Genomic DNA, 72,089 nt, shown 5'->3' on the forward strand with positions numbered 1-72,089 from the left:
TGTGTCTCGTGATGTTATTTTCCATGAGAATATTTTTCCTTTTAAGGATGCACAGATTTCCACTGCTGACATTTTTCAACCTGTTCTTCAGGATGATTTTGTACATGACGATTCAACTTATTCTTTGGAATTACAATCGTCTTATCCCCCTACTGATTCTCTGCTGCAGTCCACTGCTGTCTCCTCGTCCAATCCACATTCTCCGACATCTTCTCTGTCACATATGGATACTGTCGTTGATCCATCAACAGTTTCTTCACCTACTGCTGTTGAGCCTGAACCTATTTTACGTCGTTCTACGCGTGAATCCCGTAGTCCTTCACATCTCAAAGATTATATCTGCTATGTGAAGCAATGTAAGTCCACTACTCCATATCCTCTTACAAGTTGTATTTCGTTTACTCAATTTACTCCCCAACATCGGGATTTCATTTTATCGGTTCTCACTAATGATGAACCACGAACTTTTTCTGAAGCAATTCAAATCCCAGAATGGCGCACTGCCATATTTAAGGAACATATGGCTTTGGAGGATAATGACACTTTCACCATTACTGATCTGCCTCCTGGCAAAACTGTCATTGGATGCAAATGGGTTTTTAAAATCAAATATCGACCAGATGGTACAATTGAACGTCGTAAGGCCCGTCTTGTTGCTAAGGGTTATACGCAACAAGAAGGCATTGATTTCCATGACACTTTTGCTCCAATAACCAAGCTGGTTACTGTTCGTGTTCTTTTATCAATTGCTGCCATTCATAATTGGTCACTCCATCAGCTTGATGTTAACAGTGCTTTTTTACAGGGTGATCTTGAAGAAGATATTTACATGAAGATCCCTCCAGGTTTTCACAAGCAAGGGGATACTCGTGTTTACAAGCTCAATAAATCTTTATATGGTCTTAAACAAGCTTCTCGCCAATGGTTTTTTAAATTTTCTTCCGCTCTCCTTCATGCAGGTTTCACCCAATCTCATGCTGATTACTCTCTTTTTACTTTCCATTCTGGTGCAATCTCCATTTACGTTTTGGTTTATGTCGATGACATTGTTATTACTGGTAATAATGATTCTGCTATTCAGGACCTCAAGCACAAACTTGAATCTCAGTTTTCTCTCAAAACCCTTGTCGCCTGCAATATTTCTTGGGCATTGAGGTATCTCGTTCTCCCAAAGGCATTTTACTTTGTCAACGCAAATATATTCTTGACATTGTGACTGACTGCGGTCTTTTGGGAGCTAAGCCTTCACCTTCTCCAATGGAGCAACACCTTAAACTACTGCCATCCTCTGGTGATCCTTTATCTGATCCCAGTATTTGTCGACGTATCATTGGTCGTCTCTTGTATCTTCAGGTAACACGTCCTGATATCACGTTTTCTGTTAATTATTTAAGTCAATTCATGCAACAACCATGCTCTGGTCATTTGGCTGCTGCATATCGTATTGTTCGTTATCTTAAAGGTACCGTTAGTCATGGTATTTTTTTATCTGCTTCAAGCTCTTTGTCTCTCTCGGGTTACACTGATTCTGATTGGGCAGGCTGCCCTACAACTCGTCGATCAACGACAGGTTATTTTACGATGTTAGGGGATAGCCCTATTTCTTGGAAGTCCAAGAAGCAACCAACAGTATCTCTTTCTTCTGCTGAAGCAGAATATCGTGCTCTTGCACGACTTACTTCTGAATTGCAATGGTTGCATTATCTTTTCACTGACCTTCGTATCACTATTCCAAAACCTATTCCAATTTATTGCGATAATCAAGCTTCCATTCATATTTCTGCTAATCCTGTTTTTCACGAACGCACTAAATACATTGAAATAGATTGCTATTTCGTACGTGAGAAGCTCCTTTCTGGTCTAATTAAACCTACTTATCTACCGTTAGCTTTACAATTAGCCGATCTTTTCACAAAGCCGCTGGGAGTGGATCATTTTCTTCGTCTATCTAGCAAGTTGGGTCTTCGTGCAGATGGTCCTCAGCCTCCAACTTGAGGGGGGGTATTAGATATGTATATACTCTACACAACAGCTGTGTATATAGTCTGCATTGTCGGCAGTCTGTGTATAGTCCAAGTCTTCAGGAATTTGGTTATACTTCCGAGTCCTATGCGATTTTAGTTATTGTAACAAGTCCTGTAAACTCGTTCTATCTGTTAGATCTTTCATTCTTTGTATCTAGTATAAATATTTAATGTAGAACAAGCTGTAAGTTAAGAGAAATTAATAAATCAAATCTTTAGATTCTTTGACACCTGGTGGAATTATTCCACTTCACGTACACCCTCGAGCAAGTGAATCTAATTTTTTCATAAAAGGGTTAGTCATTTTTGGGTTCATAACTACTAATGATGTTTTGTACGCAAAGGTTATGAAACCCGGAGAGTTGTCTATTATTCCAAGAGGACTTGTGCACTTTGCAGTGAAGTGAACGTCGGAAAGGGGAAGGCTGATCTGTTAGCTGTTTTCAATAGTCAACTGCCCGGATTTGGAGATATTGCTCTCAACCTCTTTAATTCTACCCCAACAATTCCGGATTATATTCTGGCTAAGAACTTCCGAGTTGATGAGAATATCATCGACATCATAAAGTCTAAGTTTGGTCCCAATAGTTCTTTTGCTACTGGAACTTTGGAAGATATATAGGGCTCTTTAGTGTGTGCGCCTTTCGAGTCTTTTGTTTGTCGAATGTTCAAGTAAGTTTCATTCGAAAGGTAGATATAATGAAGCCATGTATGCTAGGTCTAATTATAAGTGAATCCTTCCTGTGTCTATCAGCAGGACTATATAATGTAACTTCCTTGCGTGGTTTGTAATTCATGCATTGTCCCCTTGCTTTATTATTGAACAACATTTCCTAATTATATCGGGCATACTTAGTCAACACATCTCCTCTTACCAGCCACTAATGTAAGATCAGAATTTCCTTCTTGTTACGTGTTCACTCCAGTCATTTACTTCAGTTACAAATTTGTGATGCGTCTTTTGGGGCCATGAGCACACGCAACCTGCAATCATATGCCCAAAGACAGAAACATTAGTTGCTCAAGTAATCAGCATTGGCCATGATGCAGGGCATACTACAATTCCAGAAGATTCCGCTTAGAGGTTTGGTTTCCATGGTTTCCTAGTTTCAGTCTTTCTTATTTTTAGGATTCTTTTAGATTTCCTTTTAGTTTTCTGTTTCCTAGTTTAGTTATTCTTCAAGCCTATATAAAGGCTAGATTAAGTCTTGTAAGAGCCATCTATTACTCAATCAAATTATTAAACACAAAACTTATCTTTCTCTTTTTGCTTGAATTCTCTTCTCTTCTTGCTTATAGCAATCTAGTATTGCTTTCTTTTACCTTGTTCCACATTAGTTGGTATCAACCGCTTAGTTTTAGGTTTTCATCCTATAACTTGATCCTTTACATCGCTTCCGCAACACCTTTCAGTCCTTTTTTTTAGTTCCTTTTCGTATAAATAAAAATAAAAAAATAAAAAATAAAAAAAAAATATGACTGCTCAACCAGTTACTCTAGCAGCAATCGAAGCTCTCATCATATCTCATACCGAGATTTTGGCAAAAAACATTACTGAAGCTCTTGAGAAGTCCATGGAGGACAAATTAGGGTTAAGAGATACCAAGCTTGAAACCATGCAAAATCAACTTTTGAAGGTTGCAAAACATATAAATCTAGATTTGGATATGCCTGAGCTTGTAGACTTAGAAGGAAAAACTAAAGAAGATATACTTCAGTTTTTACAGAATGATGAAGTACCTGAAGATGTATTGCGTACTTTAAACATTAAGAAACCATATGAAGGTTTCATAGGTCATTCAAAGAAGAAGATAGTTTCTCCTGCACTTGACAGTGATGATGAAGATGAACGTGACAACGATCTAGAGAAGAATTGGATTGAAGAACGACGTTTAAAAACTGGTCACAACCCTTACAGTTCTTTACCAGAATATAAACTAAAAGCTGATATTCCCAACTTCTCTGGAAATTTTCGTATTGAAGAACTAACTGATTGGTTCTTTGAGGTAGAAGCTTTTTTCGAATTCATGGAAGTCCCTGAAGATTCTAAGGTCAAACTTGTGACATACAAACTCAAAGGAGGAGCTGCAGCTTGGTGGGATAAGATCTGTGATGATCGTAGAAACGCTAACAAACCGAAAATACGTACTTGGAAACGTATGAAAACTTTGATCAGGGATAAGTTCTTACCTAGAGACTTTATGCAGCAACTTTTCATCAAATTACAAAACATTCAGCAGGGGGCACAAACTGTTGAAGAATATGTGTCAGATTTTTATAATTTGGTCGCACGAAATCAACTCAAAGAATCTGAAGAACAGTTAGTTGCAAGATTCATTGAGGGACTGAATAGATTAATACAAAATGGTATGACTCATTCAGTTTTTACTATGGTCGAAGTTGTGCAGCAAGCTATTAAGATAGAAAATCGTCTTATTCGTTCTTCTAGGATTTATCCATCCAGACAAGGGCGTTATCAAACTACTTACAGGGATACCATTTCATCTCAAAACTTTTCTCCAGATACTGTTTTGAATATTCCCAGGCCTCCTTATGATGATGTTAGCCATTCACATCGACAACCTAGCCATATTGTGCCTTATACTCCACCTATGGCTACACCTATCTTAGCCAATCCAGTTGATCTTCAGCCGGGTCAGCAGTCTCACTCTCTGCAACCAACTCCTCCTACTACAGGGAATCGGTTTCATAACAGGCAACAACAATTTCCACCGCAACAGCGAGCTAATAATGCTTATACAAAATTTCGTGGAGATAAGTGCAATAAATGTCAGCAATCGGGGCACACTTCTAGTGATTGTCGGAAATTCAATGCTTTGATTGGTGAACCTCAGTTCATTAATGAAGTCACTGGTGCGCTTAATGATTTCGAAGATGAAGACTCACCTGGTGATGACGACGAGTTTGTTGGGATGATTCGTCCATTATTTCTTACTCAACAATGCAAGTCTCAGAGACACAGTATTTTTAAATCAAGATGTTATATTGGGGGTAAAATCTGCAAGATGATAATTGATAGTGGCAGTGTGGATAATTATATTGCTGATCACGTAGTTAAGAAGCTTGAACTACCAGTAACTTCTCATCCAGAACCTTACACTGTGGGATGGGTTAATGCCTCTAGCACACAGAAGATTACTCTTCAGTGTTATGTGTCATTCTATTTTGAGGGTTATGAAGACACAGTTCTATGTGATGTCATTAATATGACGGCAACCCATCTTCTTCTTGGCAGACCTTGGCAATACGATCTTCAAGCGGTTCAAAATGGATTCGAGAATACTTACACTTTTGTTCATAAGGGGAAAACCAAGGTTCTTATGCGCAGATTGATGTTGTCGTAGCCATTGTTATTCGTTCTTTGCACCCACAACATTCTTTACATTCCCATGAAGATTCTAAGCCTATGATTGAGTTGCCTGCAAAGGTAAAGCACTTATTATTTCAATATAATGTTTTATTTCCAGATGAACTACCAACTGCATTACCTCCTTTACGGAATATTCAACACTGCATCGATTTTATTCCTGGAGCCTCTTTACCAAACCAAGCACACTATCGCTTGAGTCCTGCTGAGCATGAGATATTACAGGGACAGGTAAATGATTTGCTTACAAAGGGTTTGATACGACCTAGCAACAGTCCTTGTGCCAGTCCTGCCGAGTTGAACATCCAGTCCTAAAGGGTTTGATACGACCTAGCAATAATGATTTGCTTCTTGGTTAGTAAAAAAGACAATGGATGGAGGATGTGATGCACAAACATCAAAATCTAAACAAGAGATAGACAATTACAAGCCCTCATGACCTAGTTTGATGCCAACTGCCGAGTTGAACATCCAGTCGTCTCCAGAATCCCACAGGCACCTTACCTAGGATTGGCCAATTAACTCAGACGAGTTACTAACTAGTGACTCAGTAAAACGTTTAAAGAGCTAAAAAGGTAGTTTGAGACTATGAGATAAAAAAATTCAACACATAGAAAACTCCAGAAGGTACATGGGATGTTTAATCGACTATAAATAATCTCTGTCCTCGAGAAGGTACATGGGATGCTTAGCAACCAAACGCCGCACTGAAAGCAAAGGTGATAATCTCTTCCCTTCTCTCAATCTCTTTGAGCGAATATTTGCATTATCGCTTTCACAACAAACAGGAACGCAAAATTATTGTTTATAGTGACAATGAAGAATGTTCATCCGTTTATTTTTACACGAAATACAGAAAAAGTAAAAGCATCCTTAATTTCCATGATGATTTTTCTCTCGAAAACAATGGTAAACCATGCCCATTGATCCTAACCGAGTAAAAAAAAGGCCCCCTTGATCCTTCACAGGAAAAGCCATTATGGCAATAAAGATGGTTCGCGCTTGATCTGATTGTTGAAAGTATGTCAGAGTTTAATACATAGATAGATTCAACATGTGATGGTAAATGAGATATTAACATAGCTTAAGTAATTTCTAAATGGCCACGAGCTACATTCCAATAGTCATTCCAACAAGGTTGTATGTTATCGACTCAATTGACATTCTTATCGATATGATTAATTTAACTCCTTTTTCTTCTCTCTCCTCTCTAAAAAAAACTCCCTTGCTACAGAGAAAAAATACGCCCCTCTTTGCTTGCTCGGATTTAGTCCGGTTGGACTAGATCCGAGCAGGACTTCCGCTGATATGATTTGCTTTCTTTGTAGTTTTAGTTGTTTTGTCATCTGGTATCTCTTGTTTGTTGAAGAAGGGAAGATAGCCATGGGTGGTGATTGAAGTCCTCTCTCCCCATTTTCTCTCTTCAATTTTCCTGGATCGAAGAAGTTATCCCCATCTCTCCCCAGTAGATCCCATCTCAATTTACCTGCTACTACTCTCATCGGTAAACTCATTGAAATCCATAATTGATTTCCATCAATCAAAGCCAATACAAGTAGACACTAATCTCAACCTAAACAAAATCTCCATCAACTACTTCACCCATCTCAACCATCCCCTCTCACCTAGGGATGGCAATAGGGCGGGGACTTTGAATCCCATTCCGTATCCCGTTCAAAAAATCAAAACCCATTCCCTATCCGTTTCCATAAGAATGGGACGGAGACGGGTATAGGAAATTCCCGTAGGGGATGAGTTTCCCATGGGTTACCATAACATTATAATAAATATCTAAAATCTTGTAAATAATAATAATTTAAAAATAATTATAATGTTTTCAAACAATAATAATAACCTAAGCAGTGCATTTTAAAATTTTAAGTTTATAATAACCAACTAAAACTGAAAAATAAAGGAAATAATTGATCCACAATTAAGTATTAATGTTCCTTTTACTTCTTAGTTCCTCATTATTAACCATCTTCCTCCATGTTAATAATCACGTCATGATCTTCTTCGTTATCTTCCAAAAAAGTTCCTCGTTCAGATATAATAGATTATGGTATGAGGCGGGTATGTAGTGGGGACCTTGAATCCCGTTCCCACCCCATCCCCGCATCACTAGTTTCGGGGATTCCCCGTACCCCGCCCCGTTCCTCGTTTATACGGGTAAAATCCTAACCTTTAGGGGCGGGTTTTCACGGGAATGAGTTTGGGTGGGGCAAATCGCCATCCCTACTCTCACCTACATCAGTTCTTAACTATCAAAGGTGTTAGTTTTTGATGATAATCCGACTTTCTATCTACATACACCCATCATTTACATCAGTTCTAAACCAACCACGGTGTTGGTTTCTGATGATAATCTTCGATTCTTAATCGACAAACGGTTTTGGATTCGCAAAATGAGGAAAAAGTATTACAGTGGTTTGATTCAAGAGGAGGTATTCTGCCGGTTCAAATCGCGGTGCTGAAAAGGCTTGTTGGCGGCTTTGGAAAGAATGATTTTTTAGGGACCATGTTTTTTTTGAGGGGACCATGGTTTTATTAGGCCATCTTCCCTATAGTTATATGGGGTGTCCTAAAGTGTTGAAATGACTAACCTATCCTTAACCTAATTTAATTTAAAACCAACCTTATAACCACATATATATATATAACCACCACCACCTCCTCCCACCACCACTGCATACCACCACCGATTATCACCACCACCAACCACCGGTTACCACCACCGCCCACCACCGCCGGTTACCACCACCACCACCTCCGATTATAACCACTACCAACTACCGATTACCACCACCACCTCCGATTACCAACACCATCAACCACCACCACCTCGATATATATAGCTTAATTTAAAACATTAACAAAGATATTCTCACAAACCCATTACTTGTCATTCGTTTTTTGGTTGAATAAATGAGAACTACTCATCAAAATGAGTTGAAAATGGAAGTTGCAGAGAGGTTTAATGGTGGTTTTTTTCAGAGAAAAGTTCGGTTACGTCGCAAAAAACAAGTCTCACCGAACTTTTAGTTCGGTTACGTCGCAAAACGTTCGGTTTCGTCGCAAAAATTTCGGTTATCACGAATTAATTTTTTCTTAACCGAACTTAGAGTTCGGTTAATTCGAAAAAAATACTTTTAACCGAACTCCTTGTATTAGAACAACACAAGTCCATAAGTTTAGTTCCTTCGCAAAATAAGGATATTACCGAACTTTAAGTTTGATTGGTAAAGCAATTTGATATGTAACCGAACACACAAGATGTACCCAAATAAATTGCTAAGTTCAAAGTTCGGTTACCTACCATTTTATACTAGGTAACCGAATATAGCACTGTAACTTTTTTTTTATTGGTGAGTTCGGTTAGATACGCTTTTGGATAAAAGTTTGCGAACCAACCGAACTTCTAGACCCTAAAGTTCGGTTACATTGCGGGCAAACCGAACATTACACTGTACGACCAAAACCTCCATTAACGAGCGAGTTCGGTAACCTACGTGTTTGGAAAACGTAAACAAAGGAACTACACTTTCAGGTGTGTTCGGTTACATGTTCTTGACATATGGTAACCGAACTGGCCCAAATCTACATCAAAAATTTCATTATTTTGAAATTTTGGAGCAATTAAACCAACATTATCTAAGTTTGAAGCATACCTGATAACCCAAATGCTCTTCCTCCGGTGGTGGTTGGTAAAATCCATCATTTTCATCTTGAGATTGAGTTTGGGGAAGAATATAATCACCATCTAAGAAATAACTCATATCCGGATCATTGTGAAGATTAACAAATACTCTAGGAGAGGAAGGAGATGAAGATTCAGATGTGCTATTATCAATTGAATTATCACTTGAATACTCAAAATTAGTGAACTCAAAAAAAAATTATTTTCCATGTTTTTCTTCTTCATCTTCTCTAACTTTACTCTCTCATAATTCTACTTCTTTAGCTTAATCATTACACTAATGATTTCACAAATCATTATCCAAAATTAATCAGGAGGGTAGCTTAGGTATTAATATAAATATCTAGATAAGGGGTGACCTAGATTTACTTCTAAATGTCTTACTAAAGATAGAACCACGCCCCCCCCCCCCCCCCAAAAAAAAAAAATAAAATAACCATGGTCCCCAAAAAATCGTTCTTTGGAAAAAATGATGCTAAATTAGGGTGTCCATCTGTCTCTCGTGGGCCTCTACCTTAATTGGCAATTCTAAATTGTAATATAGTTTGCAGGTTGGGCTTCGATTGGTTGGGCTTGGATGAAGATAGGGGAAATTAGGGGGAGACCCCAAAAAAAATATTCTCATTCTCAAGCCCACAATTAATTTTGTATACCGTGACACCCATAATTATATGAAATTATTATATGAATCAATACATAACTGGTTATGCATACTATCTTTTCAGGCATAACTCGTTATGCAGCCTAATTTTTCAGGGGTATAATTGGCAGCACAACTTGGACATAACATATCTAAAAATCCGCGCCTTAGAATTTTACAAATTCTATATTGTTGGAAATCTTTTTAAAAGAGCTACCCAACGAGTACAAACAAGAATATCAAATTTTTGTTTATAACAAAAAAATCGGAGGTGATCCTCATTTTAGGGATTTTTTTTGAAAACTTGATACTTAACCATTATGTAGTCACCAAAAACGATGCATAACACATTCTGCAGACGCATAACGAATTATGCAACCATTTTCTCCACTGTATAACAAATTATGCATTTGGATAACAAAATTATGCATCCATAACAAGTTATATTACCATTTTGTTGGTTGATTTTAGCCGTACATATAAAAAATTGATGCATAATGCAGTATGCATCCATATTTACGGATGCATATCAGGTTATGCATCTATTTTCTCGATGCATAATGCATTATGTAGCCATATTTTCAGACGCCTAACAGGTTATGCAGGTTTTCTGGACTGCATAACAAGTTATGCAACAAATTTTGTAGATGCATAACAGGTTATGCATCTGTTTTCACGAATGCATAACATGTTATGCAGACAGTTTCTCGACTGAATGACATGTTATGCAGTCATAACCACATCATCATCTTCTTTCATGTTTCATTAACTCCCACCCAAACCATTATCTTTCAGTTATTCGGGGTCTCTTGGTCAAAATCATGTATTTACACCATCATCTTCTTTCATGTATTTACACCATCATCTGCAATTAAACCTTCTTCACAACTCATCCAGTATTGCTTACTCCAACTCAATTCACGGCTGAGAGTTTCATAAAAATCTGAAATTCATTTCAAAATCTTCATTGAAAACAAGTTTTGATCATAAATCTATGATGACCAAACCGTGTTCTACAAACCCATTTAGGAATTTTTGCTGCTATCATTAATAACAGTAGTGAATTGAAATTGTAATGAAGAGAATCGGTAGTAAGAGGGTTCGTCTTTAATTCGAAGAAGAGGACGATTTGGTGCTGCTGTTGAGATCAATAGAATTTAGGCATGAATTTGTTCTCGAAATCAATCGAATATCTCCTTTTTTCTGAGATCTAGGTATAGTTGAGAAAAAGAAGAAGAAGAAAAAGACGAAGAAGAAGAAGAAAAAAAAAATAATCCCTTTTTCTCGATCAAAAAAAAGTGTAATTTAACTTATTTTTGTTTTCTTAACTAACCAAGATTAACCCAGTTTGCCGAGGGTTGAACTCCAGATTATTTATAATTTAGAGTTTAATTCCCGCTGCTCATTAACCAAAAAATAAAAACTTATATTTGTTTCGAATGGAAAAACATTAATCAGATTTTAATCAATACATTATTATTTAAGGCCCCAAATTGCATAGATACGAGCAAATTGCAATATTTGAAACAAGGCCCCAAATTCTTAACTTAAAAAAGCATTTTAAAAACTTGTACCCCAAAACTCATCAAGGACACTGATGCTTCCTATACGCTAGATAGGATTGATACGAGAGAATATATCTTAGGGGTTTGCTAGAAGCAACCACCATTGCAGTGCTATACAAAACCCAAAACACACGACTTAATTAAGTACTAACTCGCGGACCCGAACTCAACTCGGCCGCAATAAATAGAAAAAGCTTTGTTGCCCGGCTAACACATTTTATCCGGCTGATTAGGTAATTCCAGATTTACATTTTCTAAACATAGAAAACCCTAGTAGGGAGAGCTAATCGGCCCTATATAGCAAAACTTCAAGTCTTTAATTCTCAGCCTCTAAAATCCACTAACTTCTTCATGATAGAAATGGTTCCACTACCTGTTTCCACCTTGTTACTCAATCTCTCTATGTTCATACGGAACAGACAGACGTGTTTGTGCACGGCAGTACAAGCGTATCGCTCGTGAGTGTGCGTCTTTATAGATATTAGCTAGAAAGAGGCAGATGTTAAACCTATATATAACGCCATGAACAACATAATTTTCATAGTAAACCCATAAAAGTTTCTGTCTAGTGGAGAGCCTGCTAACTAATACACAAAATATCACAGTAACGAAGCCATGGCTGCTGCGTTTAGCACTATAACTACATCATCATTCTTCCTATTTCTGTGTTTAACTGTGATCCTATTTTTTACTTTGTCATGCTTTTCTGCTGATCCAGACCCTCTCCAAGATATTTGTGTGGCTGACTTGAACTCCACAATTATTATTAATGGGTACCCTTGCAAGCCGGAATCCCAAGTTACATCAGATGATTTCTTTTATAGTGGATTGGTTAAAGAACCAAGCACAGATAATCCCGAAGGGCTAGGAGTGAGACGTGGAGATGTTCAAAACTTCCCTGGGATGAACACCCAAGGACTTACGGTAAGCCGAGTCGCCCTCGCACCTAATGGAATTATTCCACTTCACGTACACCCTCGAGCAAGTGAATCCAATTTTCTCATAAAAGGGTACGTCATTTTTGGGTTCATAACTACAGATGATATTTTGTACGCAAAGGTTATGAAACCTGGAGAGTTGTCTATTATTCCTAGAGGACTTGTGCACTTCGCTGTGAACGTTGGACAGGGGAAGGCTGATCTATTAGCTGTTTTCAATAGTCAACTGCCCGGATTTGCAAATATTCAAACTAATCTCTTTAATTCTACCCCAACAATTCCTGATTATATTTTGGCAATGAACTTCCGAGTTGATGAGAAGGTCATCGCAATGATAAAGTCTAAGTTTGGTCTCAATGGTTCTTTGGCTACTGGAACTTGGAAAGATAGGTCTCTCTAGCATGTGTGCATGTCGAGTCTTGTTAAGTAGTCTGTCGAATGTACGAGTAAGTTACATTTAAGTCGATATAATAAAGGCATGTATGCTAGGTCTAATCCTACTCACGAATGGCGTAAACAACCATCTTCTCTAAAGGAACCCTTCCTGTTTATCAGCAGGATTGTATTATGTAACTTACTTATGTGGTTTGAAATAAAGGACTCATTTTCTTACGAATAAAACCCCAAAACTCCATAGAGGTTTATTGTATTTGTCAAAATTCGGTTTGGTTCAATTCAGAAGGGGTTTTTCAGTAGCCATCGTCACCACATTCCTATATGAAACCCCATCACCACACACAGGTATTTTTTATGGTGACAATGAAGGTTGGTAATCCGCTTTTTTAGACGAAGTAAAAAAATAAAAAAATATAAGCATCCTGAATTTCCATGATGATTTTTTTTGCTCAAAAACAATAATATGGCCGTGCCCCTGATCCTAACGGAGCAGGGGGGAAAATATTAATCCCCTTGATCCTTGAGAGGAGAAGTCACTATTCCAATAAAGATGGTTCACGCTTGATCTGATTGTTTAAAATAGATCAAGTTTAATACACAGATATATTCAGCGGCAGTGCTATTCCCCTCCCCTTCTACTCCCTACTCTCCTCCCTGATGAGCTGTCCATACAGGTGGCGCCTACTCTAACAAAATTAGTAAAACACGTCATATATAAAACTCACGCTTTTTTGAGTCCAAATCTGTTCACACTCCTCTGACGAGTGTATATTTCACATATTCTTTTGATTGGTTGATTATTTAACTAATGGTCCCATTATCCTTCATGTTTAGAATCACGACCCTCATTACATAACTCCATAAATTTAATCAAGGATAGAGATTGAAATGTGAAATACATACTCGTTAAGGAGTGTGCAGGAATTCGCACTCAGCTTTTTTTGACCAAAACCCCACGAGTCACGTGAATTTCTTTTCTATATTCCATTTTCTTTTTCCTCCACCATCTTCTGATATTTTTAGGCTTCTGATTAAATTCTTTCTCAAACGATAAGGGTAGAAATTCAAAATCTTATTAATTAATCCATCTTTGTCTATGTGATCTTTAAAGCTCTACTTGATTTAAAAAAAAAAAAAAAAAAAAAATCTGAAAATCTAAATTACAAAGTTTTTAGGTGGTAGCCGAGCAACAAGCTGAGCCCCAAAATGTTGAGGAGAAATTGGGGTTTCGAAGAATCATGAATGGGTTTAGAAGGAATTCAACATGGGTCTCTGAGAATTGAGAAGCTGATGATGTTTAATGATGGTACTGATTCGAGAATGATTTGGGATCTATTTTTGAGCACATCAACATGGAAGAACAAATAGCTACTACCATTATACAATTGGGATTGATGGTCGAGACATGGTGTAATTCAAGTTTACAAAGGTTCTGTAGGAAGGGGTTTGAGTTAATTTTGATATTGGTAGCAAGATGGGTTCGATTTGTAAAGCAATTTGGTGGAGTTCTTGACATGAGGAGATGAACCGATGGTGATTTACTGTTGTTGGGTAATTTGAGCAACTGGGCAATTAGATGGGAAGGTGGTGGTGGTAGCTTTTGAGGCAATGGAAGATGTTGATTTTTTGTTGCTGGTGAGTTAAAAGAGGGATTAGATACTTGGGGAAGAACAAGCAGATGCGGATATAGAAGAAAGAAAAAAAAAAAAAAAAGAAGGAAGAGATAAATAGTTTGACGTGGTGTTGAGATTATTAGTCCCACGTTGTATGGGCAAACTAAGATCATGCGGTTTATAATTCTATGGGCCTCTCCACTCATTGTCAATTGGTTTTGAGTTGGATGCCCGTATTCTAACATGTTATCAAAGCAGGCTATTTGCGACGAGTCTTTTGACCGCGCCGTTACTCCGCGTCACCCGATTTAATTGTCCACGTGTTAGACCCAACGAGGCTACACGTGAGGGGTTGTGTTGAGATTATTAGTCCCACATTGTATGGACAAACTAAGATCCTGCGATTTATAACTCTATGGACCTCTCCGCTCATTGCCAATTGGTTTTGAGTGTTGGGCTACACGTGAGGGGACGTGTTGAGATTATTAGTCCCACATTGTATGGCCAAACTAAGATCGTACGGTTTATAACTCTATGGGCCTCTCCACTCATTGCCAATTAGTTTTGAGTTGGATGCCCTTATTCTAACACTAGCTTAGCTTTATGTACACATCTCCACATCAGACAGGGAGTAGATGGGGGGAGCGGGGTAGCATTTCCGTTTTGTTTTAAGAGGAAAAACATTAATTTAATGCCATGACCTCATTTTCGGGTTTTGATAGTGTAGTCCTAATCAATCTACTGGATGCGTAGTAGATGAAAGCTAAACTATATTGACAATTTGACACATTCATTCACATTTTTTATCCCCAATAAATATCTAAGAATGGCCATGACCGCCGAGTCAAAAATCTAGCCGTATTCAAATTTCCAGAGGGATCGGGATACAAGAGTTTACCAACTACTGAGTTGTAATTAACTAATTTTGTTATATCGAGTTTAATTGAATGAATTCATCTTAAAATCTGGATTTCACTTGCGCGATAAGCAAAAGAAGAAGTCCATGGCATATAAGGGAAATATTTAACTATTTAAGTTACGTATGGACCTTATATCAAAATACATGTATGACAAACCATAAGGTATACCCTCCAGCGTTTGATACGCTGGAGCATTCGAGTAGAGAACTGAAAAATGCCAATGATACTTGAAAATTAAGGTAGAGACTCAAAGACATGTTATAGAAAAGAAACGCCAATGCAACATAAGTCATACATGGATTCTATCATTTTCCAAATGTAAGCAGAAGTTGTTTTTTTTCTCTTGTTTTCTTCGATACCTAATTTAAGCAGAAGTTGTGCTTAGTTCATTACAAGTTAGGTGATGTGTCGAATCATATCCATGTTAGCATAGTTGAAAGTACATCAGTGGTTCATCACAAGTTGGCGATCCGTCAGTCTGTTTTCTTTTTTGGGTTTTGCACAGTGACGCAAGGGGCTATTAGTCGATCACATGCCAAGAGACGGAATCTAAAGGCCGATCCTGCTTGCATCGGAGAACCAACTAGAGAAAAGTCTACTTCGTTTTGGCATTCTTCATGCATCACACGTCTTTATAGACACTAGCTAGAACGAGGCAGATGGTAAGCCTATATAAATACTGGAATAAGCAACATAGTTTCTATAGCAACTCATAAAAAATTCGATTAGCGGAACTTGCTAATCCATACACCAAATCTCAAAGTAACAAAGTCATGGCTGCTAAGTTTAGTGTTAAAACTACATCATCATTCTTCCTAGTTCTGTGTTTAACTGTGATCCTTTTTTTTACTTTGTCATGCTTTTCTGCTGATCCTGACCCGCTTCAAGATATTTGTGTCGCCGACTTGAACTCCCCATTTCGTGTGAATGGGTATCCTTGCAAGCCGGAGTCTCAAGTTACAACAGATGATTTCTTCTTTAGTGGCTTGAGGAATGGAGCGAGCACAGCAAATCCCTTAGGGTTTGGAGTGAGACGTGCTAATGCTAGCACCTTCCCTGGGTTGTACACCCAAGGAGTTTCAGTAAACCGAGTCGACCTAGCACCTGGTGGAACTAATGCAATTCACGTACACCCTCGAGCAAGTCAATCTAATTTAGTTATAAGGGGGAAAGTCTTATTTGGGTTCGTAACTACTGCTAATGTTTTGTACTATAAGGTTTTGAAAGCTGGAGAGATATCTATTATTCCTAGAGGACTTGTGCACTTTGCAGCAAACGTTGGAAGGAAAAATGTTACCTACCTAAGTGCTTTCAATAGTGTACTGCCTGGAGTTTCACCAATTCCTGATAACCTCTTTGCTTCTACCCCAACAATTCCTAATTATATTTTGGCTAAGAACTTCCGAGTGGATGAGAAGGTCATTGCTTTAATAAAGTCTAAGTTTGGTCTCGATGTTTCTTTGCCTCCTGCAACTTGGGAAGATATGTAGGTCTCCCCGGTGTGTAATTGTTAAATAGTTTGTGGAATTTTTGAGCAAGTATCACTCAAATAGACAGTAATAAAGCCAAGCATGCTAGGTCTAATCCTTGCTGTAATGACGAATGGTGGTTACAACCGCCTTCTCAATGGACTGGAATCCTTCCTTCTGTGAGCAGGACTATGTAACTTTCTTATTTGGTTTGGTTTGTAATGAAGTACTCCGGAATCGTTCCCTTGCTTTACGTATGAACTATATACATTTCCTAATTAATTTTGGTTTCCGAAAATTTATCCGGTAGACTCTAGGTACATGCGTGTGCATACTGAAGCCGATACACATCATCCTCTCTTACCTACAATTATTAGATCAGAATTTCCCTCTTGTTACGTGCATGTTCATTCATTTTACCTCGAATTTTCTTTGCCATCTTCCCCTGGCCCTAGTCCAACCATTAATTTCTCTCACTAATTTCCCAAAGTTTTCTATGAAGTGAGCCAAATGGGGAGGAAAAATTACACCCTCATTCTTCCTAGTCCCTACAATTAATTGCTGCACAAAATTGGTTAAAAAGACCAAAATCAACAATTTCTGGGTGAAAAAGACTTGTACATTTTGTCCAGTTTCATCCATACTAATTTTTACTCGTCCATTTGAACCATGTTTTAAAATTTTTTGGACAAATGACCTATTTTCCATAATTTCTATCACTAATTTCCCCCGAGTTCTCCAATGAACCAAATCGAAAATAAAAAAAAATAAGCCAAAAGAAGATTTCAGGAGAAGGATCACCATATCCAGATGAAAACATAGTATTCTTCTAGCTATTGAATTCAAATACTACAAAGTGGTCTTTATATTCTTTTGCACATTGAAATACCAACTCTGTGGCTTTCGGTGGGTATTTTAATTATGCCTATGCACCATATATACATATAATCATGCATGCGCATTTTATCATTTTCCAAATTTAAGCAGCGGTTGAGATTATTAGCCATTACAAGTTAGCTAGGTGATGAGTCAAATCATGACTATTAAAGGACATATAGTAGAGAGTCCCTCCCTGGTACATCACATTGTTGGTGATTCGTCTCTCTAGTCTCTATTTTGGGTTATGCACAATGACGCATGGGGCGAGAAAGATAATTTAGTGTATAAGTTTTTAAATATAGAAAACCCCAGTAGTGATGGCTCATCATTATAAATAGCAAAACTATAAGGCTTACGTTTTGTTATCAGCCTCTAAAATCAAACCAACCCTCAACGAAAGTAATGCTTATGGAAAACGGAGAGGAGAAATGAATAAACACGTCATAGCTGCTGAATATTGACCAGCTGAAAGGGGCTGACGTTAAACCTATATAAATAAATGGCATAAGGGACATAATATTTACAGTAAATTCATAAACATTTCGATCTAGCAGAACCTGCTCATCAACATACCAAATCTCAAAGCAACAATAACATGGCTTCTAAGTTTAGTATTAAAACTACATCATCATTCTTCCTAGTTCTGTGCTTAACTGTGATCCTTCTTTTTATCTTTTCATGCTTTGCTGCTGATCCTGACCCGCTCCAAGATTTTTGTGTTGCTGACTTGAACTCCACAATTATTGTCAATGGGTACCCTTGCAAGCCGGTGTCTCAAGTTACATCAAACGATTTCTTCTTTAGTGGCTTGATGATTGAACCGAGCACAGCGAATCCCTTAGGGCATGGAGTGAGAATTGGTAATGTTAGCACCTTTCCTGGGTTAAACACCCTTGGACTTACGGTAAACCGGTTCGACCTCGCACCTGGTGGAGTTACTCCAATTCACAAACACCCTCGAGCAAGTGAAGTTAATATTGTCCTAAAAGGGAAAGTTATTTCTGGGTTCATAAGTACTTCAGATGTTTTATATTTAAAGGTTCAGAAAGCTGGAGAGTTGTTTGTTATTCCTAGAGGACTTGTTCACTTTGCAGCAAACGTTGGACGACATAAGGCTGTTTTGATAGCTGGTTACAATAGTCAACTGCCCGGATTTGCATTTATTCCTAATAATCTCTTTGCTTCTTCCCCAACGATTCCTAATTATATTTTGGCTAAGAACTTCCGAGTTGATGAGAAGTTCATCGCTATCATAAAGTCTAAGTTTGCTCGGAATGGTGCTTTGGCTATTGCAAATGAGGAAGATATATAGGTCTGTCTAGTGTGTGCATTTCGAGTACTCTATTTAAATAATCTGTGTAATGCTCGAGTAATTTTCAATGGAAGAGTCAATAATAAAGCCAACTATGCCAGGTTTAATCCTCGTAATCACCAGTGTTCGCACCTACCACCTTCTCTACGTACTGGAAATTCGTTGTCTACGAGAAGAACTATGTAACTTTCTTATTTGGTTTTAAATATGGGACTCATATGCATGCATCGTCCCTTTGCTTTATTTCCTAAGTCATTCATTTGGATTCCCAAAAACTTATTCTACAAACTCTATGTAAACATGTCCTCTTAAATCAACACATGAAATACCAATATATCTTCTTAAGTTTTACCTACAATTGTCAGATCAGAGTTCCCCTCTTGTTACGTGTTCATCACCAAATTTGAACCTATGCACGAACCCCTTTTCAATCCAAGACCTGTATTCAGAGGCACTGGACAATGTTCTTTGTATGTTTTTGCATATTGGAATTTGGAACACCAATTCTGGGGCATTTGGTGGGTATTTATAGCATGCAAAGCACCATATATATAAGTTCATCATAAATTATCAAAGGGATCCTTTTGCTAATCTTACATTTGCCAAAAAAAAGGCACGAAACCAAAAGGAAACATATTCCAAAATCAAATTCCAATTCCCGACCCAACAGGTTGTAAATTCTTGGTTCTAGCTACATAGGAAGTTCACATTTGATCGGATCCAAACATCGAGACCCATATTTTTTTATCAGTCTTTGTGGTCCGGGGCGGCTAGAATGTGGTTGGGCCACATACTGTAGTGATCTACACTACAAATTAGCACAAAAACAATTCGGAATCTCTAAGGATGGAGATTAGACTAGGGAGAACATAAAGTAGAGATGGAAAAGCAGTTGTTGATTAATAATTCTTCATACCAGAAGAAGGATTCAAAGTACAAACTTATACCAACACACACAAGAAAGGCGTGCACTGCATGTGTGTTTGGCACAGACTCAATTAACGGCTAAACAAAATTATAAAAAACATTAATTAAGATGATCAACTGGGTGCCAAAATCCACTGGGGGTGGCCTTAACTGGTCAGGCAAAAGAGGTCTATGACCTTCTCATCAACTGGGTGGAAGAAGCGAGCACAGATAATCCAGATGGTCTAGGAGTGAAACGTGGTGATGTTCAAAACTTCCCTGGGATAAACACCCAAGGACTTACGGTAAGCCGAGTCTCCCTCGCACCTGACGGAATTATTCCACTTCACGTACACCCTCGAGCAAGTGAATCCAATTTTCTCATTAAAGGGTACGTTATTTTTGGGTTCATAACTACAGATGATATTTTGTACGCAAAGGTTATGAAACCTGGAGAGTTGTCTATTATTCCTAGAGTACTTGTGCACTTCGCTGTGAACGTTGGACAAGGGAAGGCTGATCTATTAGCTGTTTCAATAGCCAACTGCCCGGATTTTCAAATATTCAAACTAATCTCTTTAATTCTACCCCAACAATTCCTGATTATATTTTGGAAAAGAACTTCCGAGTTGATGAGAAGGTCATCGCTACCATAAACTCTAAGTTTGGTCTCAATGGTTCTTTGGCTACTGGAACTTGGAAAGATATATAGGTCTCTCCACTGTGTGCGAATGTCGAGTCTTGTTAAGAAGTCTGTCGAATGTTCGAGTAAGTAATTTCATTTGAGTCGATATAATAAAGTCATGTATGCTCGGTCTAATCCTACTCCACGAATAGCGGCAACAACCATCAGGATTGTATTATGTCACTTGCTTATGTGGTTTGTAATAAAGGACTCATGCATCATCTCCTTGCCTTATTTTTGAACAACATTTCCATAAATTTATCCGGTAAACTATAGTTAACGCTGTCCTATATGTAAGATTAGATTTTCCCACTTGTTACGTGTTCATTCTCATCTCCCCCTAGTCCTACCATTTATTTCTATCACTAATTTCCGAAAGTTTTTCTATGATCCTTACCAATAAAACCCCAAAACTCCAAAGAGGTTTATTGTATTTGTCATAATTCGGTTTGGTTCAACCCAGAAGGGGTTTTTCAGTTGCCATCATCACCACATTCCTATATGAAACCCCATCACCGCACACAGGCATTCTTTATGGTGACAATGAAGGTTGTTCATCCGCTTTTTTTAGATGAAGAAAAAAAAAAAAACATTAAAAAAAGTAGAAGCATCCTTAGTTTCCATGATGATTTTTTTTCTCAAAAACAATTATATAGCCGTGCCCCTGATCCTAACGGAGCAGAAAAAGGAAAAAAAAAAAAATCCCCTTGATCCTTGAGAAAAGTCACTATTCCAGTAAAGATGGTTCACGCTTGATATGATTGTTTAAAGTAGGTCAGAGTTTAATACACAGATAGATTCAGCAAATGAAGGTAGCTGAGATATCAAAACAGCTTTATTAATTTCTAAACGAGTTAATTAGTGTTTGGGTCCTGGATTTTGGTATGGTAAAGGATTTGGGTCCTAAGTTTGTCCAATTTTGAGTTTGGGTCCATGAGTTACATTTCAATAACAAAAAGATTGTATATTTTTTTTCACTATCTTTTTGAAACATATATATTTTCTATTCAATTCACATTCTTATACAATTAATTTAACTTACATTTGTTTGGAGAGGAAAAACATTAATTAATTTATTGCCATGGCCTCATTTTGTGGTTTTGATTTCGAGTAGTCCTAAATTCCTAATCCATCTACTGGATGTGAAGTAGATGTAAGCTAAACCATATTGACACATTCATTCACATTTTTTATCCCCAATAAATATCTAAGAATGGCCATGACCGCCAAGTGAAAAAGTTCGATGCGAAATGCCGAGTCAAAAATCTAGCCGTATTCAGATTTCCAGAAAGTTTACTAACTACTGAGTTGTAATTAACTAGTTTGGTACTTTGCTTATATCGAGTTTAATTGAATGAGATTCATCTTAAAATCTGGATTTCACTTGCGGGATAAGCAAAAGACGAAGTCCATGGCATATAAGGGAAATATTTAAGTTACGTATGGCTTATCAAAATATATACATCTATGACAAACCACAAAGTAAACCCTCCAGCGTTTGGTACGCTGGAGCATTCGAGTAGCTAGGGAACTGAAAAATGCCAATGATACTTGCAAATTAAGGTAGAAACTCAAAGACATGGTATAGAAAAGAAACGCCAATGCAACTTACTCATGCATGGATTCTATCATTTTCCTAATGTAACAGAAGTTGAGATTACAAGTTAGGTGATTCATGTATAGAAAAGAAACATCTTTTCTTAGTGCGCCAATGCACCATAAGTCATGCGTGGATTCTGTCATTTTCCAAATGTAAGCAGAAGTTTTTGCAAAAAAACTCACTAGGAGCATTTTAATAAAAAGGCAAAAAAAAAAATGAGGGGGACTAGGCCAAAACCTCAAAGATATGAGAAGAGAAGAGAAGAACAAAAGTAAAAGAACATGATACAAATTATCTAAAACGATAAACGGACATACTTGATCTGTATGTACCCACAGCTGATCTGTCTTCTTCCATACATAGTTTAAGAAGTTGAGCTTAGTTCACTAAAAGTTAGGTGATGTGTCGAATCATATCTATGTTAGGATAGTTGAAAGTACATCAGTGGTTCATCACAAGTTGGCGATACATCTGTCTATTCTCTTATATGGGTTTTGCACAGTGACGCAAGAGGCTATTATTCGATCACACGCAATAATCATATGCCAAGAGACGGAATCTAAAGGCCGATCCTGCTTGCATCGGAGAACCAACTAGAGACAAGTCTATTTCGTTTTGGCATTCTTCATGCATCACACGTCTTTGTACCTATATAAATACCGGAATAAGAAACAAAATTTTATATTAAACTCACAAAATATTCGATCTAGCAGAACCTGCTAATCCATACACCAAATCTCAAAGTAACAAAGTCATGGCTTCTAAGTTTAGTATTAAAACTACATCATCATTCATCCCAGTTCTGTGTTTAAGTCTGATCCTTTTTTTTTGCTTTGGCATGCTTTTCTGCTGATCCTGACCCGCTTCAAGATATTTGTGTCGCCGACTTGAACTCCCCAATTCGTGTCAATGGGTATCCTTGCAAGCCAGAGTCTCAAGTTACAGCAGATGATTTCTTCTTTAGTGGCTTGAGGAATGGAGCGAGCACAGCAAATCCCTTAGGGTTTGGAGTGAGACGTGCTAATGCTAGCACCTTCCCTGGGTTGTACATCCAAGGAGTTTCAGTCAACCGAGTCGACTTAGCACCTGGTGGAACTAATGCAATTCACGTACACCCTCGAGCAAGTGAATCTAATTTTGTCATAAAAGGGAAAGTCTTATTTGGGTTCGTAACTACTGCTAATGTTTTGTACTATAAGGTTTTGAAAGCTGGAGAGATGTCTATTACTCCTAGAGGACTAGCGCACTTTGCAGCAAACGTTGGAAGGAAGAATGTTACCTGCCTAAGTGCTTTCAGTAGTGTACTGCCCGGAGTTTCACCAATTCCTGATAACCTCTTTGCTTCTACCCCAACAATTCCTAATTATATTTTGGCTAAGAACTTCCGAGTAGATGAGAAAATCATCGCTTTAATAAAGTCTAAGTTTGGTCTCAATGGTTCCTTGTGTACTGCAACTTGGGAAGATATATAGGTCTCCCTAGTATTTGCATGCATGTCGAGTCTTGTTAAATACTTTGTCGAATGTTTGAGCAAGTATCACTTGAAGTCTTGAAGAGTAAGTAATAAAGCCAGGTACGCTAGGTTTAATCCTTGTTGTAACGATGAAAAGGTAGTTACAACCGCCTTCTTTACGTAATGGAATCCTTCCTGTCAATAACTATGTAACTTTCTTATGTGGTTTGTAATTATTAAGTACTCGGGCATCTTTCGGTTTGCTTTATAAACTGCATTTCCTATATAATTTTGGTTTTCATAAATTTATCAGGTACTCCTTGGTACTTTCCTGTACATACTGAAGCCAACACATCATGCTCTTATGTCTTACCTAAATGATTTCGGTTTGCCTTGCTAGCCGGTGTCTCAATTACGTCAACTGATTTCTTCTGTAGTTGCTCGATGAACGAAACGAGGACAGCGAATTCCATAGAGGATGGAGTGAGAACTGGTAACGTTAGAAATTTTACAAGGATAAACACCCACACCCTTGGATTTACCGTAAACCAGATCTACCTCGCGCCTGGTGGAGTTACTCCAACTCACATACACGCTCGAGCAAGTAATATGGCCATAAAAAACAAGTTCTTTCTACCCTAGGAAGTGAACCAAATGGAAATAAAAAAGCCAAAACAAAATTTCTGGAGAAGGGTCACCAATGACCATGTCCAGATGAAACCATAATATACTTCCTGCTCTATATTCAAACACTGCGCATTGAACTACCAACTCTGTTTCTTTTGATAGGTGTTTTTGATTGCGAATGCAGCATATACATATTTCCAGCGTCTATTGAACAAGTTCGGAATACGTATTTTTAATATCAGGAATAGGTTATTCCTAACGTCTGAACATTTCCATGAGTTTATTGTCCCATATTTCACAAACTCCAAATAATAGGCCTTTTTGAAGCTTATAACTCGATATGAATGTATTTTTTTTATTAGAAATGGTCTTCATATTTTAGCTTAATCACATCATCTAGGTTCATAAAGCTGGTTTCTGCAATTTTAATAGGAATCTAAATACCATCCTTTGGGCTCAGAAAGCCGGTTTCTGCTATTTCAAGATCACATTTTAGAACATTAAAATGTATTCAAGTCGCTTAATAGTTGTCTATATTGATTATCAAGGGGTAAAAAAGCAAGACTTGTCACTACTTCGCGTGAGTTTTCAGTTTTTTTTTTTTTTTATTTCATCATTAATTGAAGAAGTTCAATAAGTATATCCAATTTTAGCAATAATTTTTTTCCCGACATATGAACATTATCATGTGTTTATTATTCTAGACCTCTAACTTTCACACACTCCAAATAGTAGACTTTTTAAAAACTTATAACTAGATAGGAATATATTTAGCTTAGAAATGGTCTTTAGATTTTATCCTAATCCCATTATATGGGAACCAAAAGCCAATTTCTTCAGCTCTTTTATGTTTACATTTCGCCAAGTTACTCTATAGTGGTATATTTTGATTGTAAAATGGCCAATGAACAAGACAAGTAACTATCTTTCAAGTTTTTTCGATTTTTTTGAAATTCCAACGTTTATTGAAGAAGTTCAATAAGTATTTTTAATATCATGAATAAATTATTCTTGTCGTCTGACATTGCCATGAGTTTATTGTTTCATAGCACTAACTTTCATAAACTCCAAATAATAGGCTTTTTTGAAGCTTATAACTCGAAAAGATTCTATTTTGGGTAGAAATGGTCTTCATATTTTAGCTTATTCACATCATCTAGGTTAATAAGGTAGGTTTTTATAATTTTAGGAGGAATCTAAAGTATCATCTTTTGGTCTCAAAAAGCCGGTGTCTGCTGTTTCAAGATCACATTTGAGAACTTTAAAATATATTTAAGTCGTTCAAGAGTCCTCTATTTTGATTGGAAAAGGGCAAAAGATCAAGATATCTTACTACCTTGCATGGTTACCAGATTTTTTTCCAAATTTCATAATCAATTGAGAAGTTCACTAAATATTTCCAACGTCGGGAATAATTTTTTCATGACATATGAACATTGTCATGAGTTTATTATTCCAGACCCCTAACTTTCGGAAACTCAAAATAGTAGACTTATTATAACTTGAGAGGAATTTATTTATCATATAAATGGTCTTTGGATTTTATCCTAATCCCATCATGTGGGAACCGAAAGCCGGTTTCAGCTTTTTTAAGATCATATTTGAACACTTTTAAATTTCTCCAAGTCACTCTACAGTGCTCTACTTTTATTGTAAAATGGCCAACGATCAAGTGAGGTAGCTATCTTTCAAGGGTTTTCGATTTTTACCAAATTCCACAATCTATCGAAGAAGTCCAATAAGTATTTTCAATATCAGTAATGAATTGTTCCTGACGTCCGAACATTGCTATGAGTTTGTTGTTTCATAGCATTAATTTTTGCAAACTCCAAATAATAGGCTTTTTTTGAAGCTTATAACTCGAAAATAGTCTATTTTGATTAGAAATGTTCTTTATATTTTACCCTTACCACACTATTTGGGATCCAAAAGCCGGTTTCTGCAATTTTAAGAGGAATCGAAAGACCATCTTCTGGGACCAAAATTTGGGACCAAAAGTCTGTTTATATTATATTTAGATGACATTTAAGCTCTTTAATTTATCCTCAAGTCGCCCAAGAGTGGGGTCTATATTGATTGGAAAAAGGTTAATGATTAAGACATGTAACTATCTTGCACGTTGTTTAGATTTTTTCCTAATTCCAATGTTTATTGAAGAAGTTCAATAAATTAAACGATAGTTTTACTCAGCCCATCAAGTCAAACCCATCTTCAAATCCATTGATGATGTAGAGATTTCAACACCGTTAAGTGCTGTGATGAGAAGAAGAATTGTAATACAATCACCAAGAGTATGAAGGACTTTGTTGAATTCATCTCTCAACACAACCTTATTGATTTACTTTTAAAAGGAGCTAGATATACTTGGTCTAATGGGCAGACCAATCCTGTAATGAGCAGACTTGATAGATTCCTCATTTCTCCTTCCTTTGAACTTCAATTCCCCTTGGCAACTCAACTTGCTAAAGCTAGGCCAACATCAGATCACATTCCTATCCTCCTAGATATCTCTGATCCTTCTTGGGGACCTAGTCCTTTCAGGTTTGAAATCATGTGGTTTTTGGAGAATGGTTTTTTGAAACTTTTAGAACAATGGTGGTTGTCTTTTTCTTTTGCAGGTAGTCCAAGTACAATATTGTGGTTGAAATTGAAGGCTTTAAAGAAGAAGTTGAAGGTATGGAATAGGGATAATTTTGGTCACACTAATACCAAACTCAAGCACTTACTGGAAGAGATATAGTTCTTTGATCTTTTGGCAGACGACAACATCCTAGATGAATCTCAGTTGGCAGATAAACTTAAATCCAAGTATGAGTTTGAGAAAGTTACTAAAATGGATGAACTAGCATGGAGGATAAAGTCCAAAAACAAATGGTTACAAGAAGGGGATAGAAATACTTCTTTTTTCATGCGTCAAGCCACTGCTAGAAGAAGATACAACAGGATTAGACAGCTATACATTGAGGGTGAATTGGTCTCTGACAGGTTCAAACTGCAAGAACATATTGTGAATTTCTACAAGGACTTGTTTGCTGAAGAAGAAGTTATCAGACCGGCTTTGGAAGGTATTACTTTTGACACTATCAATAACATTGAATCTGAAATATTAGATGCAAATTTCAATGAAGATGAAGTATTTCAGGCTATCAAAGACCTAGGACAAGACAAGGCACCAGGGCCTGATGGCTACCCTATCATGTTTTTCTCAAGGTGTTGGAGTTTTATTAAGGAGGACATCATGAAGACTATTATGGAATTCTGTGAGTCTGGTAAGATCGATCCAAAGAATAATGTCACTTTTATTACATTAATACCCAAAAAGGATTATATTGAAACAGTGAAGGATTGTAGACCAATTAGTCTTCTTACCAGCATGTACAAGATAATTGCAAAGGTACTTGCCTCTAGAATGAAACTAGTTATGCCAAAGCTCATCTCTCATGTTCAATGTGCCTACATTGAAGGTAGACAGATAATAGATGGCACTCCCATTGCTAATGAATTGGTCGATTCAAGATTTAAATCTGGGCTTGCTGGTGTGATTTGCAAAATTGACCTAGAGAAGGCCTTTGACAGAGTAAATTGGAAGTATTTGGAGGATATCTTACAGTAGATGGGGTTTATTAGGAAATGGCGTAGTTGGTTGAAATTCTGTTATTCAACTGCATTCTTCTCGGTGTTAATAAATGGGTCCTCCTTTGTCTATTTTGGCAGTACTAGAGGTGTTAGGCAAGGCTGTCCACTTTCACCTTTGCTTTTTAATATTGCAATGGAAGGCTTCTCAAGGTATTTGGACAGAGCAGCAGGTTTGAATCTCTTTAGTGGCTTCAATGTAACTCAAAATGGCTTAGTGGTGAGCCATTTACATTATGCTGACGATACTATCTTCTTTGTAGATGACAAGAAAGAAGAGTTGGTCAATCTCTTCTCCCTTCTTCATTGTTTTGAATATATTGCAGGCTTAAAGGTCAACACTTCAAAAACAAGACTTATTGCAGTAGGAGATGTACCTCTTATTGAGGAATGGGCAATTGAATTGGGTTGTGCAATTGATTCAATTCCTTTCATGTACTTAGGCATGCCTTTGGGAGCAAAAGCTAACTCAAAAACTATTTGGGTTCCCATTATTGAAAAATTTGAGGCCAAACTCTCAATGTGGAGACAAGGTAATTTATCTAAAGGTGGTAAGCTGGCTCTACTCAAGTATATTTTAAGCTCCCTTCCCATGTATTATTTCTCTCTTTTCAAGGCCCCGATTTCTGTTATCAAAATTTTAGAAAGGAAGATGAGGAATTTTTTGTGGGAGCATAAGTCGGGTTCAACAACTTCTCACCTTATAAACTGGAATTTAGTTTGCTCTTCTAAAGAGAAAGGTGGTTTGGGTGTCTTAAATCTAAAACTAATGAATCAGGCTCTTCTTGCAAAATGGTGTTGGAGATTTGGTGTAGAAAAAAACCATTTGTGGTACAAAATCATTGTTGAAAAGTATGGTGCTTCATTCTCTATTTGGGTCCCTGGTAAGGTAATTTCAGCTCATGGCGTTTCTTGTTGGAGGACAATTGCTGAAATGAATAATTGGATCACTTCTAACTGCAATTTCTCACTCTGGATTACAAATTTTTTGTGTTCACTCTGGATTACAAATTTCTTTGTCGCTCTAGTTTGGATGTGCAGTTTCCCTTACTGTACAAACTTGATTTTTTGAAAAATGACAGTATTGCTGCACATATTTCAGAAGATGGAGCATGGAAGTTTGATTACAAAAGAGTTCTGCTGAATGATGAAGTTAATCAACTTGCTGCAATGTTTCTTGTTATCGGTTATGCACCACCAATATTAGACAACTTGCCAGATACAAGAAGATGGGCTATTGAACCCTCTGGTGTGTACACTGTGAAATCTCTCTATGGAAACCTAGTGGCTGATGCTGGAGTGACTAATTTTCCATGGAAGTTTATATGGCAAGCTTGCATTCCTCCAAAAATCTGTTTTCTCATGTGGTGCGCAGTTCATGGAAGACTTAACTCTCTAGATATGTTGAACCGTAAAGGTATGGACGTGTATAACTCTTGCATTTTTTGTGGTGATAGTACTGAGACACAAGATCACATCTTTATGCACTGTAAAGTCGCACATTGTGTATGGACTTCTCTAACTCCGAACACAGACTGTTCATGGGTCTTTCCTGCAACTATGTATGCGCTTTCGGTCTCTTGGTCAACCAATCACATCTCCAGTAACGCAGGAAAAGATATTTGGAACCTAATCCCTGCTGCCATCATTTGGACTCTCTGGAATGAGAGAAATAGTCGCACTTTTGTTGACGACTATGCATTCAAAACAGACACAGAGTTGTGTGATATTGCAAAAGTCTTAGTTCTTTCTTGGGCAGCTGTTGCTGGGAAGAGAATTCACTCCAATTTCTCTTATACAGTGCTTAATTGGGATACAATTTTCCATTGATTATATTCTTGTTCTCTGTCACTGCTACAGCTTGTAGCTTTTCTGTACATTCTTTTTAATCTAATAAAATTCCTCTTTTCCAATCAAAAAAAAAAAGAAGTGTCTTGACTTGGTGACCAGGTGGCTGAGCAGGCTATATACGAAGAATTCCAAAAAATTTGTATCATTGATGTGTACACTCAATTAAGATCCATTGTATCTGGATTCCACAAAGATGAGATTTATTATTAAGTACTTGAAAGAATCATTCTGTTCTCTTTATTTGCTTAATATTGCAAAACCTATATACCACAACGAAAACTGCAACATTAATAGCTCACTAAGTTAGAAGTTACAAAAGATAATCCCTTTGAACAATGAAGATCAATCTGATACTCAGTGCAGGTGAATGAATTTATAGGAAGGGGACACGTCAAAGTCTGTTTGTAACAACATTCGGAGAGAAACCCCTTTTGTGCTACGTTTTTGGTTCAGACGAAAAAATTGAAACCTAGCCAGCACTTTTTCCAGCAAATCTAATTTCCCAATTGATCCTTCCATGATAATGAGAAGATAACTGAATCTTCCTTAAAACACCCCCAAATCAATTGGAAAATCCTTGATATGACCTAATATATTTGTTAGAGCATAGCTCGGTCAAACTCGCATGCGTTGCTATCTCAAACATGTTTGTCAATGTTAGTGATCAAAACTATAAGTCTTGATTTCTAGTCTCTTATAGCTAAGTCTCGGACTAGGATAGTAAGTGAAGTTGAGCTCAAGGACTTCATGCCGATTCATCATCCAAGTAGAAGATCTACTCAAGAAACCGGTGGAACTTCTCGACTAAAAGGTATGCGGAGACTTGAACTTATCTGCCACTCAAAAGTCTATCTATTCTATCTCCTACTCTTTGAGACAAAAGTCGTATGTTATATATATAGACCAGATCATACATATTTGGTATTTTGGGCCGAGTATACCTCGCCTATCTATATCTCGAAATATGTGTTGGTAAGATTTTCACTTCGACTAAGTACATCTTTGCCTAGTGACGAAAGTCATGATAAGTTTCAATCACTTTGAAAATTGCTCTGACGAAAAATGGTTTGTGAATAACAAACTATATAACGTTCTATGAGAAAGTTTTAATGATTGAAATGAGAGTTTAGACTATATAACCAATGTATTCCTTGAACCAAAGTCTGCGAACTTTGTTGATCAAGAGAACCGGAGAAGTGCGTGAGCCAAGTCCGCGAACTGGCGGAAGTTCTCGTCCGAGAATATCTGCTGGAGTTTGATAACTTCATCCGGAACTTAAGTCCGCGAACCCAGTCCGCGAACTTGAGTAGGTTATGTCTAAAAACGATTGTTCTTGAACTCATCTTTATTTGACTAAGGAATGCTTTTGCAAACCGTAGCTATAAAGTTCATGAACCGATTCGAGTGAATCAAATCGTTTTTGCTTCAATTGTGCCTTGTGTAATTACATAAGATTTCCTTGCAATTAAACAACTCTCTAACTAGTTCATTTGAGTCATTTGAACTAGTTATGGTGAAGAAGAACATGGTTGGTATGAAATGCCCACATGGTTAACCTTTCGGTTAGACTATTGTTGAACCAACAATGTACACATTTAGGTGCGGTTAACAAACCTAGAAGCGTATAGTCATTTGTGTATGACAAGCTAATTTTCGATCTAACGGTTGAGAAATATTAGCTTAGATCTAAATCAGGTTTTCATCTAACGGTGGATATTGATTGCTTTTTAACTAAGGAAAAAACTCTGATTTGAAAGACTATATAAGGGGACATCTAGCATGAGGCTGAGATTGAAAACCAAATGATTGGTTTTGATTATATCCTTGATATGGTAGGTAATTATCATAAGACTGAGATTGAAAACCATATTGACCAGTATCAAATTGATCACCACTACGATCTGATTGATCTTGTACACCTTACATGTTATTTCTAAATGGAAACATGACGATGATACAAAATTGTAACAATTAAAATTAATTAAACCTAAAAATAAAAATAAAATAAATAATTATGCACACAAATCATTCAAATGATTTTTCCCCATTCAAGACGGGCTATGAATACTATCAACTCATCGTGAACACAATATAAAAGTAAAATCAAGAAGAAAAATAATAATTAAAAAAAAACAACTAAAGTACTTAAAAAAAAGAATAACAACTAAAACTAAAATAAAAAATAAACTAAAGAACAATCTAAAAACAAAAGTAATAAATAAAATTACTAAAAGAAAATAAAACAACTAAAAGCTACCGACTGTTCCCCGGCAGTGGCGGCAAAATTTGAGTGCGCGTCGTTTATGCAACAAATTAATTAACTTCTTTCCACACAATTAACTGGTAATTAATATAATGATAAGGAGTTCGTTCCCACGAAGAGCAGGGAGTTTCTCGCTGTTTAAAAAGTAACTGAAATGGGATTTTTAGATTTTCAAATTAAAGTAACTAATAAAACAGAATAATAAATATTAGTTTAAAATAATAAGAAGAAAGTTGTTACTGGGTCTAAAGACAACAAGAAGATGAAGATTGTAGAAGAAGAAGATGTGCAACTTCCGGTATGTAAGTTCATCGGAAAACCTATTCCCATGAATGAAGCTAAGAGGCTATGGCTGGAAAGATACTCCCAAGAGGTTTCTTTTTAAATAACCTTTGAACTTTAAGTTTGATATAGTATATTTTTTTAATTTTTTAATTTTTTTAGGGTATCGGTTTGATTTTATTGTTTTGTTTCAGTTGATTCAGAAGCAGAGACAAAAAAATTCTAAGGTTTGATTTTCATAATGCTTGCCAACTTTTTCATTTTTAATTGCAGTTCTTTTGTTTGTTGTTATTTTTCGGGGTTTTGATTTGATTTGATTTTTTTGCGCGTTTTTGTTTCAGAGATCATAGAAGTGTTCTAAAGGGTAAGTTAGCAAATCATTTACTGTTTTCTTTTCCCCCAGTTTAAATCATGATTTTACTTCTGTTCAATTTTAGTGATTTATCTTGGGTTTTCTTGTGTATTTAAGTGATGATGATGAAGTTTTGGTGGTCAAGACTGTTAAGTGTCACTACTCTAAAGCAATGGTGAATAATACTGAATATGATCTCAATGATGATGCACATGTCAAGGTGATTTCAATCCCCAATGTTTTTCTTGAATGATCATGAGAGATGATTTTACCTTGCCTGGTTTTCGGTTGCGTGTATCAAATGATTACTCAGTACTGTACTGAATTGCTGCGTTTTTATGTTTCAGGGTGAGCTTCCAGAACCTTATATCTGCAAAATAGTTGAGCTTTTTGAAACTGTTGACAATAAAGGTTACTTTACCTCCCAATGGTATTATCGGCCTTCTGATACGGTAACCTACTCTTGTGCTTTGATTTTTTTTGGTTGAAATAAGAGTTTAGTAATACATATATCAGGGTTTTCTTATTGTTACTTGGATTTCATCAATCAAATTTTATGATAATATAACTAAACTGATTTTGAATGTTATAGGTAATTAGGGAACCAGTGATAAAGGTGAAGGATGATGATGATGATGATGAAGAACCCAGAAAGAAAATAAAGCTGTAAAAGACAATGATGATAAGGATGAACCGAAGATTGACTATGCTGTGGATATACATGAGAAGCGTATATTCATGTCTTATATGGAAAATGACAATTCACTGGCTTGTCTTATTGAGAAGATAACGATTGCAAGAATTGCTTCTAATGTATGGGTTTTCATTTTGCTTTTTGTTCTCCTTAAATTTTTATTGTTTTATTTTTTTAAAGGACATTAACTAATGGTGTTTTGATTTCATCAGGTTGTTTTGCGGAGGAAGCAAGCTGCAATTGCCAAATCTCTTTACTATTATGACTTGTGTTATGAGCTTCTTTACAAGTCATTTGTAAGCATTCCTACGGGTAAGTTTTGTTTTCTTTTTATATTTGAATATTGGTACATCTTTTTATATCCTTACTCTCACCAGATTTGCATTTCCTTGAGATTGTTTCTAAAAAATTTACATTCCAGAATCTGCACCAGAATATAGCGGTGCGTCCTTAGAATCAACAATAGCTGATTCTGAAAGTGGTCTAGGTGAAAGCAGCAATGCAAGTTCCACTGAGACTGGGGAATCTTCTAAGTCGGAGTGGTCGTTACTGGACCTTTACTGTGGATGTGGATCAATGTCCACAGGTCTCACTCTCGGTGCTAATATTGGGGGTGTAAATCTTGTTAGGGTAAGTTCTCCTTTTATACTTATATATAATGTTTTATGTTTTATGTTATTTTGACGCAGACAATGTGTCGCTGACGCGTTAATTTCTTAAACAGCGTTGGGCTGTCGATGTGAATGTATATTCTTGCCAAACTATGGAACTAAACCACCCTGAGACTAGGGTCAGGCACGAAAGAGCAGAGGATTTTCTAGCTTTGTTGAAGGAATGTCAGAAACTCTGCTGTCAGTACTTACCGAGAGATTATCCCATGGATACTGTCCAAACCGGTGAAGAGCTTGAACAGATTAATCATCTTGTAGTTGAACGTTTTATTGGTATAAGCTTTGGCGATCCCAAAACTAATGCAGATAATTTAAAGAAAAAAGATAAGTTAAAAAGAATTAAAGCAACCGAATTATATTTTAAGGTGTGCGATTTCACCTATTTTATTAGTTACTCACCAAACCGGTTTCTTCTCAAGTTTTGCTGATATTTGTTCTTTTGCTTCATGTTGTTGTACACTATATTTACTTAGGTGCATTGGAAAGGTTTTGATTCCACTAAGGACGTATGGGTTGCGCATAGTAGGCTGAGGTAATTTATCTGTATAAAAACACATGTGTGGTTGTACTTATGTTACGCTATCACATTCGGTAGAAACTCTATGAAAAATGAATTACTATTAGTCATTAGTGTTTGTGATGCAATTTGCAAAATATGTGTAATCTGAACGTATAGCTTACTTGTTAACCGAGGTTGCATTTGCTTTATAGCTTTATAAATTCTTGGATACAACCTTACAGATTTTGGGCATGGTTTGTATTGTCTGCAAAAGTATAGTGCTATATTGATATGGTTTGAATAAGAATCTTTATATGTTACTTTTATTAGTGTATCAAATCTCTGCAACAGCAAAACTGTTGTTCTGATTTTAGTTATTTAATTTGACCCAGGAATTGTGAAGACAAGATCCATGAGTTTGTTAAAATGGGCGAACAGTCTAAGATTTTACCTCTTCAGGTAAATTTTACATGCTTTGTACAGTAATTATTATTTTGCGTTAACATGGTTTTAAGAATTTTCTGTTTTAAGCATTTTCTATATTTACTTGCATTTTACCTCGTGAAGGGACACATGGATGTCATATGTGGAGGGCCTTCCTGTCAGGGAGTTAGTGGGCATAATCGGAACAGGAATGTTGATGAGCCATTGGAAGATGACAAGAATTTCCAGATGTTTGTATATATGGACATAGTCCAGTTTTTGAATCCCAAGTACATCCTTATGGAAAACGTGGTTGATCTCGTAAAGTTTGCGGGTGGGATTGTTGGAAGATATGCTATTAGGAATAATGGCAGCTGGGTCTTTCGGTCTTCCTCAATTCCGGTTGCGAGTATTCGTTTGGGGAGCACAAATGGGACAAGTAATTATAATAATTTTAGTATATAACTGATAAATATTTTTTTCTTTTCGTATTTATTTTTTGTTTTTTATATGCGTTCATTTACTTGTGCAGAAAATCCCCCCTTACCCATATCCAACACATGATGCTATTGGACGTGGTGGTGTGCCGACCGAATTTAAGGTATGAATTGTGATTCTGAGAATTTTTTGCCAAATATAAATTTGTACGCTTAGGTTATTGTTGTATGTGTAGCAATGCCTTGTCGCCTATGATGAAAACAACAAGCCAAAACTACTGGATGCTTTATTTCTTCAGGATGCTCTCTTTGACCTACCTGCGGTATGTATACTTCCTTCTGTTAGAAACCATTTCTTGCACTCGAAAGTGATCTGTAAGTGTCTTTAACATAGATTCAAAATATAGTTTGTGATAGCCATAAAAAATTTCTGTATCAGGTTGAAAACGATGAAGAACGGGATGAGATGCCTTATGGTCCAGTTCCTAAAACTGAATTCCAGAAGTATATCAGGTTGAATAGAGAAGGTTGGTAGCGAAATCTCTTATGTCAATATGTAATTACTCTTTTCTTCTTGTTATCATCTGCGCGGAGCATTTTCATGGGTTTGGAAGTTTATGTCTGTGTTAGAATATTCAGATCACTAACTAGTTTGCTCGGATTGCTCCATTTGAGTTTTTTTTATGAATTTGATAAAATTCAGTTGCAAAAGCCATTTTTTTCCAGATGACTTTATGTTTAACTTCTTCCTCAATGTCTTGTAAAAACAGGTCAAGGTCAGAATACAATCCTCTTCGATCATCGTCCACTCGAACTTAACGCGGGCGACTATGAGAGGGTCTACCAAATCCCCCAAGAACGGGTTGTTATTCATGTCTCACTACATGTAAAAATAATACTTATTTGCCTTGCTAAAATAAACACTAATTAAATTTATACTAATGATAGGGAGCAAACTTTTCTAATCTTGAAGGAGTTACTACTGAAAATGGCAAGTGGGTGATTGATCCAACCAAACCACGGAAACTGCTGCTGAATTCCGAAAAGCCATTGGTATAATCTATTATTGAATTACATCTTGCTGTATGATTTTAGATTCAGATGCGACTCTTATGATAGTTTCTGATGAAAAATAATTGTTTCCAACTTATGTGTGTAGGTTCCTAATTATGCGTTGTCTTTTGTCAAAGGGAAGTCAACCAAGTAAGTATATTTTGTCAAAACAATTATTATTATTATGTACATTATCTGACTTCGGTATTTTTTAATGATCACGTTAAATGACAGGCCTTTCAGTCGTATATGGTGGGATGAAACTGTATCAACGGTGACGACGAGAGCGGAGCCGCATAATCATTCCATGCTGCATCGAAATCAGAACCGAGTACTGACTGTCAGAGAAAATGCTAGGCTTCAGGGGATCTTTGATTTTTACCAACTTTGCGGGCCTGTTAGGGTAAAGTGAGTAATTATATTTTCATCAAATTTATACAAATTCGAAAGCACCGTATTCTCTGAATTTTCAATCTTTTTGTTTTCCTTTTATTTTTCAGGTATGTCCAAGTTGGTAACGCTGTTGCAGTCCCTGTCGCCAAAGCATTAGGCTATACATACGCACTAGCTGTTATGGGACATTGCAATGATGAGCCTCTTATCAAGCTCCCAGATAATTTTTCATTTATTACTAGACGACTTCCTTCACCATCTGTAGAGATTGAAGAACAATGATTAAAACTATGATCATTAATAGGAAAAAAATATGACGATTCATTAAACTTCGAGTTACTTGGGAGGAAAATACATTATGATAATTTGCTTCTAATTCAAATTTAAACCTTAATCTTTGTTCTTAAGTCTGGTTTTATTAGAAATCTGAAGCTCTGCTACTGGTGGTGGTGATTTTAACTAGAAAACTAAGAAATGAACTATTGCATGTTTTTACTTTTTACATCTTCATTATTGTCAGCACCAGCTCCATAATGGTGTTACTATATCCATTAATATTTTGTTATTTACTTCTTGAGTCTTGATTCATGCAATCTTAAGATTTATGGTAACCCAAATTAATTAGGGAACGATGTTCATAAATAAAGCAAAGGGACAATGCCAAACAAGAAAGTTACATAGTCCTGCTCATAAACAGCAGGAAGGATTCCAGTGGAGAAGGTGGCTAGTGCCACCATTGGTAATTACAAGGATTAAATTTAGCATACATGACTTTTATTATATTGACTCTTGGAGTAAAACTTACTCGAACATTCGGTAGACTATGATTATCAAGACTGGACATGCACACACTAGAGAGATCTATATATCTTTCCAAGTTCCAGTAACCAAAGAACCATTGAGAGCAAACTTAGCCTTTATGATATTGATGATCTTCTCATCAACTCGGAAGTTCTTAGCCAAAATAAAATCAGGAATTCCTGGGGTAGAATTAAAGAGGTTGGTAGGAATATTTGCAAATCCGGGCAGTTGACTATTTAAAACAGCTATGATGACAGCCTTCTCTGGTCCAATGTTCGCTGCAAAGTGCACAAGTCCTCTAGGAATGATATTCAACACTCCAGGTTTCATAACATTTGCGTACAAAACATCAGTAGTAGTTATGAACCCAAAATAGACGTTCCCTTTTAAGATAAAATTAGCTTCACTTCCTCGAGGGTGTACGTGAAGCGGAACAATTCCACCAGGTGCGAGGTCGATTCGAGCTACCGTAAGTCCTTGGGTGTTTAATCCAGGGAAGGTGGTAACATCAGCAATTTTTACACCACGCCCTTCCGGATTCTCTGTGCTTGCTGCATTCATCAAGCCACTAAAGAAGAAATCATTTGATGTAACTTGAGACTCCGGCTTGCAAGGAAACCCATTGACGCGAATTGTGGAGTTCAAGTCAGCAACACAAATGTCTTGAAGCGGGTCGGGATCAGCAGAAAAGCAGGACAAAGTAAAAAACATGATCATAGTTAAACACAATGCTAGGAAGAATGAGGATGTAGTTTTAACACTACACACAGCAGCCATGGCTCTGTTTCCTTGAGATTTGTTGTATTGATTAGCGAGTCAGGTAGATAGAAATGTTTATGAGTTTACTCTAACATTTATGATTCTTATATAGGTTCAACTTCTGCCCCTTCTTTACTGCTAGTGTCTATAATGAGCACCTATAACGTGTTCATTCATTTTTACGCTCCAATTTCTATAACCCTTAGTTTCGTTGAAGTTTGTTGATTTTAGATGCTGATGAGAAAACGTACAGCCTTATATTTTTGCTATTTATATATGATTAGCCATTGCAAATGGGGTTTTCTATGTTTAGAAAATTTATACCCAAAATTACCTTTTCAAGTCCTTGCGTCACTGTGCTGAACTCAAAAAAGAGAATAGAGAGAGACGTGTGCAAAACCAATTAACCAAACTTATGATGGATCTCTCATCAGATACTTACAACTATCTTTTGATTTTGATGAAAGTAAACTCAACTGCTGCTCAGGCTTGAAAAATGATAAAATCCATGCATGCGATGACTGAAGGAGAAGGTGCAGGTAGACCCACTCGGTTTTGAATTTTTTTATAAAATATTTTCTGTCTGGGAAAATTTAAAAAAAAATAAAGGGTGCGAAAGATAGTACCTTCCGAAGATAGAAAAATGTATAAACTAGAGTATAGCGAGCATACGACAAAAATAAATATACCTTGCTGTCACAAAGTAAAAAACATGATAGCAGATAAACACAAAACTACGAAGAATGATGATGTAGTTGTAATACTAAACTTGGCAGCCATTGCTTTTGAAATTTGGTGTATTGGTTAGCAGGTCTGGCAGATCAAAATGTTTAGTGGTTGATTATGCTGTTATTTATATATGTTTAACATCTGCATGCCCCTCTCTAGCTGGTGTCTATATGAGCACCTATAACGTGTTCATTCATTTTACCTGCATTTTCTATACCCAGTAGTTTCGTTGACAACTGACAAGTTGGTTGATTTTAGAGGCCGATGAGAAAACGTACAGCCTTGTAGGTTTGATATTTATAGATGATTAGCCATCCCTGCTGAGTTTTCCATGTTTAGAAAATTAATACACCAAATTATATATCTTTTGTCCCATGCGTAGACACTGTGCTAAACCCAAAAAAGGGAATAGACGTTACACATCACCAACTTGTGATGGATCGTATTTCAGTTCTTACTCGAATGACGCTGGGTGCACCACGTGGTTTTCCATGCATAAATTTTAACAGCAAAAAAGAATTTTCGTATATTATATGCAGAGAATAAGAGTCGTCCCAAACTCAATTATTTTTATTGTATGCGGACTTTAATTATCATTTCCTAATCGAAAACGAGACTCTGATTAGAACGTATCTAGGTACATACATGTTAATTAAACCGTGGAAATTTATGAGGAATCCAAATTTGATTCCTCTCTTTTTCATAAACTCATCACTAAAATGATATTTATGTGTAGCCTAATATAAAAAATCTATGATTAAAAATAGTAATTTTAGATTAAATTTATATTTTCTCAGTTTCAGATGGACTAAACTAATCTTGTTTAGTTAAGATTTATTAATAAATATATTATTAAAAAATTACCATTTTTCACGGGCAATTAGTTTGACATTATATTATGCAGCCGGTGGTTACTCGCCTTGGGCCACTAGAGGGTTATTAGGTTTTGTTTTTGTCAACTGTCAAGAGGGTTATTTAGGATGAGTGGATGAGGTAAAGGCGTAAAGCAATTTTTAACGGGTGTTTAGCCGTTCGTACGGTGCTTATTTCATGAACCACAACCATTAACATAAAATAATGCTTAGCCGGTTGGCCCGGTTCGGTTTTCGACTAATAAAATTACTGATGATGAGGTGTAACAGTTTAAAAGAGAGTAAGAGATGGATCTGTTCTTTTTTTTTTTCTTTGTTCGACTCTTTGTTATACTCATGATTGATCTCATTTTTTCATGAGGTAGTACATAGAGCGGATAAAAGTTGAATGATGTTCATAATCAGTCGGAGTTGGCTTTTGATTAGTCAGAGCTATGGGGATGATGTTCGTGTTCATGCTTTTTCTTTGGTTTTCTTTTTTTCATCTGATTTTAATAAATTATTGTATATGATTTCTTTTGTTTTTAAACTTTTAGGGTTCACCCTAAATTTGAACAAGTGATAATTGAGATTTTCACGAATCAATCACGATAGAGTCTTAAGGTGATGAATGTTGTTTTTTCCAAACACAAATGTGAAAATTTCGATTATCATCCAGGAAAATTGGAATTTTCACCTATCTCTCGACAATTGACATATTTGTGAAAACTAGAAGTTTCGCTAATCTACCAGAATTTTTACCAGTTTATGAAAAATGAAATCTTCACAAATCTTATGTTGTGATAATTGGAGTTTTTTTGTTTTAATTTTTTATGAATTAGTTTATGAGAGTTTATATGAGTTTTTTTAAGAATTATTTTGCAGAAATTATTGAAGAGAGCTTTTTAAGGGAAGTTACTTTGCTGAGTATTTTTGGGGGAGTTACTTTCGTACTTTTAGGAAGTTAGTTTAGGTGTTTTTTCAAAGTTTTTTTTTTAATTGAAACGAATTAATTTTCTTATATAAATAGAAAGTTATTTTTGTAATCAACTTTTATTATGGATTCTTCATATATTGAATCTTATTGATGGGTTTCTTATATAAAAAAATAACTAATTGCACTAGAAATAATTTCTCCTACTATGAAGTGAAAACTACAGTCACATCCATTTTTCAGATTTCTCCCACTGTCAAACCCACCGACAAAAAACTTCAGTCGCGCACCCATTTTCTCGGTGAAAATTTCTCCCACACCCAGAATTTCTAAAATTGTTTCTTCGCTTATTCTTCCTCGTTTTTCTTTCATTACTTCTTTTATTCTTCTTTCCTAATGTATTTTTTTTGGATTCGAAATCAATCATAGAAGAAACGGGTTTGGTTAGGGTTTTGCTATGGTAATCGAATTGAGAAATTGGAGTTCAAGAAGGAATCTAAGAAGGGGATCTGAACCGAGAGAAGTTTTTTGAGATCAAGAAGTGGAATTTTGAGATCGAGAAATGGAACTCAGGGAGAAAAAATTGAAGACGGTGATAAACAGAGAAAGTGAGTGTTTGCTGTTGAATCAAGACCGAAACGAAATAAGGGTTTGTTGATAGTGAGATTAAGATGGTGAATGAGAAGGATTTTTTGAGTTCTGAAGAAACCAGAGTTGAAACAGATTGAGATACAGGAGAAGAGATGATGCTGCTGATTTCGGTGATAAAGAGATGAAGGTTAGGGTTTAATCGACGAAATACTGTTGATGTTGTTTTAATCGATTCTGCTGATGAATATTAAGAATGGGTTCGTGGCTTAGATGAAAACGAAGGTGATGATGTTACTGTGAAATCGAGAAGGTGGTGGATTGACAGGATACAGAGACATGGGTGATACATAGAGATGGAATGTGAATCTGTGATGAGTTCAGGCCGAAGCAGATTATTGCCGTGATACTTCTGAGAAACGGTGAGTTATGTTATGCATCTCTATTGCAAAACCGAGAGAAATTGGAGTTAGGTGATGAGTTCAAGATAGTTATTGCAAGAAGAAGTTACAGGAAATGATTTTGCTGTCGGGAATGAATGTATGATTGCCATGGATAGAGTTTTAGGATTACTGGGTTAGGTTTGCTCTGGTACCAAATTTGTTGGCGAAATGTGATGGGTTTATGGAAATAAATTTAGGAAGAGAGGTTGGTTAATTGAAAGGTGAGGCTTATATTAATATGAAAATGAAAATATTACAAGAGGCTTGTGTAACAACTTTGGCTTACACTTGTTGTTTACAAAGAGGCACTTTGCCTCTTACTCTAAACTCTAGCTCTCACTCTAACTCTTGGTTACTCACTTGAGTTTTTGATTGTTGTTGGATGATCCCAAATGAATCCATCCTATCCCTATTTATAGGCTTCATGACCAACTACTTACTTTTCTAGATAGTTCTATCTAGACTCTTCTTTGCACTCTCAACTTAGATATTACAAGAAAATTCTAGAGAAAAGAATTCTCTAGATAATACTTGATGTAAAGAAGACCTAGAAGATTCTAGCATGTATTGGACTTTACTTATTGGGCTTTCTAGAATAGTCACAAATTACATATGTTTTTAACATTAACTGGTCAAGATTTTAACATTTTTTTTCTTTTGTGGTCAAGATTGGCCTAGCTGATGAGGAAGAGCACTGGCTTCTAGGTCCGATAATTCACCAGCTGCTTTAACTGTCTACAGCACGTTACCAAGGCACGAATAGGTACGGTTAATTTCTTGTATGTTGCACATTCATTCCACTCCATTAGCAGACGAGTGCAGGCAGGATGCTAATTCAAGATTGATTGTTTCACAAGCAGATTGGTTTGAATGGACACAACACAAAGGATTGGTTATTAATCAAAGGCATCCAAATTGATTGTTTCACAATTGACTGTGGATCACTATTATTACAGTATTTATCCATTAGTTCCAGCAAACTCCGGCGGGTCACCAGGAATCAATATTACAGTATTTATCAAATTGAATGGTTCCAGCCGGGAATACAACCCAAAGAAATCCAAATACACTTGTCGATAACAAAGCAAGAATCGAAATTGAATTTACATACATAACCAGATGACTAATTTCGAAGATTAAAATTCACATTATTTGGGGGTTAAAATGAAAACCAAAAGTGCACAGGGTAATTAATTGTGGCATTAATTGAAAAGTAACTAGATATAGATTCAAATCAAAAATCCCTAGATGAACCGGACATACAAATGTTGAGATAATCTATCAAAAATTTAGAAATTATCCATCATCATAACCACTGTGTATAGATCTAACATAAAAACCATTGTTTCAACTCTGAATAGTACATGTGAATAAAAATCAAAAGTGCACAGGGAAAAAAAATAGTACATTCCTTAACACAATTGTTTATTCTGAATAAAATTTGCTACCTTAACTGCAATAAAATCAATAAATCTCCAATATGGGAACCACCATTTCTCCTTTTGGATAAGCAAAACGCAAAACAAGCCCCAAAATCCAACTATAAACCCAAACGCAGCAATGGCATACACTATTAATTTCTCTTCTGCACCCTCTGGATCGACCACATCAACTTCCTTTGCAGGATCACCAACATGGTTACTAGTATTGCGATCACCTTTGCAAACTTTCTTTGTTGGAGTTCCACACAATAAATCGTTCCCTATGAAAGCTAAGCCATCCACACTGAGTGTATCAAATTGATTCCCCCGTGGAATTCTCCCGCTTAAATTATTGTAAGAAATATTTAAAACTGCAAGAGTGTTGATGGTTGCCAAAGATTGTGGAATACTTCCAGACAGTTCATTGGAACTTAAATCTAGAGATTCTAATGTAGACAAATCACCGATATTTGCAGGAATATCACTAGAGAAATGATTACGAGACAAATTAAGCAAAGACAGCCGTGATAACAAGCTTATCTCTTCAGGAATGTTTCCGTTCAGAATATTGCATGACAAATCGATACTTTGTGATATATTCATACTTTGGAATTCGTACCATGACGCCTTTGACTACCATCTGGAATCCGTAACCATAATATTTGTCAAGCCCGTGTGAGTTCCTTTTTAATCCAGTCAGGTTTCCTATAGTTTTAGGAATGTTCCCAGAGAGATTGTTCCGCGATAAGTCTAATATTTGAAGTTCTTGCAAATGATAAATCTCTTTTGGGATTAGCCCGCTAAATTTGTTTGACCTTAAAGAAAGAATCTTCAAGTCATGAAGGGAACCAAGACTCTCTGGTATACTACCTCCAAAATTATTATTTGCCAAGTCGAGAATGAGTAGATTCGCACTAAGCTTCTCGGGAAGTTGGCCAGAAAGCAGATTATCGCTTATGTATACCACTGATAAATTCGTTGATGACCAAAAATTAGCCGGGATCTCACCACTTAACATGTTGTTGCCCAGTGAAACGATAGACAAACTAGGATAATTACCGAACGGAATCTCACCACTTAACATGTTATTGTCAAGTACAATGTCAGACAAACTAGAACAGTTCGCAAGAGTTTTTGGTAGTGATCCCATCAAATTATTCGAAGAAGCAAAAATATCTTGCAACTCACTGCCAAAACATAAATTGTCTGGTAAATTACCTGAAAGATTGTTGTTTCCGACATAAAGATATTTAAATTTGGAATGCAAACCAAGTTCTTGGGGAAGTTCACTTGATAAGTTGTTTTCCAAAAAATAAATCTCAGTCAGTAATGGAAGTAAACCAATACTTGCTGGTATTTCTCCAGTTAATCGATTCCCAGATATATCTAAGAGCGTCAACTTCTTCAATTTACCAACACCTTCAGGAATCGAACCCGTTAACATATTATATGAAATATCAATTTCTTCCATTTCCATACATTTGATTTCTTTCGGAATTTCACCTGACAATTTGTTATAATCTAAAATCAAAAACCTCAAGTTCTTTAACAAAAACAAGTTGTCTGGAATTTTCCCGCTCAAATTGTTGGACTGGAGATGTAGAAATTCCAAATTTGAAAAATCACCAATCCAATCCGGAATTTCTCCATATAAAATCATCTCCGACATCGACAGAGTCTTCAGCTTAATCAGTCTATGGTATTCAGTCGGAATTTTCGACGACAAAAAATCATTAATGCTCATATCAAGAACTTCCAGACTCGATAAATTTCCGATTTCTTGCGGAAAACTACCATTAAAAGAATTAAAAGAAAGGTCTAAACTCTGTAAAAATGGTAAATTTCCAATTGAAGAAGGAATATCACCTGAGAGTCTATTCGATCCCAGATTAAGTTTCTGAAGATTCGAAAGCCTATAGATATCTTTCGGAATTCTACCAGCAAAGTGATTATATGAAAGATCTAAATATTGAAATTTTGAACAATTCAAGATAGAAACTGGAAATTCCCAATGAATGATATTTACAGAAAGATCAATCGCTGTTAAGTTTTTCAAATCACAAATAAAATTTGGAACCTGTTCTTTGATATCCATATGTGAAAGTAAGATTTTGGAAACAGAATCATGGTTATCACATTCTATACCTTTCCAATTACAGTGATGAGACTTATCCGAATTCCATGATTCCAATGCTGATGGATTTCCAAATTCTTTCTTGAGTTTAAGAAGAATACTTCGTTCATCTTCTTGAATTTTGAGTGAGTTTACTACAAAAAAGAGTAGAGGAAGAACGAAAATGAGATGGAGAATGGTTTCTTTAGGATTTGAGTGGGTTTTCTTCAACATTTTTAAGCAGAAATTAATATTTGATCGATAGAAAAAAATTGAATTATAATCTTACAACTCAAAGTTGTTGAATTATATAGATAGATACATTGTTCACCATAATAGACTCATCATCTCATTGCACGCCATGAATGAACAGTATGTATGAACGGATTGTGTGAGGCTAATTATGACCCATGCAGCACGGCAGCCCAAACGTGTTTTTTGTATGTATATTTAAATAGAACGTCGGCAGACAATGATATTTGGACATTATACACGGGAGGAGACATTTAGCAAGACTTGACCCTTACGAATAATTACAAACTACCGCGTTCATGATACGAAGAAAAAAAAAAGAAACGTTGGGAATTTGTATTGATTGATATGTTTCAACCTAACATGTTCAATTCCACGTCCTAGCTGAAATACGAGTGATTTGGAATATCCAATTAAATTACAAGAATTTTTGATTGTTTGCCTTGTCGCCATGATGATAAATGATTTGAACTGTCGCTCAATGAGAATTTGAATCCGCTTCATGGCAGCAATTAGTGTGAATCGAGTGGTGATGGTCTGCTATTTTTTTCTTTGTTGAGTAGTCCCTTCACACTACACAACAACTCTGAATATGAATTACATTCATAACTGAAAATGAAAACAACAGATGATTAAATCATTTCTCTACTTCTCAAATGAGTATAGAGACTCACTTATATAGAAACAAGGGAATACCACTCATGTGATTCGACACATTTTACAAACCATGTGAAACACACTTGATTCTCATCTTATTTTAAATTCGGCTTCTCCTTCTTCTTCTTCTTCTACAGCATGAGGGTCAACCTGATCCTGCAGAGGTGATATTCCCAAACAAAATAGGTGCTTCAAGTGCAACCAGTTATTCCGATTCCATCACTTTTTGCTTCAGGTTTGAAGCCGTCGGAAGTTTCATGGCACTGTTGAAGACGTTGCAAATTATGCAGGTGGAGGAGAATATACCTAAAAGTGTGACTGAAATGTGCATTTCTTCCAAAAGTGTGACAAATTTGAAAACTCTTCCAAAAGTGTGACCATGACCGGTCAACGGACATGTATGCCCTAGTCTTTTACGGAAATACCAGATTTTGTCCAAAGATGTGTACATATCGACAACATATGTGTACACATCGGGTAAGTATGTGTAGACACCCCTTCATGGATGTGTACATATAGACACACTGATACCCCACCATTTTTTTCACTGATGTGTAGATATTATATGTAGACATCCAGAATCTAGGCGTAATCATATGTTTTAATGTGTACATCCATGAATCTAGGCGTAATCATATGTTTTAATGTGCACATCCATGTTTCGAAGTCTAGACATCGGACACTATTCATTATGCAAAGGTGTCCTGCCAATGGAATCTTTATAACCTCAGGACCATCCAATTTTTGTTGGATTATAGAATTTCTCCGTTCTATGAAAGTATTGTTGTTATTAAACCTAATAGATCGTAATGCCACAGAAAGATTTTGATAGCAAAATATTCAACCTCAAACTCCTAGCAATCCTAGCTGTTTCTTTTTTGAGTTGATGATGATCAAAGGCTTCCATGATTTTTATAACTGAGGTGAATTCCAAAGTTACATTCCCGCAGATTTTATCACACTACGAAAAAACGATGGTGGCCCTTGCAATAAAAATCTATAACATGTGTATGTATTCCCGCAGATTTTGATTTGGCCAAAGGAAAATAATCCCTTTAAACTTTGAAGATGTGTAAGTTGCATTGGGAGCAATTAGATAACTATTAGTATTTTTTTTTAAACTGAATCTTGAATGCAGATAGCAACATAAAAACATTTTAAGAGTTCCCGGAATATTAAGCTCACCGACGCATGCTACTAGGAATAATACAGCATTAACCAAATACAATGTGGAACTCGTAACCGAAACTGAAATGACATACATAAACAGATGATTAATTTGGAAGACTAAAATTCACAATTGGGTGAATTGACTGCTCCCTCATCAATCTTAATTTCCAGCAGAAATATCCCTTTGATTGAATCTGAGTTTACTTTCCTTTGGTTTTACATCTCTAAGATCCTTCAAGCCGTAAATATGTTCCAGAAGATCAAACTTTACTAATATCCCATCAGAAGCACATGGGATGAATCAAAGCATAAAATAGCTAGGATATTAGTCGGCAGGATGGTTGTCTTCTCCCTGGACATGCTTCAACCCTAAGATAAATGAATCTGTGAATCAAGTAAAATACCAAGATTTGATCAGTTGGGTCATAATAAAGAAAAAAATCAAAAAATGCATAGGTACTAGTAGTAGTAATTGAAAGCAAATCAAATACCTTGCAAAGAGATAGGGGGTCTCACAAGATACCTACAGAATCCACAGATCCATCAAAACTCTAGTTGTAGAAAATCCTACAACCACACCCAATAAGATCTAACAACTACTATGAAGAACTACCAACAGTTGAGAAGCGAAGTGCATCAAAGTAAAGATTTTTGTTAAAGGGAGAGCAAAAACGGATCCGAGGAGAGCAAAAACGGTAGTTGACTCGCTAACCAAACCGATTCCTATAATAAATTTTGACTCGGACAAATTTACCCTTCACACGCGCCGCTTACATGCTTACGGACCAAACCAAACTCAACCAAACAAATCAAGTACAGTAACCAGTCAAATCTCTTTTTTTTCTTACTTCTTCATCTATACAGTGAAATTCTATATTTCATTATGATGTTCCTAAAAGTTATCATGATTCTTAATTAGTGTCCATGGATTTTTCTATGTTCACGTCTGTGTAAACATAAGAGAAATCCTTGTGTCAGCATAGGTAAACATAACTACATAAGAGAAAAATCCTTATTCATCTTATGCACTAATCTTCATCAAGACGAACCCTTTTCGTTTCTTTTGTCCCCTGCCGTATAAAAAAGAAAGAGACGGACTCTTAAACCTAGTACTTGGGATTCTTGGTTCCCTGTAAACTCACTTTATATTTGAAGACAATGATTCTTGGTTCCCTGTAAAATCACTTTATATTTGAAGACAATGATTCTTGGCTTGATTTCTGGTTTCCTATTAAGTCATGATTTGGGGCTAGGTTTCACGGTGTTTGACCCTTGATTATCAGTTTCAATAGTTATACGTTAGGTTAAATTACATAAGTTAGGTTAATAAGTGCGATTACGATAAAGGATATTTTGGGCAGAAGGAAATTAAAAATTGACTCAGTTTACAAATCGACCTGTTTAGCGAGTCGACTACAATTTTCGCTCTCCTCGGATCTGCTTTTGCTCTCCCTTTAACAAAAATCCAAAGTAAATATGGAGACAAGGCTTTTTTACGTGGTTCGGCCATTAATGAAGCCTACATCCACGGGTTTCACTATGATCGGAAGTGTTACAAAGTCGGAAGTATTACATACAAACTCCATTAAAGTGGATTTGAATTCTTCTTGAGCTCTAAGTTGTGGGAGGAAGAATAAGGCTCCTCCCTACAAACATATCTCTCTTTCCCTTATAAAGGGTTAGGGATGTACACGAATTACAATAATGCCCTTACGGCTGACTAGTTAGGATAAGGGCTAGCAAGGTCTTATTTCCTACAAGCAATTGTATCTAATTAAGCTACTTCTACCTACATCTCTCGACACGTGTCCGTTACATATTTTTGCTCCTACGTAAGATTTTATTGTCTTAATTTTATGAAGCAAAAATCACTTCAATACATTGAGTACTAGTAGGAGTATTATGATCTTACTAATTTGTTGAGATGAAATATCATTATGCTGTCTTCCTTTTTGAGTTTTCACCACCACCATACAAAACCCATTTGCAATGCAAGACCCATTGGTGATTTCGAGCTTCTGATTCAAAAAAATTAAGAAGAAAACCAACTCAACACTAAAAGAGAGAAAATCAAAAAGCAAATTAAGGTTGGAATGAAAGAAGCAATCAACACTACAAAGAAAACCATTAAACGTTTGAAAGAATAAATTAAAGAAACCTCAACACAGGGTATAAAAAGAAATACCTTTTTTCTCTTCCTCCTCAGCTTCTTTTTCTAATTCACCCAAAAATTGAAGCTAAGCAGTTTGAAGTGTAAACAAACTTTTAACTGAGAGTATGAGAGCAGTGAAGATGTGAATACAGTGATAAGATTTTATAACTGGGCTGGGTGATTTCCAAAGTGTTAACCCGGGGGTAAGGTTACTTTAGTGCATGAGTTAGATGTAAAACCTGCAATATGTACCGTTTGCTAGAATCTTTTTCTCGTGTTTTATCAAAGCTGATAATGAAGAGGACTTGGTACTAGGTCCAATTATTCACTACTATAACCAATTATATTTGCACGCCTTAAAAGAAAAATGAGTGGTTGCAAAATCCAATTATATGTCAATTATAACAGTTTTCATGTTGTATGCCTTGTTGCCATGATGACAAACAATTTGAAGCTCAAGACTCAAGAGAGGACTTATAATGTGAGGCTAGTTGGAGTTGAGTGGTGATGATCAATTAAAAAAAAAAGAAAAAAACATAAATAGTTGTTAGCTTTATGATGTTCTATTTGATGAATGAATGAATGAATATGGGGACTAGCTTTTTTGATTCACGTGAAACTGTTATTTAAAAGCTTTAAGTAACATCAGCATTGCACAGTGATCTAAGATTTATAACCGATTGAATTTTCATCTTGTGATAAGTTTGTAACATAATCAATTTTACACATGATCAAAAATGACTGGTTAATCAAAAACTGTAGATACTAAATAGCGCACACCTATTTAGTATGTGAAATGATGATTGTCAAAATTGGGCGAAGAGCTCGCGTATAGCTTACTTAGAATGACGCATTGGGTGACGTCAGAAGAGTCACGGGAAAAGTGTGATGATCGTGCGAGAATATGATATATGTGTGACAAGAATCAATGTAAGCGTGCGTTAATAACGCACGCCAGCTCCGAAAATAAAGGTTTTAATAGATGTCATCCACTATGTATACCCCTATATAAGGGAACTGAGCGATCATGTAAAAGTGGAGATTCTTTTGAGAGCTTAGACTCGGATCTTAAGAGAGAGAAAGATTGTTTGTACTCCAAGTTAAGATTCTTGATAATCCTTGTAATCATATTAAAGATTTTATGAATGAGTGTAGGAGTTTTAAGATGATCACTTGAGTCCTAATAGAATTTGTTAAGGGTGTGGTTGTAGGATTTCCTGCAACTACATTTTGACGCTAGAAATCAGCTCGGAATGATGTACTGTGGTGATGAAAGTCTAGAAGTTTAAGTGTACCAATTCAAAAGAATAATCTTAGAAATTTCATCTTTGTTAATTAAATCTGTGGTTATCTATAGAGAAATTCTTCCTTAGATAAAAACAGAAAAACAAAAATGGTAGGAAGGAGTAAGAGAATCGTTGGGAAATGAGGAGAAGAAATTCCAGAGTCATCAAGGATGGGAGAAAGGAGTAATCAAGAACAACAAATCCGTCATCCGACTCAGCAAGAACTTGTACAAGATAACATCATTGATTACGATAGAGTAAGTGTTCATACTTCACAAACAGATTCAACAGAAGAGGATGAACAAAGGACTGGACAGGAAGGACTCATAGAAGGAAATGATGATGATGACGTGACAATCGCAGAACTTCGACATAGGATGGTTGCGGAAAAAAGGCGAGAAGATGAATAACGTGCCAATTTATTGCGTCAAAATACTGAGTTAAGAGAAGAGAACATAAGATTACAAGAACAGATATCGAGAAGTACGACTCGTTCAAGGTCAAGATCGAGCAGAAGTAAATCAAGGCGAAGTCGATCTAATCAAGGAGGTATCAGACAACGACAACGTTTAGTTGATATTGTAGAAAACACTCAAGAAAATCAGGATCCACATGATCTCCGCGATGAATATCGCGTACATCAACCGCAAGTGGATGATCGTTATAAACAACATGATGAAGGTCATCGCAGGCAGGAAGAAAACAGAGAAAATAGATATGAACAACATGGTGAGTGATACCAGGAAGAATTGATTGATCCAGAACAAGGAAGAATGATACTACAAGGTAGACAAATGTTAAGAGATCAACGCGAACGCGAGGCAGAGGTTGAAAGACATATGGTTGCACAGACTCACGCATATGATGAACGAGAAAGGCGCAGAAGAAGAAGACAAGAAAGAGATGAGCAAGAGTTGCAAGAGGCCATACGCGAAAGTAATCATGACAATCGAGAGAGACAACGCGAAGACCATCGAACGGTACAAAACCCGCATGTGGAGGTTATGGATCAAGGACGACATAGGTTGCACGAGAGATAGATACCAAGAGATCGATACAATCAGGAAGAAGAATTTGAAAGAGAAATAAGAAGACGTCGAAGAGATGCTGAAGAAGAGCGGGAGATGCAGGAGGCTATACATCAAAGTAGACACGATAACAGGATATTACAGGAAAGATTAAAGAGGCCAATACAACAAGACCCAATAATGAATGAGAAAATTTTAAAATAATTGGCAGAAATGAGAGAAATGATGACAACAAGAAGGGAAGGAGGAAGGAGACATCTATATGAGGCAATTGAAGAAGCATCAAAAACACCATTCACAAGGAAAATACAGAATAAAGATGGCGGGAATACCACCTAAATGCAATTTACCAACATTCACCAGTATCTTTGATGGAACAACTTGTGCGATACAACACATAAAGGCTTATGTGCGATCTTTATTATAGTGGGAAGATCATGATGCGGTTCTTTGCAAGTATTTTCCATCCAGCTTGTCAGGCGAAGATTTGAAGTGGTTTGAAGGTCTACCAACTGGAACAATCCGTTCATTTAATCATTTACAATCAATATTCCTTGGAGCATACATCAGTAATAATGTGTTAAGACCATGAATAGAACAGGTATTTGGTATGCGAAGAAACCAATGAAAGCTTGCGAAGTTTGACCACAAGATGGAGAACTATGTGCAGCGAAATGGCTGGACGAGTGGATGAGAGAAACCTCATATTAGCATTCATTAACGCACTTTTTGCAACAGATTTGCTTTACACACAAATTTTCAGAATTAAGGACACCATATCAATGACAGAGTTACGCGAGTATCAAGAAGAATACATCACACTTGAGCAAAAGCAGAAAGAAATGAAATCTTATCCTGTGGCAAATACAAGCACAAAAGTTTGGAATGCAAACTTACTTCCTAGAATAACTAACACAGTTGCAAGTACATCTTAGGGAGGAAATGAGAAGACAATAATTGAAGTTCAACAAAAGTTAGTAGCAATGGGAAGTCGAAATCAAGAATAATGGGAAAGAGAGCAACGATTCACTAATCGTGGAGGAAATAATAAAATTCAAAGATTGGATAATCAGCCAGAAGGGTATGGAGGCCAAAACAGTACTTTAACCAAGGGCAAAGAGGAAATAAAGTTGTTTGGGAAGAAACAAAGATGCCGCATTTAAAGGCTACAGTGGAGAAGATCTGGGAGGCTATCATTCTGATGGAAGAAATACCTGCACCACCGAACGCGGGAAATGAACCACCACCAGGGAGGAGGAGTAGAGAATTTTGTGCCTATCATCGTTTCCAAGGACACACAAATTGTAGGGATATTAAGAAAATTATATTGTGAATGATAGATCAAGGTCAACTAGATCACTTTTTGGTGCAACCACCACAGAATTTACCACCACCACCCCAAGGAAATCACGCGCAAGGTACAGAGGAAGGAAAAAATACTTTTCTGATTGAGGTGGGTGCAAAAGTAAGGAATCTTTATTGTAATTCAATAATACATTCGTTCAAGAACATAAAAGATTTACATGATAATGTCTTGAGTAGAGTTTACGCAAGGGATGGAAATGGAAGAGAGATATTGAATCTTGCGAAGATTTCTCCCTTAAAAGATTGGCAGAAATAATCCATTTCTTTTACTGCAGAAGAAGTTCCTAGAGGTGGGGAACCACATGAAAATCCTTACGTAGTAAAATTGGAAATCATCCCAAGAGCTAATATTGATGACAATGAAGGGAGAGATGCAGATACATGGGATATTAACAGAATATTAATAGATCCTGGCAGTTCGGTTGATATCTTATTCTACCATACGTATAAAACTATGGATGGACGAGATGATCAGCTTATCCCTTCTACTTATAAGATATATGGATTTAATGGCACAGCTAATAAACCAAAGGGAATGATAACAATGCGAATTCCTCTAAATAGTATATCCTCTGAAATAGAATTTTGTGTTGTTTATGTGGAATCACCATATAACGCTTTAATTGGAAGACCATGATTACATGGAATTCTAGGAGTGGCTTCAAATTACCATCAATGCATTAAATTTCCATTTCCTCAAGGTGTCGAAGAGCATTCAAGCAAGCGAAGAAACTGGAAACAATAGATAAAAGACAGCCAGCGAGGTGAAAGGTTAATGGTGGATGCTATAAACAAAGGAATTGAGATAACAGATGGTTCCACAGGAGCGAAAACAATCACACAAGAACAAGAACACAGATTCCAAAAAGGAGATTTAGTATTAAGGCATAAACCTCGTTATTTAAAAGGTGGTAAAGGGCACATGGAGAACATGTGGGAAGGTCCATATATAATCAAACGAGTCACTGATCATGGAATGTACGAGTTGGTAAATGAAGAAGGAGACTCATCAGATGCATTATGGAACCAAAAGTACTTGAAGAAATATGGTGTATGCGGCAATTCTCGCACTCCAGAAGAGACATAACAAAGGAACTACAGACACAATTAAACTAACTGGGGTAATTTAACTGGAAAACACTACGCTTGTAAGGTATAGATGCAAAGTGAGGTGGATTGTCCACCGGCCCATGGAGATGCATAAAGTTACCGAGCTACTTCAGCTAGATTTGTGGCATTAGAACTCAAAATAGTCTACTAGAGTTCATTCTTCTTGATCATGGTTATAATGTCATGGTCTTGGGCTTTTCCCTTTAAAGTTTGTAAGGCCCGTCTCATGCTTGCTGCCTTGTTGCCATGAATGATGATGAATCTGATGATGACAATGGAGAAGAGATCTGAAGAGCCGTTCAAAGAGGATTTAAAGCTATGGAGGGAACTAGAGTGATGCTTTTCCATGGCTAGCTTGCTGAAAATACATTAACAACTTGTTATTCTAAAAACTATAACTAAATAATCATCCGAAATATTGATTTTTATTAAAGGGAGAGAAAAATGCGATTTGAGGAGAGCAAAAATCGTACCCGACTCACTAATTAGGACCAATTCGTTATATTTATCCAACTCAGACTAAAATACCCATACATACCACACGTATACCTTGCACACGTTCAAAAATTATATCATCTTCCTCTCTCACACATCGAACGAACCCTAAAAAAAACCATTTTTGCCGTAAGACAATGGAGAAAAGACAAATTCCCATAATTTTTTGTTATTTTTAATTATAATAATAATAATAACAGTGCAGCTAATCAATCATTGGTTTTAATCGACGGAACAAATCTGGAACTTGAAATAAGAAAAGTAAATTTGATGATTCTCCACTTTATTAAGAATTATCAATGCTCTTTAATGTCAACAGCACCAAAAGGATACTTTACTATTTTCCCTCTCAAGAGTTTTTTTTTTCAATGCAAACATGAATTAGAATACTATACGAGCAATATTGTGCTGAGAACTATGATGGTGACGAGCAACAACTTCTCATCACAACAGGCCAACCACAATCACATTTACAAATACAGGTAGTATGTAAATCATTCTTTCTTTTTTTCCTTCGTTAATTTAATACCGGTTCAACAATCCGGTTTATGCTTCAACATTTTTATTTATTTATTTTTGATTTCCAGTTCCAATTCTTATTTAATCTTATTTGTCTATCGTTTTATGGTTCTTTTTACATCTAATTAGGAAACTTGTTTCTTCTCTATTTGTTTTACAGCTAAAAAAAAAGTATTTCTAGGGTTCTTAAGTCCGTTGGGTGAGAGAGAGGAAGATGATACAATTTTTGAACGTGTGCAAGGTATATGTGTGATATGTATGGGTATGTTAGTCCGAGTTGGATAAATATAGCGAGTTGACCCTAGTTAGCGAGTCGAGTACGATTTTTGCTCTCCTAGCGTTTCTATAGCCAATAGACCTGAAGATTTTCTTATATCTATGGAGTTTATCTCATAGCAGTATTCCTCGTGTTCATTACATTTTCCCTAAATGCTTGCACGCATTTTATTCACATGGTACAGGGAAATTCTCTCTTGGTATCCACACCTTTATCAGATGAAAAATGCCTGGTTGAATTTCACAAATATTATAAGCAGTCTCACTTGGTAGTGCCATCCAGATGTAGCAGCACCGATCCCGTTAAATGTACTTTCAGATTTCAAACAAGAATCGAAAATTGTCACGGTACAGTAATTAAAGATGCAAGTAACAAGGGTAAGATGTACTAAAATGATTCACCAATAACTCATTGCAAATTAAAGATCGAAGAAGCATCAGCACGCACCATCAATTACCAATCTCTCATCTGGAGTTTTGGCCCCTCACAAGATCCTGAGACGGATTCAAAATCTAAGGTGCACATCTCGTTAATGACTGAGTCCAGATACTATATCTAAGATTCTTAATCAACTCTACAACAATTAAGCACTCAAAAGAAAAACCCCATTATCTGCTGCTGTGTCAAGAATCCACATCAGAACTCACCAAGAAAACATCCATTGGTGCAGTATGTGTGATGATTTTCAAATAGTGATTGTAGTAGTAGTGGTAAAAAGGGGTCTTTTCAGACTTGTGAAGAAAACAATTTTTTTTTTTTTAGATTTAAATTAAACACACAAATAAATAAAATAGTTCAAACCTTTAGAGAAAAACACCAAGACTTGGATTCCACCATTGACCCATTATTTGATAAATTCTAATAATTAATATCCATGCAATTTTTCTTTTAGAGTGATTCTAATATTATGCCTTTTGTAGATTTTTGAAGTAATAAATGTAAACACCAAGCATGAAACATCAAGAGTCTTAAACTAAGCATGCTCCATCAAAATGAATCACAATTATTCAATAAAAATCAATTTTTCAATTAAAATTCCATGCAAATAATCATGTAATAATATTGCAAATAAATAATAAAGTTAGAATTATACCATAAATAAGGACCAATGGCTTCCTCCGTCGCCTTGGCTAATGGGTTTAGCTCCTCATCCCAAAAACATGATCATAAGATGTATTCATGGCTTAATAGGTGTTTTTATTGATGATTATATGATGAAATAGGAATTAGCAACGCTGTAAAAGTGTTACAGCGTCACTGTTACAAAGAGGTAAGTGCTGAAAATTAAACGATACTTTTCTGTTGCTGTAAAACAACGACACCCCGCTGCTGCTGTTGACGCTGCAGAAATAAGACTGCTCTGAGCAGTCTGTTCTTCGTGTTCTTCAGAAGCTTTAATGGCAGCAGCAGCAGCATAACTCTCTGTAATCGCTTCTCCTCGGCTCTCCTGGACTCTAAACTCTCTCCTCAGGGTTTCTAAACTTTTCTATCACTTGAAACCACTCTTATATAGCCCTCAAATCCCAAATAACTCGTAAAAATTCCGAATTTTTCTTCTCTGCGCTGTTGAGAGAATAATCCCTTCTGTTGAGCTTTTTCACGTGTTGTTAGCTATAAAATAGCTACCAAACTCTTCCCTAGACTTGAATAAGACCATGTACATGTTAATCCATCGTCAAATTCCTCCAGAAATCTCTCAAAAATCTTTGAAAGTGCACAACAGGACACGTCTCTCTGTTTTAACTTTGATTGCTTCTCCCGGATATTCTAGCCCAATTAAGCCCATGAAATCATCCATACTAGAATTTTATATCCATATCACGTCCAGCCCAATCAATTTCCGGTGTTTAATCTCCCTAAAACAGCTCCAACAATCGGATCAAAAATCAACAGCGAAATGCATGGCTTTTCCCGCCAAAACCAGTATTTGAAATTTGAAGAAGACCTCCCCTATCCAGTTCTGGTGTCCCTTTAGCAGCTGCCTGGAAATGGGTCACCCCTTAGTAATTAGGTTACCCCTTATCCAAAATCAAGGATCCGTATAGCAAGTGTCCTCTGGGGCATTTTCCGCACTTTTTTCGGGGTTCCTCCGGGGTATTTCTGGGGTACTTCCGGTACACTTCTGGGGCGCTTCCGGTACTCTATCAACGGAGGTCCAAACGCCGCATTTTCAGCCAATTTCGCCGCAAATCCTTATTCTTCTAAAAACACCTACAAATAAATAAAATAACCAAATAAGTACAAAATTGAGCACTAACAATATATACAAATGAGCTATATTAGACACATAAATGCGTCTATCAAATACCCCCAAACTTATTATTTGCTAGTCCCGAGCAAATCAAAACTACAAAATAAAATCCTAACTCACTGTCGCAGGCATCGTCGATTGCATTTAGCGTATGCAATAAGCCTTTAAACCCCTAGGTGGCCCTAGTGGCCGAGTTATAGTCTCGGGAGGGCTTACCAGAGATATACCCACAAAACCTGTACTCCAGACCTTAGCTATCTACGCAGAACCTTGGAAAGCACTAAAGAATCTCTCTTGGTTGGCATACTTATTGACTACAGGAAGAAGTACCCTGATGCGAAATTCCAATTGCTGTACACGAGTTTGCACTCAAGCATACTAAAATTCATATAAAGTGACAGAGCTCTACTCAGATAGTTGCACTATGGACATCATATTCGGAGTCAAAACTAATCACATGGATAGATCAAGAAGATGGATATAGAAAACATAGATGGTTTTGATGTTTACTAAGTGAACGACGTTTCCCATATCTGTCTGAAGGCCTCCGCCAAAATGAACCTATCCTAATGGATTGAGATACTAGTCTGACTAATATCAACACATTGGCATATACAAGGGTACCAGTGGTCGATAACCTAACTCTAGGTCAACACAACTGGCATATACAAGGGTACCAGTGGTCGATAACCTAACTCTAGGTCAACACAACTGGCATATACAAGGGTACCAGTGGTCGACTTTATTGAATTTATTCCTTTTGGTCAAATGGTCTGGTCTCAATTTCTTTCTTTTTTTTTTTTTTTTTTTTTTTTTTTTTTTTTTGGTAACTACCATTTTTTTTCATCTTTCTTTTTCTTTTTCAACTTTTTTTTTTTTTTTTTTTTTTTTTTTTGGTATCTCAATCACTCTAATTCACCCTAGCATTGGTAACAACTTGAATCGTGGGCCCCACCTATCACTTAGAGAAACATAGTTTAAAAACAAAATAAAAATAGAAGTGAAAAGGACTCAACGAGATATGGTGAAACTATCATGTTATTTCTAACACCTGAGCTCTGTGCTTTTATGAATAGACTCTTTAGATGTTTCCATCTAATCAGATTGGTTCCTCAAACTCCTACAATCAAAATGCTTCCATCCACTTAGATTAGTTAGTGCAATCCTCAATAGGCATAAATTTCTAGGCTCTGGAGTTTATTTATTGCAACTAAAAGCTAACAAAAAGTTTCTTCCCCACCCCCAAACTTAAATCTAACATTGTCCTCAATGTTTCTCATGAAAGAACAGTACCAAGAATATAAGTAACATGAGGAAATAGTAAAGAGAGAGTTCGGAAAGATAGTACCTGAGTGAAGTGAAACCAAAAATGAATAAAAATTATACAACATACAAATCGCCTCGATGGTCAATCAAGGGTAAACAGGGTCCTCCAGAGGGACCTCCTCAACATCACTGTAGGAAAAGGCTCTAAAAAGGGCTTCAATCGCTGACCGTTAACCTTTGAAGAACTACTACCATCCAGTGTCTCGATCTCAACAGCTCCATGAGGAAAAACAGTACGGACCACAAAAGGACCGGTCCACCGAGAGCGCAGTTTCCCGGGGAATAGATGCAAACGAGTGTCATACAGAAGAACTTTTTGACCTGGAGAAAATGACTTCCGTAATATGTTTCTATCATGCACAAGTTTCATTTTGTTCTTATACTCCTTCGCACTATCGTAAGCATCTATACGAATCTCGTCCAACTCATTGAGCTGGAGTTTCCTATGGGCTCCTGCCTTGTCAAGTGAAAAATTTAGCTGCTTAACAGCCCAATAAGCTCTGTGTTCTAACTCAACAGGTAAGTGACATGCCTTGCCATAAACAAGCCGATAAGGCGACATTCCAATGGGGGTCTTAAACGCAGTACGGTAAGCCCATAAGGCATCAGTAAGCCTAGACGACCAGTCTTTCCGATTAGGATTAACTGTTTTCTCTAATATACGTTTTATCTCCCTATTGGAAACCTCTACCTGACCACTAGTCTGTGGATGATACGGGGTAGCTACTTATGTGTAATACCATATTTCTTCATCAGAAGTCTAAAAGTCCCATTACAAAAGTGCGACCCTCCATCACTAATTATAGCTCGCGGTGTACCAAAACGTGTAAGTATATTATTTTTCAAGAACTCAATCACAACCCTATGGTCATTGGTTTTACACGCAACCGCCTCAATCCACTTAGAGACATAGTCTACGGCGACAAGGATGTATAGGTTACCAAAAGAATTAGGAAACGGACCCATAAAGTCAATACCCCACACATCAAAGACCTCAACAATTAAAATAGGGTTCAAGGGCATCATGTTCCTACGGGAAATGGTTCCTAATTTCTGGCATCGTTCACAAGTAACGCAGTAACTGTGGGAGTCTTTAAACAACGAAGGCCAATAGAATCCACACTGCAATATCTTAGCAGCAGTTTTCTTAGCACTAAAGTGACCCCACAAGCATGATCATGACAAAAGGAAATAATACTGGACTGGTCACTCTCAGGTATACATCTCCTAATAATCTGGTCTGGACAATACTTAAACAAATAAGGATCATCCCAAAAGAAGTGCTTAACCTCAGCTAAAAATCTAGAACGATCTTGTTTACCCCAATGTTGGGGCATTCGACCAGTAACAAGATAGTTCACTATATTCGCATACCAAGGTAATTGGGTAACAAAGAACAATTGTTCATCAGGAAAGCTATCCCTTATAGGAAGGGAATCATCTGGGGAACTAACAACTAGCCTAGACAAGTGATCTGCTACAACATTTTCGGCACCCTTTTTGTCTCTAATGTCTGGAGAAAACTCTTGCAACAACAGAATCCACCTAATCAATCTAGGTTTAGTATCCTTCTTAGACAAAAGATATTTTAAAGCAGCATGATCAGTATATATGATGATCTTAGAACCTAAGAGATAGGGTCTAAACTTGTCTAAGGCAAACACAATGGCTAATAGTTCCTTCTCGGTAGTGGTATAGTTCAACTGGGCATCATTCAGAGTTTTGCTAGCATAGTAAATCACATGAAGTAACTTATTTTCTCGCTGACCTAGCACAACACCAATAGCATAATCTGAAGCATCACACATGATCTCAAAGGGTAGGTTCCAGTTGGGTGCCTGGACTATGGGGGCGGTAGTATAATGACTTAAGCTTCTCAAAAGCCTCTAAACAAGCATCATCAAAAACAAACTTAACATCTTTTGCAAGCAAATTGCAAAGAGGTCTAGACATCAAGCTAAAATCCTTAATGAAACGACGATAAAAACCAGCATGTCCTAAGAATGACCTAATATCTCTTACGGTTTTTGGGACCGGTAAAGTTTTAATAAGGTCAACTTTGGCTCTATCCACCTCTATACCCTTTGAAGATACAATATGCCCTAGAACAATTCCTGAACGAACCATAAAGTGACATTTCTCCCAATTAAGCACTAAATTCTTTTCCTTACACCTAGTCAAAACTAATGACAAATGATGCAAGCACTCATCGAAAGACGAACCAAACACTGAAAAATCATCCATAAAGACCTCTAAGAACCGTTCTACCATGTCAGAAAATATGCTCATCATGCAACGCTGAAAAGTCGCAGGGGCATTACATAGCCCGAAAGGCATGCGTCTATACGCAAAGGTACCAAAGGGACAGGTAAAAGTGGTTTTCTCCTGGTCTTCTGGGGCAATAACGATCTGATTATATCCAGAGTAGCCATCTAAAAAGCAAGTGACTATGTCCAGCTAATCTCTCTAGCATCTGGTCGATGAAGGGAAGGGGAAAGTGGTCCTTCCTAGTGACCTTGTTCAATTTCCTATAGTCAATACAAACACGCCAACCCGTGGTCATTCGGGTCGGGATTAACTCATTGTTATTATTCTGGACTACAGTAATACCAGATTTCTTGGGAACAACCTGAACGGGGCTGACCCACTTACTGTCTGAAATAGGGTAGATAATTCCTGCATCTAATAGCTTAAGAACCTCAGTTCGAACTACTTCTTTCATATTGGGGTTTAGTCGACGTTGCATCTCCCTAGAAGGTTTGGTGTCTTCCTCTAAATAGATCTGATGCATACAAACAGTAGGACTTATACCCTTAATGTCTGCTATGGTCCACCCTAAAGCTTCCTTGTTTTGAATGACGGTTACTAGCCTACTTTCCTGATCTATATCCAAGTCGGAAGAAACAATCACAGGTAAAGTCTCAGACGGGCCTAAAAACACATACTTCAGGGTATCTGGCAATGGTTTTAGGTCCAACTTAGGAGGCTCTTCTAAAGAAGGAACTAGGGTAGACTTAGAAACTGGTAGTGGTTCGAACTTAGGTTTCCATCCATTACTAGTATCTAACAAAGGGGTTGAATCTAACAAAGCATTCACCTCATTAATTACATTATCATCATCAAAATCAATCCCAAAGTGAGCTAGGCATTTTTCTAATGGATCTTCTAACAAAGTGTTTGGTAATGACTCCTCGACTAATGTTCCTATCATGTTCACCTCTTCTACATTCGAGTCATCTAGTTCAGAGGGTAGCTTACTAATATTAAAAATTTCAGCTCAATAGTCATATTACCAAAAGACAAATTCATAATACCATTTCGACAGTTAATGATCGCATTGGATGTAGCTAAAAACGGGCGACCTAAAATCACTGGTATTTGGTTCTCTGGGTCAGGGACAGGTTGGGTATCTAGATAACAAAATCCACTGGATAAATAAACTTGTCAACCTCTATGAGAACATCCTCGATCACACCACGAGGAATTTAACGGACCTATCAGCTAACTGAAGTGTCATCTGGGTAGGTTTCATCTCACCAAGTCCTAGCTTAAGGTACACATGATATGGAAGTAAATTCACTGGCTCCTAAGTCAAGCAAAGCTTTCTCAACACGGTACTTACCTATTGTACAAGCAATGGTAGGGGACCCTGGGTCTTTATACTTAGGAGTAGTGGTATTCTGAATAATAGAACTCACATGACTAGCTATGAAGGCTTTCTTCTGGACACTGAGCTTACGCTTTCGCGTACACAAGTCCTTAAGGAACTTGGCATAAGAGGGAATCTGCCTAATTGCATCTAATAATGGAAGGTTGATATTAACCTGCTTAAAAACCTCCAATATATCATTAAAGTTGGACTCCCTCTTAGTCGGAACTAGCAGCTGTGGGAATGGGGCTCTGGGAACAAAGCCGGGCTCAACAGGACCCTCATTGGTCTCTTTGGAGACTCTATCAGTCTCCTCATTTTCTGGCTCAGCAGGGTGAACTACAGCATGTTCACTATCAGGCATGGCACCTTGTTGTCAACTTTCTTTCCACTCCTAAGGGTTGTGACAGCATTCACATGATTGTACGATTTCTCTCCTTTTGGGTTGGGATCAGTACGACTAGGGAACCTTCCATCTTCTCTCTCACTTATGAACTTAGCTATTTGTCCTACTTGAAGTTCTAATTTGGCAAGACTCTGGGAATTATTCTTCAATTCTTGCCTAGTTTCTTGTTGAAAGCTCATGTGGTTCTTTGTTAGCATTTCATGGTTATTTGCTAACATAGTGAGAGTATCCTCTAAGGTAGAGATCTTTTTCTCGGAAGTGTTCTGAAACTGGGTTTGACCTGAAGAGTTCTTAAAACCAAAACCTGGGGGAGGCTGAGAATTGCTAGACTGGCCTTGACTCTGGCCCTTAGACCAAGAGAAATTAGGATGGTTTCTCCAACCAGGGTTGTAGGTTTCTGAGTATGGGTCAAACTTCTGACGGTTCTCAAACCTAGATTGTTATAGACAGCATGGGCTTGCTCTTCACTAACCTGACCTTCCCAAAATGAATTATCGGGCTCTATTCCACAACTAGAGACTTGAGAGGCTCTATTAGGTTCAACAAGGGACCTATTTTTAGACTGACCCATTTCAAAGCTTCTAACCTTCTGGATAAAGCAGCAAACTTAGCATCTGACGCAAAACTCGTATCTACCATATTGGTGCTACTTCTATTGACCAAGAGTCTTTTAGGGGGTTCAACACAAGATTCCCACTGTTGGGATTTTTCAGCGATAGCTCCTAAGAAGGTAAAAGCATCATCAGCATTTTTACTAGTGAACTCACCAGCGCACATAGACTCAACCATGGCTTTGGTCGAATAGTCTAAACCATCATAAATAATCTGTACAAGTTTCATATTATCAAATCCATGGTGAGGACACTGAGATAGGAGATCATTGAATCGCTCTAAAAACCTATAAAGAGACTCTCCCTCTTGTTGCACACTAGCACTAATTTTCTGCCTAACAGCTGCAGTTTTATGCTTAGGGTAGAATTTCATATAGAAGCAGCGATAAGTTCCTGCCATGTTTCTATGGATTCAGACGGTAGGTTGTTAGCCAGGTCTTGGCTTTATCTCTCAAGGAAAAGGGAAACATCTTAAGTTTCAAGACTTCATCAGTAAGGTCTTTATTCTAATTGTCCCACAGATTTCCTCAAAGTCCCTAATATGAAAATAAGGGTTCTCATCATCTTTTCCTAAGAATATAGGGATCATCTGAAGAATACTAGGTTTTATCTCGAAATTAGCCGTAGTGGCTGGCAATTTAATGCATGAAGCTCGGTTGGTCCTAGTTGGGAACATGTAATCTTTCAAAGTTGCCATCGTTGGCACAACATGGAGTACTAGGGGTACTTTTCACTCAGAGATAAATTCTCAAAACTGAAGTTTCCAAAAACAGGGCTCTCCAAAGAAGAGTCTTCGAGCTCCCTGCTTAAATCAGAAGAACTACTAGGTTTTTCGCTAATCAATCGACCTAGAGTATCTCTTTTCCAAGCCCTATTAACAAAATCGGGCATACACTAAAAAGAATTCAAAAAGAAATAAAAATCCTAACAGGAAGGTTCTAGCAAACACAGCAGGCTGACTCGACTTTACCACAGCAAACCTAAAGATTTCTAGCAAACAACAAGCATGATGGCTCCACTTAGATTGTTTCTAGACCAGCTTCTAATCCTTCGAAAGGGAATTCGTTACAATTTAGCAAACCCCTCTGGAATCAATCCGAGTTAAAGCAAGTTGAATCGAGGCGAGGGAAGCTCAGTGGAGCTTTGATACCCAAAACCTCACCGATCCAATGCGGCGCAGTCACGCATTCAACTCGCAGAAACCGTCAAGAACTTCGAGGTGTGCTTAAAAGAGTAACCAATATTTTTCGAATGATTGTCCTGTTAAGCTCGATACCCTATAGGTCTCTTTCTAGTCCAAATTTTAGGCTTAGGTTCGCTTTAGGTTTCGTTTTCCTAAGGCGGGCAAGAAGGGAGCGGTGATGAAATCCGAACCCTTATCTTATTGGCCAGTCCTTGCCCTTTACTAGGAATTAAAAACAGTCCATTCAAGTCCTCAGCATATTCACCTTAAGGAGTCCAGTAACCCGCTTGCAGGAGATTCGCGTGTTTATGAATACCTCCCGTACCAGACGGGCGAAGAACCGCTGAAGTCGACTCGGGCCACGACTCCTATGCCGTGTGCGAACCCGAGGGGCCGAGACGATATCGTAATCGTCGTCCTTCCCTGCAAACAGTTTATATTTAAGGGTACCCTTCCGTAGGGTTTAAAAATAAAAATAAAATGTCCCAAAATTAATGTCCAAAGTCCATAAAAAAAATACAAAAGAAAAGAAAGTCTAAAAAAAAAAATTACAAAAAAAAATGTCTCTCTTTTTTTTTCTCTCTTTTTATCAAAATAAATAAATAAAATTTTCTTCTTTCGCTCCTTTAGCTTTGCTTTTCGCTCCAACTTCAAAAATCTGCAAGGAAACAAAAAAAAACCAAAAACGTAAAGAAAACAAAAATATAAAAAAAAAAAAATAAAAAAAAAAAAAAATGCTAACTAAACACAGGTCCGCCGTCGGCGGCGCCAAAAATTTGATGGTTTTCAAATAGTGATTGTAGTAGTAGTGGTAAAAAGGGTCTTTTCAGACTTGTGAAGAAAACAATTTTTTTTTAGATTTAAATTAAACACACAAATAAAATAGTTCAAAGTTTAGAGAAAAACACCAAGACTTGGATTCCACCATTGACCATTATTGATAAACTAATCTAATATTCATGCAATTTTTCTTTAGAGTGATTCTAATATTGCCTTTTGTAGATTTTTGAAGTAATAAATGTAAACACCAAGCATGAAACATCAGAGTCTTAAACTAAGCATGCTCCATCAAAATGAATCACAATTATTCAATAAAAATCAATTTTTCAATTAATTCCATGCAAATAATCATGTAATAATATTGCAAATAAATAATAATTAGAATTATACCATAAATAAGGACCAATGGCTTCCTCCGTCGCCTTGGCTAATGGGTTTAGCTCCTCATCCCAAAACATGATCATAAGATGTATTCATGGCTTAATAGGTGTTTTTATTGATGATTATATGATGAAATAGGAATTAGCAACGCTGTAAAAGTGTTACAGCGTCACTGTTACAAAGAGGTAAGTGCTGAAAATTAAACGATACTTTTCTGTTCTGTAAAACAACGACACCCCGCTGCTGCTGTTGACGCTGCAGAAATAAGACTGCTCTGAGCAGTCTGTTCTTCGTGTTCTTCAGAAGCTTTAATGGCGCAGCAGCAGCAGCAGCAGCAATAACTCTCTGTAATCGCTTCTCCTCGGCTCTCCTGGACTCTAAACTCTCTCCTCAGGGTTTCTAAACTTTTCTATGACTTGAAACCACTCTTATATAGCCCTCAAATCCCAAATAACTCGTAAAAATTCCGACTTTTTCTTCTCTGCGCTGTTGAGAGAATAATCCCTTCTGTTGAGCTTTTTCACGTGTTGTTAGCTATAAAATAGCTACCAAACTCTTCCCTAGACTTGAATAAGACCATGTACATGTTAATCCATCGTCAAATTCCTCCAGAAATCTCTCAAAAATCTTTGAAAGTGCACAACAGGACACGTCTCTCTGTTTTAACTTTGATTGCTTCTCCCGGATATTCTAGCCCAATTAAGCCCATGAAATCATCCATACTAGAATTTTATATCCATATCACGTCCAGCCCAATCAATTTCCGGTGTTTAATCTCCCTAAAACAGCTCCAACAATCGGATCAAAAATCAACAGCGAAATGCATGGCTTTTCCCGCCAAAACCAGTATTTGAAATTTGAAGAAGACCTCCCCCTATCCATTTCTGGTGTCCCTTTAGCAGCTGCCTGGAAATGGGTCACCCCTTAGTAATTAGGTTACCCCTTATCCAAAATCAAGGATCCGTATAGCAAGTGTCCTCTGGGGCATTTTCCGCACTTTTTTCGGGGTTCCTCCGGGGTATTTCTGGGGTACTTCCGGTACACTTCTGGGGCGCTTCCGGTACTCTATCAACGGAGGTCCAAACGCCGCATTTTCAGCCAATTTCGCCGCAAATCCTTATTCTTCTAAAAACACCTACAAATAAATAAAATAACCAAATAAGTACAAAATTGAGCACTAACAATATATACAAATGAGCTATATTAGACACATAAATGCGTCTATCAATGTGCCATCTGTGGTGAAGGTGATGTCTTGATCTGTAGTTGCTGGATGGCCTGCACGCTGACACATAGAACAAGAAAAATCATGAATGGTACATTGTAACCAGTGCTACCTCGCACTGAAAAAGCAGCACTCTCTGCTTGAATGTTGTCAAGAATCATGGTCCGTATGGTCATGATTGTGATTGAATGTTATTTGATCAATCGCATAGTTCTTGAAAGTCAGATAAACCAATTCTAAACTTGTTTGGAAGTGTGGAAAATGGTTTTCAAGGTTGTAAGTGTGAAAGAGAATTTACAAAGTTAAGATGTCGAATACTTTGAACACATGTTATGAATGTTTATTTCTTTAATTGTTCAAAGTTATTCCTTAATAGATAAGGGAAGAGAATCTCATGATCGAAACATAAATAAATTAAGAATCTTTTAATTAAGGTAATTAACTTCATTTTTAGGAAAATAAGGATTAGTAGTGTGCATTTACTAATTAGAGATTTTCTGAGAGATTTCGATCATTATTTTTGGACAGAGCATTTCCAGGAATTATGAAAACCGAATTTGTTCTTTAATGAATACTTGAGAATATTTTCGGTTTTGGAAATTCCTTGGTGTTCAAACTTCCTTGTCTATAAATACTTGAAGTTTGCCTTTCTTTCAAACTAATCCTTCGAAACAACAAACTTCCTCTTTGTTGTGTTGTTACTGGTGTAGCCGCCTATTCGTAGAGAAGAGTAACCTAATTAGGCGAAATCTCTTATGACGCCTCAGTTTAAAGTCTTCTTTGGGATTGAGAAGCTTTACGAGTACCTGATAGACACATTTTTGTGTCTAAATTGTACTCAATGTCTCTATGTTAGTGCTCTATTTTTGTACTAATTTTGATGCTTTGTGTGTTTGTAGGTGTTTTTGGAGAAATACACTTGTGTGGAAAAAGTTGCTCAAAAAGTGCTATTTGGACTCCCGGAGAAAAGTACTAAAGGTACCCTCAATTTGAATAAGGGGCACCTCAGTTGGGCACCTGCTATTCACACCCCCAATTTGGTTAGGGGGACACCATCTTCAACATTTCAAAAATTCGTTTTGGCGGGAAAATTTTATTCTCAACTGTGTAACTTTCGATCGATTCTTGAAGGAGTTCTTGGTAGACTAAAGGGCTGAAACTTAATGGGTAGTTGTGATATGTCCTAACAAAGCTATGATAGACGCATTTATGTGTCTATTTTCATCTCTATTGTGTATATTGTTAGTACCCATTTTTGTACTTATTTCGGTATTTTATCTCTTTGTAGGTGTTTTTGGAGAAATAAGCTTTTGCGGCGAAATTGGCTCGAAGAGTTGTTAAAGGCACCTGGGGAGACATTTGCTATTCGGACTCTCACTTTGGATAAGGGGTAACCTATTTACTAAGAGGTAACTTATTTCCAGGAAGCTGCTAAAGGGAGAACAGCACAGGATAGGGGGAATTCCTTCTTCACGTTTCAAATTAGAAAATTGGCGGGAAAAAATGAGTTCACGCCTGGCAAATTTGGACTCGATTTTTGGAGCTGTTTCAGGGAGATTCAACACTGGAAATCAATTGGGATGGACTTGATAGAGCAAAACAGGTTTAATACATGCGTTTTTATCGATCTAATTGGGCTTGAATGGCCGGAAAAAGGAAACATAGCAAATAAGGAAACACGGTCCTGTTGGGTTTGTTTCTGGATATTCAAAGAGATTAAAGGCAAGAAATTCGTTCCAAAGGTACATATTCTATCTAAGGAAGAGTTTGAGATAAGTGGGAAGGCTTAGAAACGCGTGAAACAATTTATGGAAGGAATTATTGTCGTGACTGCCAAGGAAGGAAAGAAGAATTTTGATGCGATTTGGGAAACATTCAATGACCCTTTGTGTATAAATAGGATGCTTAGGTCACCTAGAAGAAAAGTCGAGAGTTTGGGGTCGAGAGGAGAGCTCACGAGGAGGGAATCAGAGATTATAGGAAGCCTGTCTTTGCTGCTGCTGAAGAACAAGCGTTGCAACGAAGAACAGCGTCTCAAATTCGCAATAGTGCTCCAGTATTCTCTCTGTAACAGCTGAACAGCCACATTTATCTTCAGTTAGCCACACCTCCTGTAACAGTGAACTCTGTAACGCCAGTACGTCGTTGCATATTCACTGAATCATATCATCTCTTCAATAAAAACAACTTTTGAGCCATGATTTATTCTTTTGAGCCTGTTTTTGATATGAGAAGCTAAACCCAAACACTGGGATGACGGAGGAAGCCCTATTTCACGCATGTGGTAATTCTAATAATTCTTTTATGACTATTTGCATTGATTTTTAATCGATTTATGATTTTTATTGAATGGGTGTGATTTCGTTCGATGGTGTATGCTTAGTCTATGTATTTTTGATACATCATGCATTTGATTTACAGTCATTGCTTTTCAAAAATCTATTTTTGGCAAAGAACAAGAGTCCATATTTTTATTATTTAAACTATAATTGATTGGAATTATTATTTGAGTCGCATGAATGGAATTTGGTGGAATCCTGAGTCTCAGTCTCTCTCGACATTGTGACAAACCTTTTGTATATATATTTTCTATTTTTATTTTAAGTCTAGAACCCAATATTATCGAGTCCGAGTTGAACGAATCTTATTACAACTTTTTCTACAACAATTAAAATCACATCAATTTTTGTGACAAACATTTTGATTTTCAGGGAGATTCAACACTGGAAATCAATTGGTCTGGACTTGATAGAGCAAAACAGGTTTAATACATGCGTTTTTATCGATCTAATTGGGCTGGAATGGCCGGAAAAAGGAAACAGAGCAAATAAGGAAACACGGTCCTGTTGGGTTTGTTTCTGGATATTCAAAGAGATTAAAGGAAAGAAATTCGTTCCAAAGGTACATATTCTATCTAAGGAAGAGTTTGAGATAAGTGGGAAGGCTTAGAAACGCGTGAAACAATTTATGAAAGGAATTATTGTCGTGACTGCCAAGGAAGGAAAGAAGAAGTTTGATGCGATTTGGGAAAGATTCAATGACCCTTTTGTGTATAAATAGGATTCTTAGGTCACCTAGAAGAAAAGTCGAGAGTTTGGGGTCGAGAGGAGAGCTCAGGAGGAGAGAATCAGAGATTATAGGAAGCATGTCTTTGCTGCTGCTGCTGCTGAAGAACAAGCGTTGCAACGAAGAACAGCGTCTCAAATTCGCAATAGTGCTCCAGTATTCTCTCTGTAACAGCTGAACAGCCACATTTATCTTCAGTTAGCCACACCTCCTGTAACAGTGAACTCTGTAACGCCAGTACGTCATTGCATATTCACTGAATCATATCATCTCTTCAATAAAAACAACTTTTGAGCCATGATTTATTCTTTTGAGCCTGTTTTTGATATGAGAAGCTAAACCCAAACACTGGGATGACGGAGGAAGCCCTATTTCACGCATGTGGTAATTCTAATAATTCTTTTATGACTATTTGCATTGATTTTTAATCGATTTATGATTTTTATTGAATGGGTGTGATTTCGTTTGATGGTGTATGCTTGGTCTATGTATTTTTGATACATCATGCTTTTGATTTACAGTCATTGCTTTTCAAAAATCTATTTTTGGCAAAGAACAAGAGTCCATATTTTTATTATTTGAACTATAATTGATTGGAATTATTATTTGAGTCGCATGAATGGAATTTGGTGGAATCCTGAGTCTCAGTCTCTCTCGACATTGTGACAAACCTTTTGTATATATATTTTCTATTTTTATTTTAAGTCTAGAACCAATCTTATCGAGTCCGAGTTGAACGAACTATACTACCACTTTTTCTACAACAATTAAAATCACATCAATTTTTGGCGGCGCCGACGCGGATTTGCTTTTAGGGTTTTTAGACTTAGTTTTCTTTTATTTTTTTTATTTTTTAGGTTTTTATTATTTTTGTTCTTTTTTACGTTTTTGGGCATTTTTCTTTTGTCTACAGGTTTTGGATCATAAAGCGAATTGAGCCAAGGAGTTTGGTGATTTCGTAAAGGCTGGAACTTAAAGCATAAAGACTTGGAGCAAAAGATTAAAGCGAAAATAATGGAAAAGAAGACAATTTCTTTTTAGATATTTTTTTTAAGGTTTGTTTATTTTTCTTTATTAAAAAAAAGAGAGAGAGAACTGTATTAGGGTTTGTTATTTTTGTAATTTTTTCTTTTCTTGGACACTTGGACATTGGACTTTGGACATTATTATTTTTAAACCCTAAGGAAGGGTTGGTTTAAATACAAACTTTGTGCAGGGAAGGACGGTGATTACGATATCACCTCGGCCCCTCGGGTTCGTACATAACATAGGAGTTGTGTCCCGAGTCGACTTCAGCGGTTCTTCGCCCGTCTGGTACGGGAGGTAAGTTTTTCGAAACACCCGCGAATTCCCTGTCAGCGGGTTTACTGTATTCATTAAGGTGAATATATGTTGAGGACTTGAATACGGTTGCTTTTAATTCCTAGTAAAGGGCAAGGACTGGCCATACAAGATAAGGGTTCGGATTTCATCACCGTTCTCTTCTTTCCCGCCTTAGGAACACGAAACCAAACGCGAACCTAAGCCTAAAATTTTGACTAGAACGAGACCTATAGGGTAACGAGCTTAATAGGAAAGTCGTTCGAAGAATATTGGTT

The 72,089-nt window shown here is 36.8% G+C and overlaps 6 protein-coding genes and 2 pseudogenes across 6 annotated transcripts; 6 read left to right on the top strand and 2 right to left on the bottom strand.

Annotated features, from left to right (window-relative positions):
* LOC113327879 overlaps positions 1–2,646 on the top strand; it is a 5,677-nt pseudogene extending 3,031 nt beyond the window's left edge.
* A 9,283-nt stretch (positions 2,647–11,929) lies between these two features.
* Positions 11,930–12,652, top strand: LOC113327880 (germin-like protein subfamily T member 2). The gene has a single exon (XM_026575001.1). The coding sequence runs from the start codon at positions 11,930–11,932 to the stop codon at positions 12,650–12,652; it is 723 nt and encodes a 240-aa protein (XP_026430786.1).
* A 3,302-nt stretch (positions 12,653–15,954) lies between these two features.
* Positions 15,955–16,727, top strand: LOC113327881 (germin-like protein subfamily T member 2). Its single transcript, XM_026575003.1, has one exon. It carries the CDS (start codon positions 15,955–15,957, stop codon positions 16,669–16,671), a length of 717 nt encoding a protein of 238 aa, XP_026430788.1. The 3' UTR covers positions 16,672–16,727.
* A 1,397-nt stretch (positions 16,728–18,124) lies between these two features.
* Positions 18,125–18,841, top strand: LOC113327882 (germin-like protein subfamily T member 2). The gene has a single exon (XM_026575004.1). It carries the CDS (start codon positions 18,125–18,127, stop codon positions 18,839–18,841), a length of 717 nt encoding a protein of 238 aa, XP_026430789.1.
* Positions 18,842–22,874: 4,033 nt separating this feature from the next.
* On the top strand, positions 22,875–23,504 carry LOC113327883 (germin-like protein subfamily T member 2; the record flags this gene model as incomplete). The annotated part of the gene is made up of 1 exon (XM_026575005.1): positions 22,875–23,504. A coding segment is annotated over one exon (630 nt), but the record flags the coding sequence as incomplete, so codon positions are not given.
* Positions 23,505–33,231: 9,727 nt separating this feature from the next.
* On the top strand, positions 33,232–36,945 carry LOC113327884 (annotated as a pseudogene).
* A 579-nt stretch (positions 36,946–37,524) lies between these two features.
* LOC113327885 (germin-like protein subfamily T member 2) lies at positions 37,525–38,241 on the bottom strand. The gene has a single exon (XM_026575006.1). It carries the CDS (start codon positions 38,239–38,241, stop codon positions 37,525–37,527), a length of 717 nt encoding a protein of 238 aa, XP_026430791.1.
* Positions 38,242–43,180: 4,939 nt separating this feature from the next.
* On the bottom strand, positions 43,181–45,536 carry LOC113327886 (receptor-like protein 52). The gene is made up of 2 exons (XM_026575007.1): positions 43,795–45,536; positions 43,181–43,673 (listed from the first exon to the last, which is right to left on the bottom strand). Exons 1-2 carry the CDS (start codon positions 45,534–45,536, stop codon positions 43,181–43,183), a joined length of 2,235 nt encoding a protein of 744 aa, XP_026430792.1.
* Positions 45,537–72,089: the final 26,553 nt, after the last annotated feature.

Source organism: Papaver somniferum, unplaced genomic scaffold, assembly GCF_003573695.1.
Source record: "Papaver somniferum cultivar HN1 unplaced genomic scaffold, ASM357369v1 unplaced-scaffold_107, whole genome shotgun sequence".
NCBI classification, from domain to species: domain Eukaryota; kingdom Viridiplantae; phylum Streptophyta; class Magnoliopsida; order Ranunculales; family Papaveraceae; genus Papaver; species Papaver somniferum.

Excerpts from the sequence above, each read along its gene's own strand:
- LOC113327880 (XM_026575001.1), top strand. The coding sequence starts at position 11,930 with ATGGCTGCTGCGTTTAGCACTATAACTACATCATCATTCTTCCTATTT.
- LOC113327881 (XM_026575003.1), top strand. The coding sequence starts at position 15,955 with ATGGCTGCTAAGTTTAGTGTTAAAACTACATCATCATTCTTCCTAGTT.
- LOC113327882 (XM_026575004.1), top strand. The coding sequence starts at position 18,125 with ATGGCTTCTAAGTTTAGTATTAAAACTACATCATCATTCTTCCTAGTT.
- LOC113327885 (XM_026575006.1), bottom strand. The coding sequence starts at position 38,241 with ATGGCTGCTGTGTGTAGTGTTAAAACTACATCCTCATTCTTCCTAGCA.
- LOC113327886 (XM_026575007.1), bottom strand. The coding sequence starts at position 45,536 with ATGTTGAAGAAAACCCACTCAAATCCTAAAGAAACCATTCTCCATCTC. Across the intron at positions 43,674-43,794 it reads GTCATGGTACGAATTCCAAA|TGATATTCCTGCAAATATCG; the intron begins GTATGAATATAT and ends TCATTTCTCTAG.